Below are 72,089 nucleotides of genomic sequence, written 5' to 3' on the forward strand. Positions count from 1 at the left end.
CAAAAAAGGCGTCAAGGGTAACGCTGCGTTCCATTGAGGGTCAGAAGTTGGTAATTCCGAGCAGGTAGTTCCCACCTCAGAGATAAATGAGTTTCATTCCTTCCATGCCGGGCGCCTGCAGCTAATTTGTATTTATTTGAGAAGCTTGACAATTCAACGAGCTACAATTGATTCTATTTTCTTCTTATTCTATTTACTAACTGCATTACGTTTTAGGAATCGGTCAGTTCAGTTGGATCAGTTAGGTAGTAATTAGGTGAGCTATTGTCTTCAGTTCAGTACTTACTGCGAATAATCCCCGGGTGCTGTGGCAATGACATTTCACCGCATATGTGTACGAACGTATGTTCACGTGACAAATACGCCTCTTGAATATGTTGACGTGACATAAAAACCACAGATCGAAGTTAAACGTGTTTGACGTGTTTTTTTTTTTTGTTTTTTTTTTGTTTTTTTTAAACACGCAAACGGATCTTTCTTCGCCGTTAACGCAGCATGCCGCTATGGCGTCACATCTGTTCTTTTGGCAAACTAAGACCCTGCCATGATATTCTGACGTAGACGGCCGTTCCTCTACGGAGTAGGTGCAACTTTCAGGAGTTTCGACATCGACGTCACGCAGCATAAACCCGGATGTTAGGGGGGGGGGGGCGAACAAACCGTTGCCTCTTCGAATTGAATTCTGGGAACTAGTATAATCCACCCAACACTGACGATTTTGTGGATTTACACTTTAAACACATCCGAACGAAATCTGTAACGACGAACCACCATTTAAATCACATAGAACACGACAAACTAGTGCAAGGGGCGAAAATAAATGTTTATCAACAAAGCCGAGACACGCACGCGCGCACACACACACACACACACACACACACACACACACACACACACACACACACACACACACACACACACACACACACACACACAGGGAGACGTGACGACAGACGGTTATCGGGAAGCCCGCAACAGCAAGTGCAGAACGCGGAAGAGGCACCGCGTTGCCCCGCCGTGAACTGCTGTAAGCCCACGCCCTCCCCTCGTGGGATCGTGGCGAAAAACGAGCTCCATGCCAGCGACGAGCCCCACTCACCCCCGACTTGGCTGCAACACAGCGCCAGAGCGATTATCGTCGAGAACCTCCGCGCCGCGTCCATCTCGCCAGGCTGTTGACGTCCGCACGGATGACAGCGTGTGTCGACGCAGCGCGGCGGAGGCGGAGGCGGAGCCGGGGTCGGAATTACCGGTAACCACGTGACCGTGGCGGCGCCCACCCACCGGAAGCGGAAGTGTGGCTGGATGCGTTTGACGCTCGTTTTAGAGCGTCGGCGCGAACGGTGTGTGTGTGTGTGTGTGTGTGTGTGTGTGTGTGTGTGTGTGTGTGTGTGTGTGTGTGTGTGTGTGTGTGTGTGTGTGTGTGTGTGTGTGTGTGTGTGTGAGCGAGCGAGCGAGGTGGTCAAATGATGAGGGGGGGGGGAACTTTTACAACAGTCGCATTGTTTTGGCAAAACCGTTTATTCATCGCTGTCGATTAAATGAAGGAAAACCTTACGCTGCGGTTTTTGTTTTCTGAGTAGAGCCCTGCTTGCTCTTTTGGTTATTTGTATTTTAAGATTTTTCTTATTAAGGTTATTTTCTTAGTTATTTTCGTGCTCTGGGGTTGTGGTGTAAATGTTGTTTTTTTTTGTTTTTTTTTTTAATAATAATTAATATTACCAAAGCCTCAGTTGTAACATTCGATTTTTTTCTTTTTATTTTAATTTGTTCTGACCTGAGCTTTGTTAGTTTGCGACCTGCACGCCTCAATATTGACGTGCAGGTGTGAGTTGTTTGCGGAAGGATAAGAGTTATCGTTACACATTTACACTGATGATAAAAATGTTTTGGTTTTTTTATTATTGCATTTTTTTTCTTCTTATTCTTCTTAACGCATTTCTCACCGAAAAATGCGTTTACAAAAATGCGTTAACCCAGCTGTGGAAGCGGTCATTGTATGTTTCAGTTGATGCTGGCTGATACTGACTTCATACTGTTTTGCTTTCATTGAAACGAACCATTTAACATGTACTCATTCGACATCCATAAGGCCGAAGCATAAAGACATCCATTACAATATATGCAATGTATTGCAGCACTTTCGAACACGAATATCAAAATGAAAACGCGAAACCGCCGTATTGATCGCACACGAGCCGCTCGTCCTGGCTCGGTCGCGCCGGGTTTAAGTGGACGCCGTGACTCCCGTGGGCCACCAGGTGTCGCTGCGCTCTCCGTTTTCCGCGGCCCGGAGACGCGGCTCTCGGCTCGGCACGAACCGGAAGAAAGCCCCAAAGCGCACACGGCCCGGGCTCACTGCTGCCGCCCACAGGCCGGATGCGCACATTACATCGTGTTTTGGAGGCGCGTACAGGCTTTGTTTGGCGACATCTTCGACAGATGACATTCATTCCAGTTTAGAAAAAAAAACAAAAACATTGCTACGTTTGACTCACTCTCAGCCGTAATGGGCAAAAGTCGCTGTCTGTTGTCTGCTACAGGTGTCTGCTACCTGAGATGGGATCTTCATTCACTTTCTCATTTCATTGCACTTTTCTGCACCGAGCAGTCACGTCTTTTCTATCAATTGCGCAGCAAACATAACTCATTATGAGGTTACTATTGCTTTTGTTAATGAAAAACTGACGTCAGTAGCCTATGGATGTCACGGATCTGCCGCACTCCCAGACGAGATTAATAAAATGTATATTCAGGGCAGTTCCAGCATTCCGTCGTCCAAGTTTGATCCAGATCGGTCCATTATTGTGGAATAATTTAGTAAAAAAAAGAAAAAAGCATGTGCAGATGTCATTGAGGTCAGAACTTTATGGATGTCGTGGATCTGAGGAACCCACAGACAATCTGAATAAGATTTGTATTCGGGGCAGTTCCAACCTGGCATTGTTCGAGCGTAATCCAGATTAGTTGAAGTTTGTGATCAACAATCGCAACCTCACCAAGATGACGCCACACACAGATATAGTCGTGATTGGACTTAAACTAAAGGAATAAAAGATACAAACTCTTCTCTATGCAAAGTTACAAAGTGACAGGTATTATATGATTACTATTAACCTTTGTTATGTTTGAAAAAAAAAAAGTTAAATATTACCAGAAGACAATTGGATTAAACAGAGCATAGTGTATTAAATGTCATAAATACATAAGCTTCTCAGGACAATTGACACGCACCAGAGTAAGTTCTACAAAATAAAAAATGCATTACAGAATATGGCCATGCCATTGGTCAAACCATTCAGAGATCACTGGTAAATAATGATGCGTGCTTAATAACAATTACTGACAATTCATGTGCAATTATTAAGCAAAGTTAGACATTTGCAACATCACCCAGCAGCTTTGTAGCCTATGACGACATTGACTGTTCACAGGCATTTCTGTAATGCTACGCATTCATTCAGTAAAAGCCAACCACTAATTGATTTCAAAGGCTGATATGATAAGTCTCAATCTGTGCCAAATGTTGCTGATAAAATTAGCCATATAACAAATTCAAATATATCTGATGAGTAACAAAGTGACAGGTATTATTTTATTACTATTAACCTTTACGATGTTTGAAAGAAATGTAATTAAAGTATTACCAGAGGTCAATTGGATTAAACAAAGCACAGCGTATTTAACGTCATAAATATACAGTATACGCTTCTGACATGCACCAGAGTAAGTTCTACAACATAAAAACGTAATAACATCACTGTCAGCATTTATAGACATTCCAGAGATATCAATGTGTATAAACTTCCCGAATTATAATTACTGGATTTACAAAGTACCATAAAATAATTATGTTCCCTAAAATGGATTAATAATCGTGATAAATAATCGCTCACAATATTGACTTTAATAATTGTGATTATTATTTCAGCCATAATCATGCAGCCCTACTTCAGAATGATAACTGCTGTTAGTTGCGGGGTAGGAAACCCACCCACAGCTTCAAAACACCGCCCGATCATAGAACAACACTGATACCAGGCCAGAATAAATGAACTTCTGCAGTCACAAAACACACCAGAACAGAGAGTCAAAGCACATTCATCCATTGAACTTTATCAAAGGGCCGACTACCCTGGACCCCGCGTATTGCTGCCTGCAGCTATATTTCTTCTTCTTCTTCTTCTTCTTCTTCTTCTTCTTCTTCTTCTTCTTCTTCTTCTTCTTCTTCTTCTTCTTCTTCTTATTATTATTATTATTATTATTATTAGGGGTCCCACCCAAAGGGCCTATTGTTTGGGTTCAGATTTCTATTTTTATTTTCCCAGCCATTCTTCCAAAGTGCCTGGCGTTCAGAAACCGTGAAACCCACTCACACGAAACGAATAAATTGTATTTGTGCAGTCCAAAATGATGTGGTCCAAGTTAAGTCCCTTTCACACATACTCCTCGGTAAATTACTGGGATAACCTACATTTCCGTCTTGCGCCTTTTCACACATTCCACCATAATGCCGGAATAGACGGGGCGAGCGACAGTCCGACAGAAGTCGTCTGGTGCGGTCCCGGTCCACACCCCCAGCACTAGAGAGCGACAGACGGAGCAGCAGCGCAAGGAGCGACGCACGGACAAACATCACTGGACGTAGCACGCCAAATAAAAATAAATGTGCCTACAAAATAAATCCTGAAATAAATAAATGGGGCAATAAAAATAACCCGCTGTAACCCGAACCCAATGTTATTAAACCAATGTGATCATTTTCCACCTGTCCGACACTCTCTGCCTCCCGAGATGGAACGTTCTCCACCCGCGCTACCTGTCCGCTCGCTTTATGCTGAATGATGTCATTGGACCTCCACGGGCGTAAAAGACACGTCTAGAGTCTGAGTGTCATTTTTAAGAAGTAAAAGGATAAAAAGTAGTAATATAAAGACCTGTCTCCATGGAGACGTCTCTTCAATTTCTCGTCTTTGCAGTCGAGCTCCACAGTTTGGATCGGAGTCGCCATTTTTCAGAATGTTTTTTTTTTTTTCCTTCTCGAAAAGAAATACATTTTAAATATTTGTACGAATTAAACCCTCTATTTGTGCTTTGCCGATGTCGTATTCGGATGCGGCTCCACCCCTACATTACGTGCTTGTTCCTGCAATGTTACTGCTTCCATTCACAAAACAGCTGTGCCTGAACTTTCCCAGAAAGGTTACTTGATCTACAGATGGGAAATTGCCGGAAATTACCCGAGATTTCTGGTGAAAAAACACGTGAAAAATTAGATGTCTGTCTTTATTTATACTTCATTTATTTCAAAAACATTAATTCTACGTAAAAATAAAATACAATTAAATTAAATTTAAAAAACAACAACGTCCCTCTGGGACGGGCTAGGGTCACTAGATCACGACAGGTTTTGTTCAGTGCGACCCGACCAAGTTCCATCGCTATGGGTGGGAGAATACAATGGATCATAGCCCACAGCGCAGTACAGACCTCGAATCAAAATCTGAAAGATCGATGCTGAGACTCATATATCAGCCTCTGAGAGTATGGCTGTATTAACACAAGCATCAAGGTGAGTTATAGCAATGACAAACCCTGGATTACTGCCGCACACAGACGGCTGATATTTGTAACTTGTGCTGCATTTCCCAGAACTCGGAAAATTGTAATATGTACCTAAAACAACCAAACTGGACCTGTGTATTGCTGCCTGCAGCTATATTTATATTTATATTTATATTTATATTTATATTTATATTTATATTTATATTTATATTTATTATTATTATTATTATTATTATTATTATTATTATTATTATTATTATTATTATCGCAGTGTGTGGGGAGAGTAAGCAAATGAATAATTGCAACTTCTATCAATGTTAATACTTGTGTTTGTGTTGGTGTTTGGAATATACAGTAATGCCTGTATATCCAGAAACCAAAGGGTGTGCAGAAGGCCGTCCTGAGGCTCATTTGAGAGACAGGATGATCACCAAAATGTTAAGTGGAGGTGTTTTACATCCCAGCAGGACAACATTGGGGCGGCCTGTGGATTTTTCTAATGAATGTGTCTTAATTGCAGGCTGGCTGTTTGACATTTGAAAAGTTGGATGATGCCTGTCTTTTCTGAAGGACCATCTGCATTTCCATCTTTAAGGTCAAATATGTATGAATAAAACATGAGGGGGGGGCTCTTAAGTTAACAGTTTGCTATTGCACATTGCTATGAAAATTGTTTATGAGCAGTTTGTGTGGTAATAATACTAATAATAATAATAATAATAATAATAATAATAATAATAATAATAATAATAATAATAATAATAATAATAATAATGCCATTATTACCGAGTGCACATTAGCTATAGCAAACGACTGTCTCCTTTTGCTTTTTTGATTTTAATGGATTTGCCACTGTAGTGACTTCTCAGTCGGCCAGCTGATAGTGCTAGGGTTCACGTCACACAAGTCAGGTATCAAAGAGTTAACCTGGAATATATTCAACATCAAAGGAGGGACCAAAAAGAACCTTGGCATGAGATTGAAAGAATTTAATGAGCAAAATTAACATGCATTAAATCTGACCTTGTGCTTATGTGGCAGATGTTGAATAGACAGTCAACCAAATATATTATATCAAGTAAACACTGATCTATTGAAATATCATTGGCGCACATAAAGTTCCAACCAATATTGTCCCCCCTGCCATTTCATGCTACTCTGTAATGGTGCCAGCCCTGACAACTTCGCATTAGGACTCAAAATCAGATCCTTGCTGTTGGATCAACGTGCAACAGGTGCCTCAACTTCTATGTGCAATGTATTTTATGAGCGAGATATTCTTAATAATATATATTTTTAAGACGATCAGAGAGCAACATCAGAATTAAGTTTCATCACCACGCTCTTTGAGTCTATAAGAAATTTAAGACCACCTGACAATTAGAGCCGATTCCAGTCTTCATTAACATTACTCTTAAAAAAAACATAGAAATACAAAAAAAAGAAAAAGAAAAAAAAATTAGGATTTTATGCAGTGAAATAACACCCAAATTGAAACTTATACAAGTTGAGACATGCATTATAAAAATGTATTGCGTGCACCAAAAATAATCTGCAACGGCTAGCATATTTTAAACCCCGTTCTCGGAGGCTGTGTTTCCAAACGGGGAGGCGGGAGGGATTTTCTCCGTGGGGAACTAAAACATTGCAATAGATGCGTTTGACTTGAGGAGCGGCTTCCCTGGCATCTCAGACAACCCATTACCTGTAATTCCAGTGACGGATCGGTGAGGTGGCTCAGGGCAGGCCTCCCTGGCTCCAGAATCCAAGGCTTTGGCCTGGAATGATGTAAGACATAAAGGCAAACAAAGGGAGACTTATTATTGCTCGGAATTGGTCGAAAAACAAACCAAGCGAGGGCGGACTCAGAGTTAGATATTTTGCTCTGGGGCCAGCGTGGAAATAAATCCTCAGTGGGCAACAAGCTCAATAGTCCGTGCTTTTAAAACCCAGAATAGATAGAAGCCAGCCTCAGAGAGCAGATATTTTAATCTATTGGCTCTGACCCACAACGCAACTGGACATTCTGGCATTTGTTCAAACTTCTGACCTCTAAATCATGATTATTTTAGCATCGATGAACTCCAAATCAATTGACATAGACCCGTATTAAACATGCCCATACAATTAACATGCCCTGTTAATAATGAATGGACATAGTCTATGTTGTGTACAGTATGTTGAATGGGTCAAACAACTCAAGGACAGTTGTCGATCGCTATCGCACTCTGCTCTGCTTCTGTACTCGTGTAGCTCAGCCTATTTCACTATAGTGTGCCGTGTGTGTGTGCGTGTGTGCGTGTGTGTGCGTGTGTGTGCGCGTGTGCGTGTGTGTGGTTTGGGGGGGCGGGGTGTTGCGTCCCGGCTCGTCCCCCTGCTGCTGATGGATATTTGGCCCATCCCTGGCACTACGCCCCATCTCTGAAGCCACCAAAAACTGTAACCTACCTTGTTGTATTTTCCACTAATTGAATTGCCTAATGAGGTCCCAGGGGCTCCATCCCATTACCTCCGAGTTAATTAAAACCTTTGCGGTGTGCCAAACGGTGAATAAAGATGCAGTAAAGTGCACAAGGAACGGAGAGAATGAACGGGGCTCGGCATGCCGGGGAGGGGACTGACCTGCTTTTCAGTCCTTGTTGTGGGACTCGATATTCCGGGAAGGAGCAGATGTCTATTTTTTTTTTTTTTTTTTTTTATCATTTGTTGTATATATTTCTGGCTTCAGGTTTTACCCTGGATCAGTCTCTCGTTTTCCTGTGTGGTATAGCCTAATTTTGTATTATTAAACATTTAACTTGATTGGGAGACCTCGATGTGTTCGTTCTGCAGGATCTTTATGAAGATGTTGCGTGTTGAGAAACACCGAGGCAGTCGGCCAATCCCAACCATGTCTGTTATGAACTATGCCTGTTTGCGCACAAAGTAACAACAGTGCATGTGAACTATGTGTCATTTCAACATTGCAATAATAAAATCATCATGTACGCGTATTTATTTTGCAAAACTACCAAAAAACAGCTGTTTTGAGGCTGTTGTTTTTTTTTTACAGCTTTTTAATGTGCTTAGGGTTGGGAGGGTGGGAATAAAAACAAAAAATGAAATCCCCTGTTGAAGAAAACTGTTCTTATTTCGTGAGTAATTTGTGTTGTAAATTAAGAAAGAGACATTTCTTTAAGGAAACAATTTCAAATGTTTATTTAACATGTCAAAGAAGGATCACACACTTGAAAAGGGGGGGGCTGCAATTATTGGCCAGCACTATGACTTCAGCTTAATACTAACATTAATCAAGTTTTGGCTAAAAGAGGTGTTTTTTTGTTCCTTTTTTTTTTTTTATAAAGAAACTTTATTTACATCGGTTCTTTTATACAAGAGGTTTATTGGATAAATGCATCAAAAAGAACAATTCTGCAGTAAACTTTACAAAAAAATACACTTTGTTTCATTGCATGACGTAGAAAAGGAGGTGATCAAATATTGACCAATAATATTTCTTCCTTTTCATTATTTAGAAAAAAAAAACAAAAAAAAAAAACAACTCGCTCTAATGCCTATTTGAAAGAAAAGCAATATACAGCACAATAATAACTGAAGGAGAAAACGGCGCTGGCAGATTTAGTCGTTCGATTTGGTAACCAGGGAGAGGGGCTGTGACTGGAAGAGGGCGTGGTGGGAATGGAGGGCGGCCTGGTGGAAGGGGGACGGCGGGGAGAGCATGGAGGGGTGCAGGGAGGCGAAGGGGATGGGCCGGGTGAGGATGGGCGGGGTGGACGGGCCACCCGAAGTACCTAGCGGGATGGAGATGGAGGAGGAGGAGGAGATGGAGGAAGAGGAGGAAGAGGAAGATGCGGAGCCGGAGGCCTTCCCGAGCATGAAGTGGTGGTGCGCGCGGCCCTCGGGCTTGGTGGTGAGGGACAGCGGCTGGGCCTGCTCCGAATGGGTGGCGGCCGGAGCCGCAGGGGAGGCCAGCGCCGCCGAGGGCGTGGCCGGCGAGTCCAGCATGCTGCCGTGGGACGAGGCGGGGCTGTCGCACATCTTCTCCGAGGGCAGGTACTGCACACATTGCTTTTTGTTTCGGATCGAGAAGTCTGGGGGTGGGAGGATGGAAGGAAAAGGAGAAATGGTCAATTCAGTCATTTTCCATGCAGCTGGAGTCCCAAAAGTCCCCAAAAACACTGCGGCTGATGCATGGTGGTGAGGCCAGTTAGTAAAACAGATGCGATGAAGTAAAGAAAGTAAAGAGGTTGGAAATGAATTCAAAAACATACAAAAAAAAGGGAGCGTGTAAACACTTTCACATTTTCAACACGTTTTCAGTATTCGCCAGACGTACAATTCATGATGGGGAACAAAAAAAAAAAATCTATAATGATGATTTTACTCCAGTTCACGTTAAGCCCAAAAAGCATACGCAGTGAAATGAGGCTGGAGGAGTGTGCTGCAGTGATGTGGGTGGAGCAGTTCGCACTGGTCTTTTATATTACACAACAGCAGACATACCTGCCAGCATTAGCAATGAACCTCATATGCTGCTTGGCAAGGTGCGGAGGAGAGGGAATAAGTTAGTAATAAAAGTGTTAGTGAAGGAAAGAACTCATGAAAAACGAGGAACTTACATAAAAAAACAAAAAAGAAAAAGAAAAGAAAAAACCCCAAACTGGAATGGGCTTATGCGATCAAGGTTAGTCGCGGCCCTGCGTGATCTCCTGAGCTCCGCGGGTCAGGCCGAATGTTATTCCAAACGTGCGGAGTTCTCTCCTTATTTGAAAACAAAGAAGCGAAAGAAAAATGGGTCGAACGAAAAAAGACCCCCTTACCCTCTGGTGTTGAGTCTGGCTTATTATCTCTCTTCCTCTTTTTCCGCTTTCCCTGTGCAGATAAACAAAACAGCGCGGTTAGGAAACAGTAAAAAAAAAAAAGAAGCCGTTCGGTGTCAAAGTGAAAGTGAAATGCCAAGACGACCCCCTCCCACTCGCTCCGAACTTCAGCCAATCAGAGCGGGAGGGAAGCAACGGTCATTATTATAAAGACGTGGAAAACAACTGTGCCTGGTTGTAAAAAAAATAAAATAAATGAGGGGTTTAAACGTTTAAACGGAGAGAGAGAGAGAGAGAGAGAGAGAGAGAGAGAGGGGGGAAGGAGACGTGTGAACACTCACGTAGTTATCTCGCGCTGACCATCCGGGGTAGAGCTGAGAGTGGAGTTGCCGCTCTTTCCTCGCCAGCTCGTAGTATTTGGCTTGTTCTTCTCTTGATAGCGAGTGCCACTGTAGACCAGACACATGAAGGCGTATGAGGGAACTGGGTCCACACACACACACACGCACACACGCACACAAACACACACACACGGGCACGCACACACACACACACACACACACACACATTCATGTGCCGGTATCAAAATGAGGACCCGTGTTTCGGGTCCACACACACACACACGCGCGCGCAGGCGCAAGCACGCACACATATTATTGTGCCGGTATCAAAGTGAGGACCCGTGTTTCGGGTGCACACAGACACACACACACACACACACACGCACTGCCCTGCCTGCCCCTCACCCGTCTCCCGAGGATCTGGTTGATGGCGGCGCTCTCCTTCAGGGTGCACTCGGCGACCACTTTGGCTCTCATCTCCTTCATGTACAGCATGAACGCGTTCAGTGGCTTCTTGATGTGCGGCTTCTTGTCCTCCTCTTTCTTGGGCGGCCCCGGGGACTTCCTGCTGCAACCGGACGAGATGTTGTTGGGGGAGGGTGTTACTTAGAGACAACGTTTTGGAGGGAAGCTTAGCGTGGATGAGGTGTCGGGGTGGAGCGGGCCTCACGCGTGCATGGAGGGACTGATGTTGTCGCCGTTGGGCTCCTGCTTGATGGCCGGGGAGACGATGGCGGGATGGGGGATGCCGGTCTGGTGCAGGCTGTGTGAGGGGTGAGTCACCATGTGCGGGGAGAAGCGGCTGGACACCAAGCTGGAAAAACAAAAGGACAAGGACGCCGTTTCGTTGAACAGCTGTTTCTTAAAGCTCCTCGAATCTGCCACCGCGTGGGAGGGAGCGTCCTTACCGGACGCGTCTCGCAAGACTTTCAATCTTACGGTAGGTTTTACATGCTTTGATGTTTGGTTCAAATAGAGACTTTTTTTTTTTTTTCAAAAGCCTCCTTTATTCCGCCGTGGCAAAAGAAAAGTTGAGTGTGTTGTTTCCATGGCGACGGCGTGTCCATGACACCTGAAACGACTTCCCCCGCTGCATTCCAGACCGCGCAGGCCGCCCTCGCACCTTTACTGCAGGACACCTTCACACTGTCACTTGTAACTGATTGGTTTAATTAGAAACAAAGATGAACTCCTCGAATAAACTACCATCGGACTGCACCACACATAGCAGCACTTTTCTTCAATACGCTGCCAAAATTATAACATAATTGATATAAGTACACACACCCGCGCACACACACACACACACACACACAAGCAGAGATATACATCCATGTCCTTAACATATTCGTCAATTTCACCATCTTGTTATACCCCAACAATGTATTTAAATAAATACCTGAGGAATGTAACTTGATATGGTGTTTGAATTCCAATGCATCCCGAATATTGACTTTGTGAGCGGGTGTCGTTTTTTCCTTGCGTATAAACCTACGCTTTATGGTACTGAATAGAGCCTGCATTACACTGGAGATGTTAATCACGTTGATAATAATACCTCCTGAAGTTATTCAAGTATTACGAACAATTCACACTTGAAATGCGGCTTCAGGATTTCAGCCAGAGAAATGGATAACACATATTTAACTGGACTGGCCAAACCATCATATCTAGCCATTTCCTGCACTAATCATCCAATTAGTGAATTCAATTATAATTTAATGATATTTTTAACTCTCTTTTAAATTGATATTGGTCATGCTTTTTTTATATAGTCTATTTGGAAGATGGGAGGATGTGTGTGTGTGTGTGTGTGCGTGCGTGCGTGCGTGCGTGCGTGCGTGTGTGTGGTGGGTTGTTTTCTTTGTGATGGATTGTTGGATTCTGCTCTTCCAGCCATCAGCTGGAGATACAAAAACTATTGATCACCTCGTGAGGCCCTCTGAATATTTCATCTCGCTCTAACACCGGAAGGCTCGCTACAAATCTCTCCAATTCAGACCGTGGGCCCGAGAGTTAAGTCGAACGGGGCTTGTAGGTTCATATGAGCTTTGATTTGTCCTAATCGATGCCCGGAACCTTTCATCTCGGCGTGCGCGTAGCCCAGCGTCTCGGAGCGCCGAGCCTGACCGCCGGGGTGAGGCTCCGAGAGAGGAGAGACAGAGCCGTCTGAGGAGCGAGCCGCAGAATGTCAATAATGCTTTCCCCTCTTTTTAAAAGACAGAGCGTGTCTCTCCGACAGCCTCAGAGCTCCTGTTCTTTTACATCGCTGAGCCCGCGAGGGCCGCCGGCGATCCGACGTTCTGGAGTTCAGCGGAGCTAACGTTCTTCGCAGTTTTGCGCAACACCTCCTTTTTCTTTTTTTTTCTTTTTTTGGTCCGATGATCCGAGCGTGTTTTACTCAGGGATGAGGGTTTTTATCCGACGCATTGGGAAATGTGATTACAGCATGTCGTGTTACCGTGGGATATTAGGTATCCTGCCTCGAGCGCCCGGGAGTGCTGTTCAACAGGATCCACTCACCTGGACATGGACGCATTCATCGCCAGCGCTGGATAGGGGTGACGGAATCCCCCCGGAGGGATGGAGTACATCGGCTGGCCGTGCCTGGGAGGGAGGAGAGAGAGAGAGAGAGAGAGAGAGAGAGAGAGAGAGAGAGAGAGAGAGAGAGAGAGAGAGAGAGAGAGAGAGAGAGAGAGAGAGAGAGAGAGGTGGATCAAACCCAGCTGAGAGGTAGCCTACCAAATCGAATCCTCTGCTCATCGACTCAAATCCCCCTTCCATCACAATAAATTACGAGACGCACACTAGAACTCGTAAATATCTCGCATTCAAGCTTTTCTCCTAAAATATTCAAATATATTAATGTCTTGAGAGGGTTCACCTGCCGTTATGCCACAGAGTAGCCAAGCTGAGTCAAACCTCATTTGTTGCTTGCAGCTAGAAGCGCAGCGATATCAAGCAAATACTCCTTAAATCAAGGTCCTTCTTTTCTTTTGCGCTTGTCTCTATTCACTCTATTATTATAATGTATTTATTTATAGCTATATTTTAACTAATAAGCAAACACGGATACTTCTAAAATGGCAATTATGGTTACGTTTGACCATACAGGAAAATACACTTAGACAGGTCAGCGGCCTTGAAAAAACAGGATCTTTGGTATATTTATAAATATATTCATGGTTTTCTTGCGTGTCATATGAGACATATTTGTAACGTTTCTCGGTAAAAACCTGTTTTTCTTGAGGGCTGAATGAACAACACGAGGGGCTACTTACTGCGGCACCAGCCAGCCTAGCGGGTGTGAAATCTGACCCACCGCTCCGGGGGACAGGGGGTAGTAAGGAGAGAGCTCCGATGGGTGAGGGGTCCGGGGAATACCTGCAGGACACCACAGTCATTGGGACGGGGACTTGAATATAGGCGCACCACACACTACGGCTTTATACACCTTATACGGTGCGCTCGGTACCTGTCTTGGGGTCCACGATCTCCGGGGAGAGGTGTGCGGGCGGCGTGCCAGGGGAGAAGTGTTCCTGGCTGTAGCTGATGAGGGAGCTCAGCGGGTGGACGTGGTGAGCGTGCTGGACCACCGGGACCTTGTTGGACTGTTGTCGTTCGGGGAGAGAGGAGGGAGCACAGAATTTAGAACCTGGGGGGAGAGGAGGGGGTGAGGGGTGGGAGCCATCATGCCCTCCACGGTAAACAACACGGGCTGTGTGCGTGTGACCGGCCCGGTGATGCAATCTGGACCAGCACCAACGAACACTAAAAAGCCTGGCGGACGCATGCCAAGACCATTACGGTCAGTTAGCGGAGGAGAGAACTTGTTTGTTCAGCCCAACAAGCAAAACAACAGCGCCACCAGTCCAAAAGTCACACCAAAACACTTATGACACACAAACAAACACCGAATCAGACCACGGTAAAAAAAAAAAAAAAAAAAAAAGGAATGCCCATAAACAAGGATAAACATGACCTAATTCGGTTTACGGCTCGGAGCGGAGGCGGTTCAACACGGAAGCGTTGGCCCGCGGCGCTCTACACGTTCTATACGACTTCATGCTCAGGCTGTGAAAACACGTAACATCACAGGGGGGCGGCGCAGAGACACACCCTCCGAGGACACTTCCCCCCCTCCGTCGTTGTCTTTTCCGAAAAAAATTCTTGCAATGCCTCGCGGTCCGCCCGGCAAGAGTCCAGAGGCCCGGCCATGACAACGGCACCTTCCAGACCTGCCCGGGATTGCGGCAGAGAGGATGATGAAGACAATAATAATAATAACGAACGTCTCTGCTTTCATTAGGCAGCACTCGGGCCCCGGCAGTCATTTCCCCCGGCCGAGCGGCTGAATGGAGCGTTTGTTGGCTAGACTTGTCACATGGGAGGGTCAAGGGGTGGGGGGGGAGAAAGGAGTCTTGTTCCTCCAGCCTAACCTTTCTTCAACATCCCTCCCCCCGACCCCCTCCCTCCACCCCCCACCCCCCTTCCCCAACCTCTCATCTCTCCAACGTGGTCTGGTCGCGAACAAGGTTTGCATTGAGGCTTCTGTACACTCCCTTGCTTCATGCTGCTTAGAATTGTTCCAAATCTTAGCCGTGCCCCCCCCCACCCCCCGCTTCTCCTCCCCCCGCCGCTGCCGCCGCCTGTCTTTAAGAAAGGTCCAACCTTTCCTCTTTCCAAAACCCTGGGCAAACCGGGCTCTCCTGCATCTGAAGCGCACTTTGATTCTGGCTGCGTGTCCGCTGCGGAGAGGAAAATATTGACAAATGTAAAACAAGAACTATATTAAGATGACTTTGCTCACAACGGACCGCTATGTTTTCTCTAGGACCCGGAGAAAAAGTCAGCGTACGAGAGAACTTGAAACAGCGGCGAACGCCTCTGATGCCGTTTCGTTGCCGCATTAAAAAATAAAAATTGCCTTACGAGGTTGAGATCCCCAATTCCGAACATCTCGTTAGGCTTTGTTGTTTTACTTTGTGTAGAATGCGCCTGGATATTCCCAATATTGTCAAGGCTGTTTGAGACCTCTAGACCTGGGTGCCAGCACATTTTGGAAAGCGGTTCTGTGAGAATTAGAAATGATGCCTATTAATAATTCACGCCCTAGAATACACAAATCATGTGTTTTCTCCAAACAGATTTCTTACATTTAAGGGCACCGGTTATGGAATCGCCATTTTCACTTGCACGGGCTCAAGAATCATGGAGTCAAATTAGTTGTGCAGGTGATACACGTGAAAAAAAGTATTTTGATCTGCATCCCACCTGTGGAACTCCATCTCCAGAGAGGGGAGGTAGGCCCGTGGTCGACCCGCTGAGGGGACCGGAATGGTTACCTCATCAAATCTAATCTGGCTTTTCTTCTGCAGCAGGCCAGTTAACACTAAAGCCTGTCGTGTGGTGAAGAGATCCACACTGACACAGCAGGTCAAGCTTGGCCGAATATTACACACAGTAAAATCAATACCTTCGTTCAGTTGCGAGGAGGTACCATTCCTCAAAACCTGCCCGGTGCGCTCGCTGTCATGATGCGCGGCCGAGGTGTAACGGGGAAACCGCATGTAACACGAGCCGTGTTTTAAATATAAACAACATCTACGTGACAGGACGGATAAAGAGCCACCTGAAACTGAACGGTATCTGCATCGACAGACAAATTATGCACCTAACTTAGGGGCACGTGTAAAAAAACAACAATCCCACAATACAGTTTAATGGCTCACGGCGAGTAACCGCACTCACAACTGCTCTTATGTGGTAACAGGAAGATAAAAAAAAATTGTACAAAAGTTGCTGAGCTGGTGCAGAGAAAAGGTGACTGTTTGCTGAAAGATTTTTTTTAGCTGAAGAGGCCGAGGTGGCAGTGCCTGGCTGGGCTGTCCAACTTGGAACGCCGCTAAGAAAAGCACGGTCCTTGGTCAATGTGGGTGGAGGGGTGGATTTCATTCAAGCAAACATGTTTTTGGATCCTGCACATCTGAATTGAATTACTAGGCAAACAGCCGACGGGGAAGAGAGCTTAGAACAAACTGAATAACCCTACAGCTTTGTGTGCCTTTCTGCTCGGAGATTCTGGGTGGGAGGCTCGGAGGCCTCTCAAAACTCCAGGAAAGACAGGGTGAAAAGAATGCCTGGCATGCTGGGAAATCCAAGCCCTTGTTTGTCAACGCCAACAGGAAGCGGACGTGAGAGGGGGACCCACCATGCTGTGCGCCTTTAGAATCTGCCACGCCGAAGCTATGTCATTCATCACGGACAACTTGTATTTTACGTCTGGTCATCGCCTCTGAAAAGGTCAATGGCAGTCATTTTCTAGGTTAGAATAATAAAGCACAGTGTCATATTACCCGAGCGGGCCACCAGGAGAATGAGCGCCGACTTTGGTCATTAAACAAACTGACACAGATGTGACACAGCATGTGTATGGTCAAGTCTCTGTGGGGATGGTGTCAACAGCAGATATTCTGAGGAACTGATATTCCGCAAACAAATCAATCCAAAGTAATCATTAAATGGACAACATTGGAAAACGCACACACACGTGTGTGTATATATATATATATATATATATATATATAGTCAAAGTATTTGTTCCGTATTCCATTTCAGAAGAGGATCTTGTCTCTGCATTGGCCCAGCAGGGTTGCCGACCACGGATCAGTATTCCTTTCAGGCATTGCGAAGCCTTTGATTTCCGTGATGGATCCTGGTTGTTCGCTGCCTAATGCAAAATGAGCAGCTCTCCAAGGAATTCCAGTCAAAGATCTGCTCGAAAAAATATGGGTAGAGCGAGGGTAGTGTGTATCAACGTAGAACATTTTTTAAAGAGCGCCATCTCTCTCAGTCAATATCTCCACGCCGGCTCTCGTGGAGTCAAAAGGAATAAAAACCCGAGAGGCATTGAACAAAGGCAATCGGCATGTGTGGAATGCCGCCCCTAGACCTCAACACTTCAATTCACTTAAACAATTTGATGACTAGGTGACTCATGACGTGGTGACGAGACCAGGTCCCAGCTCATTGTCTCGATTACGAGACAGTAACGCAATATTGCAACAGGGAGAGCAATTCTTCTGCGCCTGTCATGTTCAGACAAGCCCATACTCGAACAGTGAGTGAGCTATGATCTGATAAGTGGTTGGGAGACAGACACTTCAGGTCAGTGCTACTTCATTAGAAAGGGACTGTTTCCTTCTTAAACAACATAATAGCCCCAGTCACCATAATCGCCGTTGACTCATGGTCGAATCAGAGCCGGTGACTGAACGACCTCAGAGATTGACTCAAGTAAGCTGTCGTGAACGCACTGCAAATACGGCTGTGATGGCGGCGAATTGGGCCGCTGGGTCGGGCGATGACTTTTACGTGACTGGCGACGGTCAAGACGCAGCCCCTCCCTCTAGACTCCCGTCTTGTCCGCTTGTTTTCCTCCCTTTTTCTCCTCTTGACTTCTTCGGTCCAGCTTGGACACCGCTGCTGGACTGTCAAGCCTCCCATACTGCATCACCTGGCCCCGCAGCGCCTTTGATGTATTATTCATGAAGAGGCAGCCCCTCTGAACACAAGGGGCTTATATGGGGGCGGCGAGGGTCCGGATATGTTTAAGAGTGTGCGCATGTGGGTGTTTTTTGCGGGTTGATTTTTGTGTGTGTCTCTGTGTACGCGTGTGTGTCGGCTGGAGAGAACAGCGATATCGAAGCTTGTTCCCGTCATCCCAAACCCCCCAGCCTCACCAACAACTCCACCAACATTCCGAACAAAAAGCAATACCGATTGAATGCAAAACAAACCTGTCTGTTGAATAATTGAGGATCTCAGGCCAGAGAAGCTTCCAAATTAGCATACAAGCCTTATGGACCCAATCTGTACCGCAGCCAGGCCACCATTCCCTGGAATTTTGTATTCCACAGAAGGCATTGGTTTCTGCTTTGCAGTGTCCTTTCTTGCGCCACATGGCTCAAATAAAGGGAGGAATGAAGCATGCGCAGATCACCGGTCACAATGCATTGTTGTCTGCAGGAATCAGCAGGAATACTTGATGATTTTTTCGTCGCAAGGATTCCGATCATAAGCATCACTCCGTGGCTCACAGGAGTGGAAGCTGGTGGATTATTTTTTTAATCAGTAAGGCAGGGCTTGACGACACACCCCTACTACAGTTGAAAAGCCCCACCATCATGTTTACACTACCTGTAGCTAGTGTACACGTGTATAATCTACATCCATGCGGGTCTCCCAGGATATTTCACTAAATCAATTGCTTAAAAAAACAAGTGTGTCCTTAATGAAAAAAATGCTGTCAGATGTAATGCAAGCATGCAAAATGATTGGAAGAATACATAAAGGATATGCTTCAAGAGGCCCTGCTGGAGTCCCCTGCCTGCCTCTCCTTAGGTCTCTTTCTGGCTCCTGTTGGCCCTGGGCAGTAATCCCCAGCCCCCTGTGTGGGGCCATCCGCTCCCCCTGCTCTCATTAGTGCAGTGTTGGGGCCTGGGGAGCCTGCAGGCCTGGGGAGGCAGCCTGCTGCTCCCCTCCCACTCTGTCTTCCCTCTGCTAGAGTAATGAGCACATAATCAACCTGGCTCCCCGTCAGCAGCACACCAGAGAACCATGTGGGCTTCTGGCCCAGTGTGGGGGGTCAGGGCACAGTGGGGTGTTTCACTTTCTATCCCCCATACCCAAGATAGACTGTACCCAGTCATAGTGATTCCCATTGCACATCCAAGCGACCCTTTGGTCACAGATCACCAGATCCTGCCAGTTTACTTCTTCCAAAAGTTCACTCGAATAAAAGTTAACTATTTAACCTTCGATGAACTTTACTGCCAACGACGTGTAAAAGATGACAAACAAGAAAAACAACATATTCGGTTGACGAGAAATTCAAACCTAATTCCGTCTCTAGCTCTTCACCTGCAAATTAAAGCGCTTCAGTCATTGCCATTCTGCATCGTTACTTATCCTGTTCAGACTGAAAAATTAATCATTAAGAACGGTGCCGAAGATGGCACCAATGGCCTGCCTCATCTCCTGCATTGATGTTAAGTAACCTTTACAACACAGAAGAACTTAAAATTGGGACATTCTAAGAACAAGTCTGGCCTATGCTGATGACATGGAATGAAGCATACAGTATAAAATCACACACCTGAATATAGCAATTTCTGTAGATAATAGCCAAAATAATTATCAGCACAAGCGTTTGGATGAGAGGGAAATCTGATGGAAGAGACTCTTTGAACACTGTACACAATAAAGCCAAATAAAATGTAAAATAAAAGCTTAAAAAAAAATAAAAATAGCCAATTACAAAAACTCCCTCCCATTCAACCTTTTTCGCTCATAATCTACAATTCCTGTCTATTGACTTTCCGAGTTCAATTATGTTCAATAGATATAAAGGTCAAACAAATCAAGATGAGAAGCCAACTCAGCCTCTTGTCAAGTAAGTCCTGAAGCTGGTACCCGCTAGTACAGAGTGGAAACAATCCCAGCTTAGACCTCAAGCCCCTCTGTCAAGCCCTAAATGCTCTTTCATTTCCTCCTAATTCAATCGCTGTTACCCCAACCCTTGTGGAGTTTTGTTTTCTGCCCCGCAACAGACACTTGTGCATTGTATAATTTTAAACATTGAGTAAATAAATTACAATCAGTTGGCCGGTACAAGACACTGCACAGCGGCTCCTGTGTCCCGTCGACAAACCGCCCATGCTCAGACGGAGTCACTCAGAGGTCAGCACTTATTGTGATAAAATATCTTTAATGGGCTTCCAATTGAGACTGAAGTCAGACACAGGCTCGCTCTCCGTTTCCCCTGGGCAAACTCTGCCCCCTTCACAACAGCTTCCCATTGACGGAGCTCAATGAGGACTTTGTGGTATGCGCGATTATCACGCTCATGAGGTCCGATGCGTCCACCGCAAACTCACCAGGCCTGTCTGGCCAGGATACGCAGGGTCAGGGGTTGACACTGGTTATTTACCCAGAGAGATGTGTTTGGTTGCTTTTCTCTCTCTCTCTCTCTCTGGCAATAATGAAACACCACTTCCTTGACAACAGATCCCTCTGATATGACCGTGTCGCTGATAAGCGCGATGCTTATCCCAACGTCGATCTGGGCTGTTGTTTAGGTGACACTCCCAAACGTAAGCCTGCCCCCCTTCCAACCAAACCGTACGCCAAAACAGGTCCGCTGAGGTCCCGCATTGTCTCGGCAGACTAAGACGCGATGATGACTAGTTCTCACTTCTCACCTGTGTGGGAAAAACTCTGAATGGCAAGGTGGTTCAAACTTGAGCGATTTATGGTGCACTGAATTATTGCGGTACGGACAGACAGGGCGCCTGTTCAGCCGCTGGGTTGTGTGTAACGTGAGACGCCACGGGGCGGGTGGTGGGGGCTGCTGTAAACCGATGGGCGGAAGGGACGGAAGTGTTAGTGTCTACTTACTAAATGTCCCGGGGTTGGGGAGCGGGAGTCTTTGAGTCCTGCAGATCCAGGGACGTCCAAAAGAGGCCATTTCATATGGAGGTACTGTGGATGAGAAAGAACGCAGGGGAGAACGGTGAGTTTGCGCGGGGGTGGCAAAGAAACGCAGGCGAAATGAACAGTCAAAACAACAATAAATCAGAACGCTCGCCTTCAGGGTGGCCGTTCAACGCACGCACACTAAAGAGCGTGTCCCGGTCCGCCCCGAGAGAAACACTATGTCTTAACGTGACCCGGAGGGGGGGGGGCTGCGTGATGTTCCGCCTCTTCCTCCCACACGGGCTCATCGTGCGAGACGGAGCCATAACTTCCACAGACACCTGTAACCTGCATGAGACACATGCTACTGCCAGATTCAGACAGTGTGATCTGTCACGGAAACAGGGGGGGCGGGCGGGGTTGGGTGGGCGGGGGTGTGTGAACACAACAGACTAGTGGATGACTGTGAAATTGCCGTTTGTCAAGGGGGAACAAGAGCCCAGCTGTGAGCGTCCATTGCTGAGTGGGTAGGAAGAGACAGCTGGAAGGAAGCCCCATCCAACGCAGTGGAAGGCCGGGCCGGGGAATATACGCTTACCACTGTCTATTCTTCTCAATCGCTTTGGCCTCATGACCCCCCCCCGCCCAAACCAAACGTAATCGCACACTCTGCCACCTTTTCTATCGCGCCGCTATCAAAGCCCTCATGAGTTGGTTGCCCTATGAGTGTTTTCCCCTCTCCTCCTTGAGTTCCCCAAACAATTATCGCGACGCCGCTTCCTACGCCGACCGAGCACGGAATGTATTTTAAATGAAGGTTGTTGCAATTTCCTGCTCGGTAATGTTTCCTTTCTCTTTCATCCAGTGAATATAGCACAGAGCCGGAGCTCCTAAAGCATCCCGGCTCAACCATCTGGCTTATGAATCAGTTTGAATACCGGATACGGCAGATTGTCATGCATGTGGATTTTCTCCCGAGCGCAATTACAAATTAATTAAAGGGGTTTATATTCTCGAGCTTATGTTTTAAACTTATGCAATGGCATGTACATAGGCTCATGGATAATCGTTTACGTTGCCTTTCAGGGCATGATGACGTGCACTATTGTATTTGCAGCATTTGCAGCATACGGTTACACCATCTCAATAGGCACTGACCAGAGTTGAACAGAGAGTCTAACATAGGATAAGATTGGTCACCTACAATTAGTGACTGAATTACTATGGGTTGACAGTAAAATCACAAAAAAGTCTGTGATAAGTTTTTCTTTTTCAAAAAGGTAACTAGGCGTCTCGATTCGCTGGGAGTCATGCATTCAGGTTCTGATTTTCAGCTTCATTCATCACGTTGTAAAGGATTTGTAGGGAGGAAGGAAGCTTGGACGTCTGTGGGTTAAAAATGGAAAAGACATTATAGCAGGAGGGGGAAAGGGAGAGAAGGGAAAAAAACATTTTCAGGAATGAGTTTGTCGGAGCAGGCAGAGGGTATTGTTTCCTGACAGCTGGGGTCCAACGGAGCACTGAGGGAAGGGGGGGGACCCCTTTTTCCCCTTCGAAAAAAAAAAGGGGGGGGGGATTCTTGGAGTTGACATCAGCCCTCTTCATTTTCACCATACAGCTCAAGGCTGAATCGTAGGTTTCAACTAATGGGCCCACGTCCATACAACTGTCAGGAGGCAGTTGCTTTTAGAGGCTGCGAGCTCCCTATTGAAACTTTACTTTGCTGTGTGCATGGTGCCTAATGAATGCTGCTCTCTGGAGAGAAAACCCAAAACAATGCAGTTTTCTCTGTCTAATCTATGTCAATCATGAGTCCTTCCACAAATGAAACAGGCGCTATTGTGAGCATTTGGTCTGGTCTCGCCATGCCCATCCCAACTCTCCCACCAGATCCGTCCCTTATTTGACAGCTACTGCCAGGATTGGGGAACATGGCCCCAGGCACTTTTTTATTCTAAGTGTCGTCTCTTTTTAATTGCCAGTGTGCCCTATAGAGCCACTGCTCAGGATCCTATGAAACATCCATCCAGGTAAATGCCAACCCCACACCTTCCTACAGTAGAGAATACAGTAGGACCCACTAACTTCTCAGAAGGAAAGGTGTTTAATTCAGAGTATTCTTTCGAGAAGCAAAAACTAGGAAACCATTGCTCAGTATGGAACAATTATATCTGCATTGGTGACCAACATAAATGAAGATACAAGAAAATAAAATGGACAGAAACACAAAATTAATAGAGAAACCTGTACCAGCACTCTGCCATCACTGCTCACACCACTCGGTAAAATCATAAAAACGTATGAATATTTCCAATGGCTAACCAGTGGTTGAATAAAATGTTTGCGATTGACAATTATAATTTGGAACTGCGGGACATCAATAAATGCATCGCAGATGCCCTATTTCTAATGAAAGAAAAATTTGAACAAATACATGGTTTAGGCCCATAAGCGATGCTTATTTCCGCATGGGAACTGGAAGCTCTGAGAGTCGGACAGAATACTGAGAGAATTGTGGATTTCTTGCAAAGTTTAGCCACTCGCTGATCCATTTTCATTGCTCTCTAATTGTCTTCCAGCCTCCCATCGCTGCCTCCAACAACTCAGAATAGACATCAGTAGAATGTGCTACTTTTAAGGACCCAGATGCGACAAAGGTGGCAATGATGCCACAGAAATTTTCCAAAAAGCCAAGTCGGAGCCCTTTGGTTTTTTGAACAGAGAGAATACAACATACGCTCTGGGGTAAGTGGCCTGCCAGAGCTGTGTTCTAATTGTTACACTGCTCTCACACAGCTGAGGAAAAGCAGGCCAAGAGTCTTTGTCATCTCTGAAGTGTGCGGTGCCATACCGCAGGCCAACATCAGAGCACGAAGAGACAGATGTCTGGACATTTGCTGTCAAACTAAGTCAGGGCCTGCCAAAGGGAGAGGAAATATCCCAAACTTTAGCAACTATCTGCCTACTTCACAGCATTTTTTATAGCATTTTGGAAGATTGCGGAATTTATTTTAGCACGGGCAAAATTGCAGAACAGTTGTTTTTTTTTACAAATTTTACAGTAGTACTAAATTTATTACAAGAATTATCCCAAATTATTTTTTTTACGTTTATTAAATAAATTGTAATTCTTTCCTAAATATAACAGAGGCTTTTTTTTAAGAAAATACTTCCAAATAAACATCAGGATTATGTATTAGAGAGCGCCACTTGAGCCAAAACAATATGACCAAACAAAGAGACTGACACATAAGCCTGTGGATCAGACAAGGCCTAAGCTTTGTGCGATGCACCCCCCCCCCCCTCCTCCTGAATAGTGGTGCTGCAGGAATGCCTCCACGGATTGCTCCAGCAGATAATGTCAATCACCTACTGTGTGGAGAACCCCACCCCATTGTTTTCCTTTACCCCCCAACAGAAAACAAATGGGCCACACAGCTTGCTGTTTGGCTGAGGTGTTAATTACACTCCTCTGCCCATATGAACAGCAACTCCAGACAATGGCCCCGACGGGCCCCGACAAAACGGTCCCTCCCAGGTTTGCTCTGCTGATATCACCTGCTCATGCGGGGCCATTGACACCTCGACAAGATCTATGCATGAAAAACAATCAGAGCTTTCAGGGAAAAGACAATTGGTTAAGTAGCCCCGGCCTTGTCTCTGAGTTTGCATTAAGACCCATTGTTTGCCGACATTAGAGGCAATTATATTGACAATTCTTAAGCAAACCTCAACATTCATTGTGCTAATTAGGGTCTAATTGATGGGGAAACGACAAGCCGCTCAGCTGGTCAGACATGCATGGCCGCTGTGGGGCCATTGCGGCATTTCTAAATAAGCAAAGTCCCACTATCCAGCCCGCTAAGAAGTGGATTACTGACAGAGGAAGTAGTAAATGCAAACAAACTCCTGTAACCAAAGGAAGACACAATGCAGGAGTGAAGAGAAAACAATGGACAAATACTTTCCTGATAACATAATTCGTGGGAAAGATAATGCCACCCGTTATTTACATCTTGCAACAAAAAAAACCCAAAAAACATTGGTGCTTATTCAACATGTGTTCTGTCTGCCAGTGGGCTGGAGGAGTATAATAGAATATCAAGAACAATGATATTAAAGCAAAGTCATGAGTAGAGATCCTGTTGAACCACACAGGCACTTGTACAACCGGCAGAAGTACTTTTACGCTTTCATATCTGTAGACTCCCCGAAAAACTTCCCGATTGACTTGGACTCGAATTGACTTGGACTTGGGTTTTATATTAAATGAACCACAAGGAACCTGTGGTCCTGCAGTTGCGTTAGCCTTCTGCTAATAGCTACTATATTTGAAGTGTCCATTAGTCCCCAGAGGAGTGAAGTTAAGTGACTATGACAGGGGCACTCCCTCCACTCGCTGGACCTCTATTGTGACCTGGTCGGTCCCTCTGCACCCTTATTCACAGCCAGTAAAAACTGGGTCAAAGGTCAGGCATCCAGAGTGCAGTGGTTTCCATGGCAACTTGGCCTATTAAGGCCAGGCTCATTGGCCTCTTAACATGTTCTCGTACACAAAAGAACTATTAGAGCAAAGAGGCAGCGAGGAGACTACGGGAGGAGGCGGCGCGAGGGAGGTCTTAAAAAGTGCCCTGGTCAGATTCTCGACCGGTTACCCTCCACGGCCGCCTGTTCCACGTCCACGTCCACGAAACCCCATTCGGTGCAGTACTGATATAAGCCACGGTCAGGAAACTCCACATCGAATGATGAGAATTCTGGTGAATTTTGCCGACATTGTTTTTAGAGAGGTCAACGTGGGAACTGCAGTTAATATAACTACTTCACTAAAACGGACTCCATTCAACACAATGAGCTCTGGTGTCAGGTGACCGCCCCTGCCGCAGGCATATCCCAAACAGTACAAATTTGATCGGTAAACTCTAGCTATTAAATGTACTATTGTTGCAGGACTGAATTGACACAAACACACTACCATATGGATTAACCGGCTAATTACACCCACGTCACACTCTTTCTTTCAGCGTTTTGTTTTTTTTCCCCAGGAGGTGAGTTGCGATTTCGGTGAAAGTAACATTACGCGCGCACCTTCGCAGCTCGAGCAATTATTTGGTTCAAAGTTTTTTCTCTTCTCTGCCCGCCTGACGCGATCCTGAGTTATTGCTTCCTGTGTTTCGGAGCCGCCGAGTGTTGCACTCCAGCTGATATGTGTTTCGCGATGAAGCGGCCCATTGTTCCCCTTCTATCTCACATCGTTTAAGGCGGTTTAATAAGACGCAGCTCACCAAAAAAGCGCCCCGATTCGGCGCAACGCAGGTAAAAGTTAAGAATAACCGGGCGATTGTTAGCGCCGAATACCGCGGCAAGTCAAATAAAACCCACTGTATAATTAGACCCACAAGATAATAATCAGGTATTTGCTCATAAAGACAAATAGCAGGCAGCAGCACTCAGCACTAAGTCAATTAGGTGGAGTCAGTTATGTGGTTTCCCATAGCGAGGAGATCTGCTTCCAATTGTTTTCCTCCGGCTACTCCCCCTGCAAGTCAGTGTCAGTGTGATCTTGTGTCAAGCCATACTGCAACAGCTAATGTCACCGAGATGCTGTCTGCCGGCCTCGTATCCTTTGGCATTGTTTGTCCAGTTGTGCAGGAACACAACTTTTTATTGTTCGGGGAGCAGCCGGGTCTCATTGAAACGCATGGCCGTAAACCTCGGTATAATTAACTCCAGGGCATGTGGTGGTTGGCGGGGGTTGGCTAAATGTTTACAGTAAAGCTCAACATAGAAATCAAACTTGTGTGTGTGTGTGTGTGCGTGCATGTGTGCGTGCGTGTGTTTGTGTATACACGTCTACGTAAGTGACACACCAGCGAGACCTCCATTTTTCATTTATGACCAAACACAAATTGACTGGAGACAGCATGGGTTACCAATATAATGCGGGGGTGCTGGCTGCCAAGGCAGTTAGGAGGTATTAAGTCCATGATGCACACTCACACTCAACAGGGCAAATACCAGCACACTGCCATCACTGCTCACCTCTCGGTAAAATCATAAAAATAAGCTTGTATTTTCCCCCCAGAAAGTGCAGATAAATATTTACCTCCCAAGAATAAATTTGAACTAAAACAAAACTATGCCTGCCAGAAGAACCTTTTTTTGACAACAAACCATATCTATATATATATTATATATATATATATATATATATATAAACTTCTCAAGCCCTTAAGCTGACAGAGGCAGGAGGCCACGGCGCATATTGCAGGAGGAAAAATCTAGGGTGGGCATCGGGTGGGTGTTGGGGAGAAGTAGAGAGAAAAAGGGCCTAAATTAAACACATTTGTTTCTGCTCTCACATACCACAAGTCTTATGAAAACAGAGGGCTGATTGTATTCACTCTGCAAGTACCCACCCCCACCCCCACACCACCACTTCGCTGCCTCCACACCCCTCCCTGCGCCACCCAGGTCCACCCCCGTCCTGAGTAGCGCGCACCCCCCCCCCCACACACACTTTTAAACACACACACACACACACACACACGTAGACACACACACACACACGCACACACAGCTGCCTGCCGACGCCTCCTGTGTTTGCTCTGAGAGCAGGCACAAATCTCTGGGCCCGGTCTGACATCCCTATCACCCCATCGCCCTATCGCCCTACCTCAGCTCAGTCCACTCTGCCTTTCCACTCCTCTCCTCTTCTCTCCTCTTCTCAAACACACACTTTCACACGTCCGCCACCCTACACTATTGTAGCCTGTGGCTCTTCTACAAAATGTTTTTTTAATAAATAAATACAATTTAATTAAATACAGAACGCCACTGCAGCAAATGACAAAAAGATAAATTGCACACGTTGAGCCAATTAAAAAAAGTTACTTAAAAAAACCAAAATAAAATTCTGCATACTTTACAATAAACAAGTCCTCTATGAGGGGATAATGTTTGTTACATCGAATAGGTTGAAGCACTTCCATTCCTCCTCAACATTTCCCACATCTAAACTTTAAAACAGTCAAAAATCTATTTCTTACACAAGATTTTAATAATCATGCTGTGTGAGGTAATTACCAACTGCTGAGTAGAAGCATAATACAAGGGACAACTGGAAAGAGTGGTATTCCACTGTATTTTACACATGCTTTTGGCAAACTCAAGGAACTGCAGGGAAGCATGAGCCATTTTCACCTGACGTTTTTAAAGTTATTTAGTCATCCAAATGACCAGCCTTTATTTTATTTTTATCTCGCTGTGTCACTGGCAAAGGAGAATTAAATCATGGAGTCATCTATGTTTCTTTTTTTTTTTCCTTCCCATTGTTGTGCGTGTGTGTTTTTGTAAGAAAGCCTTTCAAGGCCCAAGTTTTTCCCTTTACAATCACAGATTTTCAATTATTTCCAAGGACCGAACTGCCTTTAGAGGGGATACAAAGCGAGAAGAGGATGGGTCATGGGGGTCCACTACCTCTTCAAGGTTCATCAGCTCCCGTCAAAGCGAGGGAGCAAGTCGGACAATGAAGCAGAAAGAAAACTGCAACGAAACTTTTACCTTCCTAAGAACATGACCTCTATGTCAATTTAAAAAAATAAAAATAAATAATGGCAGGAGATTGTGGAAAAGGAGTGGTTAGTTGCGTTGGCTTTTCAATCAATTATATTATATAATTGTTATATAAAATACTTTATTTTTTTTAAATGGGGAAAAAAAGGCCTGACTGGGATTAATTACGCTGGTGTTAACTCATGACTAGTCATGATAAACAATTTGTTCCTTTGCAGGTTTTACTATCTCTCTGCTCAATACATTATTATGAGAATGGAAAGGTGATTATAATCAGGGCTGCGGCAAATATCAGATTCCTAGAAACAGAGGTTTAAGAGAGGCCCTGACCAATTACACGGTATTCAGGAATGCAGGTCCTGAACCACACTAACAGAGGGCCGAAGACAAATACTCATGCACAGCTACCCAATACTCAATATTAAAATACGGCCTAAACTAAGTGGCAGAGGACAACAAAAGTTTACTAAGGGTATCGAAACGTTGATCTCGCATGTATAGCCGTCCCTGTGAACCCACATGTGTGCAACAATGCAACAAACGTATGCTGATTTCAAACTGCACACTTCTGCAAACAATTAGTGATGACTCAAGAACTGTAAGCTGTGTCAGAGGGAGAGAGAGAGCGAGAGAGAGAGAGAGAGAGAGAGAGAGAGAGAGAGAGAGAGAGAGGGAGAGAGAGAGGGAGAGAGAGGGGGACATTGTGAAGGAAAGAAGGAGGAGTGGCTGGAGAAAGGGAGAGGGGAGCTGTGCACAATTACAGCAGGGATTTATGGCCTGAGAAACAATTTATAAATCACAGCGCCTGAGCTAATGTGCTCCAGATTGTTCTCCATGCAGCTGCAATTTTGGTCTGCGTGAAACGGCATAATAAACCTGGCTGGAAGACATGTTTGGGTGGTGGTCGGGCGGAGAGAAGTTAAGGCCGTGGGTGGGGGCGGTGAAGGGTGAGGCCCACGCTCACAAACTGTTGAAGGTACTTTGGGACAAAGAGATTGAGAACTTTTGGTCTAACTTTACAGCTATCATTTGAAAAGTGATGCAAAAAACACCAATGAACTGATGTCAATTTAATTCAAGGTCGAGATAAATAATAAAAAGTAGGGAAAACGTTGTTAAAAGTAGTGGGAAAGCAATTCCTCACGTTAACAGCAGGATCCTGCTCAAGACTGAAGGCGCAAGGTATGAGCTCATTTTTTTCCACCTGATTGTGGAAACGATGAACTATGCCCTGATAATCACATCAGTGACAAAGCCTCGGCGAAAATGAATTTTAGATAGGTGATTATAATAAGAAAACAGCAATGTTGCAAATTGATCCCTTTGTTATCGCTGTAGGCTGGTGTGGAAGAAGGGATCGGATACGCTGAGAGAAGCCTGTGCTTTTGTGACCACTCAGCCAACTGGCCCTGAACCTTGACCTCTAACCCTTCACCCTGGGGGGCAAACAAAGCTCTGAGTGACATCTGAAACTAGACACTCTTTGGGGAGAGAGTGTCTGGACAGGACTCAAATGACCCATTAATTCTGCAGAAAAGATTTATGGCTTTTTGTTCTGCTGTGCGGGGCTCTTAACGGGAGAGTCACACAGATCTGTCAAAAATAATCAAGGATCTCCCGTAATTAGTGGTCTAGGCTGAATTTCAACTTGTTTACTCGCCAATATTGGTATATTGAGTAAATATAAACAAAAATGTTCCATAATGAACAACTTCACTTTGACAGCACCCAGCGGAGTTCCACATGTGAAGCGTCAGAATGTGTCAAAACCAATTGCGACTGATTCCCACAACGTTGTTCATATTCATATACCCACCCTTTGAAGGACTCTAAGGAACAGATTACATACACAGGTTTGGCATTAGTATATTGTAAACAAAAACAGAGACAAAAGTTGATGGTAAATGTGCTGTGGTGAATGTGAGCCTTCGCTGCCAGAATGCTGAAAGCCACTGTAGTATTTAAATCAGGCAAGAACGGAGGAAGACTGGGCCAAGCATTCTGTAGCTCAGCTGTGAGGCTCTAAGCCGTTGCCCTAGGGTCTTTGTCCTGCCTTTCAGGACAAGTCTGAGGTAGTCAAAGACCCTATTCATGACCGACGCTCCCCCTGCCAACACACCCATACAGCCCCAGTCAAGTCAGCCGAGAGCTATAGAGCCTTCCCATTTCACACGAGAATCGGACCTGCCCCTAAAGCCTGCTTCAGGGATTTCCAATAGCCAACCCCTCAAGCCCATGTACAAATCAAACAAAAGGGCTCCTTGGCCTACTCCATGTCATATAGGGCTGATTAGATCTTTTTTCCCCGATGTAACTACTCTGAATTTGATGCAAATAAGTCAGTCACATTTGTAAGGATTTGGTATCCAGCCATGTAAATGGATGAGGGATTATGCCAGTGGAGCTGCCATCCAACCCTCCTACATCTATCTTCTATCCGATAGAGAACCCACCTGACACCGGTGGAACGAGGGAACTCTAAATGTTAAACTCATCGATGGCTGGTCAAAGTAGTGGTGTATGCTATGGCCAGTAAAGATTTGGACCTAGCTACAATGATATATCAAAATAAAAAAATAAAAACATTCGATAATACCATTTTAAGATGGGCAAAGAAAATGAGGTCAATACGTCTCTCACAGGTGGAGATCGCTAGTAAAACAAATTTTAGCCCGAGCAAAGCCAGATTTTTGGGTCAGATTCTGATCCCAATTTTGGAGGGTCCTAGCCCACCGATTAACAATGTTTTGACCAATATTTTGTCAATTTGAAATCATATATTTTATCAGAGTTTCTATATTTCAGAACATCTAACTTATAAGCAAACAAATAAATAAAAATATACACACAAAGAACTTTTTGATATATAAAAAAATTTAAAAGATGACATAAAATTGCATTTTTTCCCCCCGTGAGTTCCAGTGAGTGCATCATCACTTCCGAAACTAATTTGTTTTCCAAGTTTCCCTTGAATACAGCATCGCTTCCTGCTTGGAAAGCCGTTTCTAAACGTCTACAAATGATCGGATTTCAAATGCCTAGTCGGACTTCTGCACTTATTTCGTAAAGATTTCACGTAAGAATTTGAGTAGCGTAAAACGGATAAATACAGGACAAATAATCAATGTTTTTTTGTGTATTATACTCAGTTTAAAATCGGCTGCATAACTGCTGTTTCCTGATGTGGTCAAAAAAATGCCCATTTATGGCCGATATATCTAAAAAGAACAAAAAAAGAAATTAAAGGAAAATCACAAAATAAATCCCCGAACTTTTTTTTCTCATTCATTATTGACAAACAGGATCCAATAGTCCAGATTGAGATAAGGAGGATACTCATTCAGATGACTAGGATCTTGGCTTTGGCTTTAATAAAATTGAACGCTCAGCAGAACATTGTGACTTCTTAACAAGCACAATCAATTTACACGGGTTACTTGAGGCAGCAAAGGCCGAACAGAGGCTAAGTTGTGAGCCGTGTCAGGAAGAGCACACTGCCATGAGAACAAACAGGCTTGAGAACTTTCAGTGGATGTTTTTTTCTCGGTTGGAATTCAATGAGCATTAGTCGTATCGGGCAGCAAAATAATAATCGGTTAATACAAATAACATTATTGGACGTTATTGGTCGCGTACGCAGGTTTGGTGGCCCGTGCAGATGCAAGGAGTGGACTTGACATCAACTCGCCGGCCCAGTCGTCCAAGCTTACTCCACGAGAACGAGGATACGCTGTGAGGGAAGCAGTCAGACTGATTTATAACTTCAACACGGAGAACAGCTGCTTGCTGTCAACTAGCCTCATCCCAGACTGATATCCATCCACTTCTTTATTTAGTATGCCCCGGACAATCTGCGAGAATCTTAGTAATAGAATCCACACATATGACAAGGCCTTTAACAAATCGGGCATACCGTATTCCTCCCTTCCTTCGGTATTACACAGTAAGCTTAGTGAAAGCATTTTCATGCCCTGCCAGTGAACTTAAAAGTGAAACCCGATAAAAATCTCAGCATCACCGATGGTACACGTGTGTGTGATCTGATAGCCTCCTGCCGCTCGCAGGCTCCGGCCGCGATGGCGAGCCATTCGGATCCGTAGCGGAGTAGCCCCGCTCGGTGGGAGACAGAATGCCTCAGATAAGTAAGTGCCTCAAGGTCTGGAAGCAGGCCCACCTCAGGATAACAGGGGGGAAGGAATAGCAGGACCCGTATCTGCCCCAGTTTATGCTCCCACCACGACATCTCATCAACAATCTCTCCTCTTCCCCTCGCTCTCCCTCTCCTGCTGCCTGCACCACTTAAACTGAAAACAGCTGTTTGGAATACCAGACTGATGAAACCCTATTTAGAGTACCCCCCCCCCCTTTTCCTGCTGTACAATCAAGTTTTATTAGCACAGCGTAAAGAGTTTAGAGTAAAAAATGATAAAGGCCAAACATTTTTTTGAACTAAAAAGTAGCGGAAGGAGGGTGCACTGTCACTGCCCTCCCACCGACTTGCCACTGACCACTCCTCCCCGATCACTCAGCCACAAATCTGATCAAGTTAGACGGGGATTGATTACCGTGGCCCTGTGAAAAAAAAAAAAAGGGGCCCCAACCTTGTACATGCACCAAAACTCCAAGAAGTTAATACCAGACATTACCAAGCTGGTATGCACATGATACATGATACATGCATCCACCCCCCTCCCACACCTCCAACTCCCATAACTTATTTTCATGGCAAAACTTTTGCAAAAAAAAAAAAAAAAAAATCTCCTGATAATTACCAGCTGCGCACGCCATCGTACAGAGACTCAACCGTTACGAGGAAGTACACGAGTGGCCTTGGCTGCGCTGACACACGAACACCGAAATTAAGTAATTTCCATTGCTGCAACCCTAGCTCCGACATTCTACATGCCGGGAACAGTCAGTACGAAGAAAGGACGTCCTTTTTAAAGGTCCCTTTTTTTCAATGTTTTTGCATGAGGCGTGCATCATATTTTAGGATTTGAAAGGTTTGCGAATGCGATACAAGTCAATGGAGAGCAATCTGTGTTCCAGGGTGACCACAGAACCAACTGGCTGAAGTGAGCAGGACTCACCTTGAGGGAGCAGGATTCATACAAAACAGAAAATCCGAGTACACGATTGTGAACAGGTACCAAGTAATGTCACACTTGCCTCAACTTTACTCGCGTTCGAGCGCCAGCACGACCAGAATTTTTGACAAGGATGCGCAACGCGCCGAAACCACAAAACTCCGCCGCATCTCTGGCCGAACACAGCGAATGAGAAAAACACATAAATTGATAAAAACACATTTGCACACATATTCATCTTGGCACATCAAAGGGATTCATTGATGTCGCTGAATGTAGGGAGTCTGCAGCGAGCGAGGGGAGAGGGTGGTTATCCTTTCCTCAAAGGGTGCTGAGATGCTCCTGATGGGCCCTGCTCTTGAGAAGCCAGAGAGTGCTATAAACAGAATTTCTAATGTCAGGCGGGGAGGGGTGGGTGGAGGGGGTGGGGGTAGGTAGTGAACTAGCAGGCTAGGGGTAGCGAGAGGAATTGACGCCAGCCCATGCTTTCCACAGAGACCCGGGGAGGGAGGAATACCGACCAGGACTGACACCATTTCACAGAGTTCTACACAACTGTTGTTTGCCAGTGAACACGTGCAGCCCCCCGCCCCACCCTCCCCCGTCTGGGAATGAGATGCCGATTCCGGAGCCGTGCTGTTGTAGGAGAGAAGAACAGGTAGAAAGAAAGTATGGGCAACAAAGAGCCTTGGTTTAGAAAACCCCAAAATGCAATCCACCGCCTATTGCACCATTTCACCGCTTGCACTTGAATCATTAAGTGCTTTCCTCACTAAAAACTATACATTTAGTGAAATATTCATGTAAACACAAATATAATAACAGGGAACTGTTGTGTAATTTACCGCAATTGAAATTTCCCTCCTTTTATTACCGAGGTTCATTGAAACATTCAAAACAAGTCATCTCCACAAATTTAACAACAAATGCGTCATTTCAGAACAGGTGAAGGCGAAGCCAGTCCCGGTGTTTCCAAGCAAACGGGAGATCTCTTTTTTAATAGCACAGTGACACTAAAATGGATGCAGATTTGTTTGGTTCGAGAGGGGGCGGGGAGGAAAAAAAAAAAAAAAAAAAAACTTTTTGAAAACCGTAGTCAAAAAAATCGTAGCCCTGTTGACACAGTCCTTGGTTGAAAAAATATTTGCAATGCAACATTCAGATTACTTTCAGCGGAGACGTACAACACTGAGGGTTGTCTGGATGTGAGTGCCATACAGTGTTCCCTCTGTTGCAAAGTATTCACAAACCCTCACCTGAAACTCACTCCCCCCTCAGACATGCTCAGAGACTTACTGACTGACTTACTTACTTACTTACTTACAAGAGTTTGCACCAGCACATGCACACAAACACAGCCCTAACATCCGTGTGGGCATGTGCACGCACACACACACACACACACACACACACACACACACACACACACACACACACACACACACACACACACACACACTCTTGAGTAGAAAAGCCAAGTTAGCAGCCAGATGAAGAGATAACTCCCCACAAACACCGTTTGCTTATGCAAGGAGAGGTCCTTTTATTCGACGGGACAATGTCTCTGTCGACATTTCTTTGTCTGCACATTTTCTAGCACCAAAAAGCACCAGAAAGAATGGAAAAAAAAAAAAAAAAAAAAAAGAAGTCGGGGAGGCATGCAGCCGTAGTGAGCGACATGTTCAGACTCATACAGGCCCTCCATTCACGGCCCAACCTCCCGGCAATTTTCTATTCAGCGGCCGTGCATGGGATTTCCAGACGCCCCGCTGTGTATTTGATAAAGATATATTTGAGCGTCTAACCTCCCTCTCACTTACTCGCCACCTCTCACACACAAGAGGCATTTCACTCTTTACTGATGATGATGTACGAGCAGAGTTATCTAGACTGCTGATGATGCCGAAAATGAGGGTGGTTTTAGGAGAAGGACTGGCAAGGTGGAGTGGGAGGGTCATGCAAACCGTGTTTACCAGGTAGACCTCGCCGCGAGCGCATCATCCTCACATTCGCATTTGCCCTGTATTAACCTGGAAGAGAGGCTGCCCTTTGGCTGTGTTACACCACACGCCAGTCGGGAGCCCGGTGGAACATCTTTCCAAACATAAAAACCTCCTGCTCAACCCTCTATGGATTACAACGGAATGTCATCCCGGAGCAGCCTCTAAATCAGTTACGCTCGCCCCCTCGGGGGGAGAGGGGGGGGAACGCCGCGCTGATCCCATCTAGGCCTGTCTCTCATTGCTCGTGATAGGGTTGCAAGGTTCCGCATTCGGAACTTACGCCTCGAATCAGTCACCGCGCGGTGCATGACAAGGCGGAGGCGCTGCCCCGGACGCGGAGGAGACTGTGCAGCACATGTGGAATCCGTCAGCGGAAGAAAATGAACTGCTCAACACTCTGCTGCGTTCCAGATTGTGGACACTGTCAGGAAAACCATTTCAGTGTCTTTGCAAGGAGGTGTGTTATTCCGTTCGGATCAGGGCGGGAAGTTGCAAACGGAACCAAGAGAGTGTATGAATATTTAAAACCCTCAAACGCTCTCAATACGCACACAAAGTGTTTTGCGGCTGTATCTATACACCCCTACAAAATGTAATCACGCCACTTAAAGTAAGGACACTCGTACACCTCAACTGGAAAGGAACTCCGTTTCTTGCTTTCAAACGGATCAATCTCCTTGAGAAATCTCTACTTAAGAGATGTTTCTCTGTTCTCTATTCATCGAGGTTAGCGAGACCACACACACGTATAACGCAAACAGCCCTGTTTCAAAATCTGGGAAACACACGTGACTACAATGGAGAGGAAACGCAAATGTCTTCCGACGGCTCTCACGCCGGCTCATAAGGACCCGCTGGGAACGTCCTCGTTTGTATCTACTGCATTGAACGTTCAGAGGTACAGGCGGAGGTACGCCAAACTCTGCGTACCGAGTGTGACACCTCACTCATCAAACCGACATTGACACAGAGCCAGTGAGTGACAGAGGAGCTCTGCACCATATAGAAAGACGTGCAAGCTTGGAGATGTCTTGCTTGGAATGTCTCCAAAGTATGCCAGTCATTGACTGCCTGTTTTTCCCTCCTCATACTGATGACTGATGCTGTCTGCTTGGTCTGTCCTATTGACCTCATTCCCCTCCGCAGGACAATATGCACAATATCCGTATTGTCGAATCCCCAGGATGATTTTGCTGATTTCACGGCCTCACGAATTATAGAGTTTGCCGTCGCAAATAAGAAAATAAAGACAGGCCTTCCTGCAGAGAACCTATTCCGAGACTAAAAGTAAAGATACAGAACGGCAGCCATTTCAGTCCTATTAAAACCTTATTGCACTCTGCTACAAAGGTAACTTTAGTCCATTTACCCTGATTAGAGCAAGAATCATCTTTCACAAAATAAATAGGTAAAAATTAGATCCAACGCTGTCCCAACTAAAAACCACACAAAGCCTTTTCCTTGACACATCGCATGCCGTCGAGGTCGCTCAAAATGTATATTTCTCATAAAAAAAAAAAAGGATTCCACTGTGATACCACCTAGAATGAGGAGAGTAGCCATTTAGTTAATGAGCCCCAATGGAGACCTCCAATGAAGCCATCAAGCCTATTCAGAATAACAATGGTCAACTAACGCCTTTCTAATTGAATGGAAGGTACAGGGAGGCCAAAGCAGTGGGCTTGGAACAGTTGAAAAGGAGACAGAAAAAAGGAGGAGGGGTGGGGGGTCTTTTCAGCCAAATGCCTGGCTAGCCCTAACGAAAGTACTTGTTTTGTGTGTGTGTGTGTGTGGGGAGCGAGGAGAGGGGGGGCTGGGGTGGGGGGTTGTGGGATGGACATGTCCCTGGTAGGAGTTATTCTGAGGAAACTTCCCATATTTGTGTCCTTCTTAGAAATGCACCCAGGAACATTCAAACGAAATCAAGTGTACGTCGTTGTGAACATAACCCCTGGCACGTTTGTGCAAATCATTATTCTGTGGGACCGTATACAGTCCAACCAGTTCTGCAAGAAGTAGATGTTTTTCTTATTGTCTAAATGCTATCAGAGCAACCATCGGTGTCACAGTTACCAGTGTGTGAACAATGAGTGTGTAGTTTCAGTTATTCGTTGTTTATCCTGGAGAATGTTAAATAAAATTCTCTATTGTGAAAATGCACCGTGTATATTGATTTTTGGCATATAAATGAGCTATTGCATAGATAAAAAAAAAAAAAAGATTAATTACCAACCATAATGCAAGACGTTTTCATCAGTACATCAAATGAAAACTACCCTTTATGAAAATGAACATTCTGGCAAGATTGTTTCCGTTTCCGGTCTCTATTGTAATTGATAATATATGCATGACGCTATGAAATGCCTTGCTTACACAACACAGCAGGTTATAACAAAGTCGTTACCGAAAGTGTGAATCCAATTGTCAGCCTTCGTCTTATTGTTGTGATGTGACTAAATCTCAAACCAACAGTGACAAGGGAATCTGCATGCATGAGGGAGATGCAGGTACTACTCTTAAAGACCTTTTTAAGACAAAAGATTTGGTACAGGGCAGAGGTAAGTATTAGGTAGAAAGAGGGAAGGTTATGGACTAGAAGACTATCAAGCGTAGCGGGTAAGTATTAAGTGACGTGTTTTATAACGTCAGAAACATTGATTCTGATGCAGAAGAACTTGTTAAAGTTGTTTTGCAACATGAAAAGTGCACGTTGAAATGAAGACCCCCATCAATTCAAAATGTGTCCCCGAACTCAAGACATTTAAGACTTTTTACGGCCATGCAGACACCCAGGTGCAAAATGCACATAGACTGTATTTATGCAGCATATTGTAAGTCGTGAGGTGCTGCGGTGAAGAGTTATACCATGCACGGTGAGTGTGTGGTGGGGTCTGTGGAGGGTCTCCAAAAAAGCCAGGGGGGCGGCGTGGAGAAATGTCCCAGCAGAACAAAAGAAGTAGTTTGTACTCCTTGAGTGGCCGCTGGGAAGGAACATGGCGGTCGGGTGCTGCACAAGTCACTCCAGCACCCAGCAGAAGGTTTCTCCCAGCACAGAGAATCGGCGCTGCTAAGGTTGACAGGTATTGTGGCGGCGGGAGCGGCACTCACCGTCCTGGCACTGGGGGACAGGGAGGCGTTGGAAAGGTAGGGGTTGGTCAGGTCGGGGATCATTAGAAATGGGTAGCCTGGATAGTGGGGGCTCTTGAAGAAGGCTCCATCTTGCTGTCTCCTCAGAGCTGCGGAAAAACAAACATCTGGGTGAAGACACTGAAAAATAATCATTGATTCTTAAAAATTATATATATATTAAAAAGATTCACAACTACAAATAATGTCTTCAACTTAAACTCGGGAAATTAAGATTTTAAGTTGAAGAAAACTTGAAAAAAAAAATGTGAATTACATGTGTTTATTAATTTAAATGTGTTTAAAAAATAATTTAACAAAATTGAAATAATATTTTTAAGTGGTACCAATGACACCAATCTAATATGTATGTATTTTTGTTTTTTCTTTTCTGCAAAAAGTATATTTTCACACTGTAACTTAATATTATTTGTCTTTACCTTCACTGAAGTAATCCCTGGTTTTCTCGTATATTTCCGAGTCGGGTCTGGTTTGGGGGCGCCTCTCTGCTTGCTGAACAAGGAGGGAAGGAGGGGGGAGGAGACATGGACTTGGTGAAACTTTCACTTTTTCCTTACATTTCTCAAGATGAAACAGCTTCTGAAAGTGTCCAGTAACTCGTTGTTTTGTTGTGTTGTGTCCTGATTTCATTTCTGCTCACCTCTGAGTCCGACGAGCTGCTGTTGTTCTCCGACTCGTTGACCAGCGACGACTTGACGTCGTCCAGGTCCCGATCCGCCGACACGTTTTCCGAGATTTTCTCCTCCTGCTCCCCTTCGTCTTTGAACGAAATCATCTCGTCGTTCGCCCCCAAATCATCGCCGCCACCTCCGTTTAGTTGAGGCATTTTTTTTTAGGGGAAGGAAAAAAGAGGGACTTTAGGGGGGCGGGGGTGGGGGACTACTATTATTATTGTCCGGGTGATTGACGCGGCGCTTCAACGGTCCCTCAAACACAACTCTGCATTTTTATTTCTGAAAAAGACACCGGTTTCCACTCAATAGATCCCCATTTCCCACGGAAGAGTCTTCCCAATAATCCACCATAAAAAAAAAACACAATAAGTCAAGCTCGTCGTCCGGAGAAAATGGAGAAACTCCACAAAGTTTCTTTTTTTTTTTTTTTTGCTCCACCAAGACTTGAAGTCCTGGAAGAATGCGCCGGATCCTCCTCAGACGCCCCCCCCCTCCCGCCTCCAAACAAAAAAAAAAAAGAACCCAAAAACCCCCCAAAATAAACTCAATTCGAAACGAATAGTCCAGTGTTCCTCCTTAGATCCGTGCAGAAACAATGGAGTTCACCTGAAAAAGACTTGGGGAAGAAGAAGAAAAACAAAACAAACAAAAACAAACAAAACAAAAACAAGTTTTTCTCGTCTCGGGAGTTTGGTCCTTTTCTCCCGAAAAAAACAAACAAAAAAAAAAGTTGAGCAAAGCGCTCGGCGACGGCTCCGCGACCGATCGGACCCGGACCGCGATCGTGATCGACGGTTACCGCACGACGCAGAACGAGGGAGAGGGAGAGAGAGAGAGAGAGAGAGAGAGAGAGAGGGAGAGAGGGAGGGAGAGAGAGATAAATTGGTCACCGAACTGCGATCCGGACGAGGCTTTCCCTCCACATTGCTGCCGGGGAATGTGGCCCCGAACTCCGCGGCGCGCTCAAGTGGCAGGAGACGCGGCTCGTCCGCGCAGAGGAGGAGTTACGCGCTGAAAGCCGACACTCCGCCGAGCTCCTGCTCCGCTTAACCCCCCAGCGTCCACGCACGGAAAACACGCTGTCATCAGCACAACAACGCGATAATCACCCGTGATGGGGATGATAAAACAAAAAAAAAGAAAACAAAACAAAAAAAAAAAAAACGCCCCACTGGCCTGGAGTTGAAATGGTAAATCAACGTATCAAGGTATTATTATTATTATTATTATTATTATTATTATTATTATTATTATTATTATTATTATTAACAACAACAATGTCATCATAATGAGAATGATGATGATAACAACAACAACACTATTATCCTTAACTGCCACCGCCCCATAAGTGATGGTGCTACTCCATGTTGCTGATGGATCAGAATCAGAATCAGAATCAGAATCAGAATCAGGATCAGGATCAGGATCAGAATCACCTTTATTCGCCAAGGCTGTTCACATACATACGAGGAATTTGACTCAGTTTTTTTTTCGTTACTCTCGATGTACATACACGGACTAGACATGTAGCATTGGTGATATTTTTATTTTGTTATGTTATGTTACGTTTTTTTATCTTTAACTTGTGCGTTTTTGCTGCTTTAACACCCCTCCCTGATTAATAGTGTTATATTATCTTGTAATTAAATATACAATAGTAATAACGATAACGGCAATAATCCTTATCGTCTTTATCACACGCATGCAGAAGGTAAAAAGGGAGTAACAACAACTTACTGTACATAATCAGGTAGATGCCATCAAATTTGGCACAGCATTCTCTCCTGAGCTATATAGGCACAATACAATGCATTATTAAAATGTGCACGCAATAAATGTGGGTGTGTTTGTTTCACACCAGACGTTTTTCAGTAAACCAACACCAATCTAAAGTTGTGTCCACTTGTGGTCTTGCAGTGATCCTTATTGGGCTGCCATAAGTAACCATGATGCCAACAGCTGAATGAAAATCACAGGCCAGGCTCAGTGAGAATGTCCTAATTATACATTGCCATGCAAATTGTATATCTCTGTGTGCCTTAAATCAATGTAGAGCAAAGCACAGCCCTACATCAGTTGGGATAGGGATGGCGCTGTGCTAACTTTAAGACGCAGTCAGGCTCATTCTTCCTGTCGTACTATTTTCAGTAAAACTTCTATAGCGTCCCAATGTTTCTTTACTTCTGATGCAATTTGACAGGCTTTCCCATTCCAGAAAAAAAAGTCATTGATGTTGTCGACCGCGTGTCAGCAAGCTGAGGGATGATTGACAATTCACCAATTCTCCATGGACCTCATTAAAACCACTCCTCCTGGGTGTTTGCGTTTTTGTGTGTGTCTGTGCCCTTCTGTGCGTGTAGCTGTGTGTGACTGTGTATCTTTGTGGTTTCAAATGTGTGTATATGTAGTCTGTTAAAGGCAATTTGCAGTTGCATACTGTATACAGTAAGCATTGAGTATGAGTTGTTATGGCCAGTGGGTATCATACACACTAAAGTACATGTTGTGCATGCGTAAACACACACACACACACACACACTCGGGTGAATATTTGCCCTCGGGGCTACATATGATTGTTTTCCTGAAGTGTATGCAGGGAATGCAAGAGAGTAGATATTCCGAATTATGCTTATCCAAGCTGTTCATTTGGTTCATCCAAATTTATTAGGCAACTCTCATACCTCATCTAACGTAAACGATATGTGGTTTCTATATTTAAAGTCAATATAAAAAAAGGAAAACATGCTCTTTTCATTTTAGAGTGTAACAGCCGGTTGTGTCCCAAAAGGTGTAATTACAATATATCAACCGCTTATATACCATACATACTATAAATTATTAACTTAAACAATCAATTATTTAACCAACAACGTAGGAAAATGATAATAAGGCATGTTGGTTTATCCCAACTAGAATATCTCTCAAAAACTGACACCTCTCACGCATGCATAACTTTCTGCAGTGTACTATTAAGTGCCGTTGGCTTGAATAAAGTACACATCTGCCCACAGTAACATTGTAGCAGCACACTGAGATATGACACTCAGATGGTAAATAAAAAAAAAAAATCCATTCACACAATATTTGAGGGCTGTATTGCTAAAATCAGACCACCACCATTTGAAAAACAAAATGGGAGTCAGCGTTGGAAAATGATTATTGGTTTGACGTGGTTTGATATGTTACTGTGAAAGCTTTTAGACATTTTTAGACGCAGGCTTGACTAAACGCAGAAATGTGTTGACTTTTATTTTTGGTCTGTTATCTGAAGACATCAGATGTGATACCGCATGCTTTTATTTTATGAGAGCAGGCTTATTTCCACCATTTTGTTATTATCTCTATCTATCTATCTATCTATCTATCTATCTATCTATCTATCTATCTATCTATCTATCTATCTATCTATCTATCTATCTATCTATCTATCTATCTATCTATCTATCTATCTATCTATCTATCTATCTATCTATCTATCTATCTATCTATCTATCGATCTATCTATCTATCTATCTATCTATCTATCTATCTATCTATCTATCTATCTATCTATCTATTTATCTATCGATCTATCTATCGATCTATCTATCTATCTATCTATCTATCTTTCTAGCTAGAGTTTATTTTATTGGTATAAAAATCACATTCATTTATGGGTGGGTGGAGAAAGAGCATTTGCTGGAATACAGGTCCTTGGTCAGATATCTTATATAAAATATAAGTTATCTCAGGTAATTTACTATGAATGAACCAAAACATTTCAGTGCTATGTTACATTCATACATACTGAATCTAGTACTAGTCTCTTGCAGTGAAACCCTTCATATTATCTCTTTGGAAATACCTGAGTAAACGTTTAATGAAAACACTGTATTTTCCCAGCTCTTTTGTTACACCTGCTGAATGCTGGAGTTCTATCTCTATGTCCTCTAAATCTACCTTGCACATGTCTTTCCCTTGTTAGTGAGGAATTGGTTTAAACTGGGAGCTGATGAGGGGTCAGCAGGGATGCAAGCAACCACAATCTTAGCCCCGGGGCAGATCGACTGGTGGCCAGAAAATTTATTCAGCGGGTGCTGTCCCTGCATCTGCCTTACTTTGAAGTTGCTCTCTCAACTCTGGCTTGTCGTACGTGACTGTGTGTTCATTTTTTTTTTTTCCTTCTCTCCGCTCGAAAGGGAGAGCGAGGGAGAAAAAAGGGGAGAGATGTGTGTGTGTGTGTGTGTGTGTGTGTGTGTGTGTGCGCGAGACTATGTTTGTGTGTAAACGTGTGTGCTAGTGAGGGCGATGAGAGGCCTGTGTGTGAGTGTGTGTGTGTGTGTGTGTGTGTGTGTGTGTGTGTGTGTGTGTGTGTGTGTGTGTGTGTGTGTGTATTTGTGTGTGAGGGAGTGAGAGAGAGAGAGAGAGAGAGAAACGTTGTGTGCCAATCCATACTTGCTTTGGAGGATTCAAGGTCATCCTTTCATGTTTTGCCAACCGTCGGTCAATCAGTTTCCGATCAAAGTGGTGCTTAATTCAGCGGTAATTCCCATCTCCACATCAGGGTTTGGCCCTCGCTGTTTCAAAGGTGTAAGGGAGTTCCTCTTTTCTTGCCGTGCGCCGCGGCTCCGAGGGGAGAAATATATAGCGTGTTTCCATGTCCAGCTGTCTAATACTGGGTAAAGTCAGCGAGGGGCCTGCCAGATCACACATAGCACGTCGAGGCCCAGTTCAAATAAAGCAGCGTTCTCAATATAGATTTGAAACATACCTGAGATTGGAAACCCTGATGTTCCGTGTCTCCCGTGTGCACGTCGAGAGTTAGACAAGAGCAGGAATGTACCGGAGACAGAAGCACACGCACCCAGACGCATGTACATGTGCAAACGCACCAAATGACACAGCTCAACTCTGGCGCCACATGCAGATGCTGGAGTTCATGTGTTTTTTTCTGATCAGTAAAATATTTGATGATCAACCTTTCAAAAGCCAAGGATTTGACCTGATTTATAAATTGACTACAAAAATATAAATACTGAAAAATGGAGATGGAGGTTGAATTGTGATTTATAATATAGCTACTCATTGTCAATCTATCCCAAATCTGATGCATCTATTTTTTATTATTTTATACTGTATACAGAACATAGTGGAAGAAGTAATCAGACCTTTAACTTAAGTAAAAGTACAAATAGCTAAAGTATTCAAAGTAAAGGTCCATGTGATATCCAGTGTCCTGATAGAAGTGTGACTGTACCTTTTATTCTGCAGATGATTGTTCATGTAGATCCTAATTCTAATTTAAAAGAAATAGTACAGGTGGTATCCTCGTAATGTAAAAATATATGCACATGTACATAAGAAAAAGGGATTCTTAGAGAGTCATAAATTATTATGTCCTGAGAAAGTTTAATCCAGGTTAAAGTGGTATTGTAAGTGTCCATAAAACAGTTGATGTAAAACAGTCCACAGTCCACACATAATTAAGTTGTTGGGTTTTTTTTTTTTGTTTTTTTTTTTCAGATTTTAAGGTAAGGTGCAGGTCAAGTATGTCGGGTAAAGTAAAGTAAAACATATAGATATTTGCTTTGGAATGTAGTGGAGTAAAAGTCTGCAACTCTATAGATACTGAAGTGCTTGCACCTCATTACTTTCCACCACTAAAACTGACATTCCAAAGCATTTTCCTTGGTTGAGATCCTCACAAACGCCACCAGGTCATATTCTCTGAGTTCTCCCTCCATCAGCTCCTCAGTCGTCACCCGGGCTGCGGAGAGATGGGAGGGCCTCACGCAATGATGGATCTCACAAAAATAACCTCATATCCGCTCCTCTCCTCAGAACGGTCCCCTTTTTAAGCCGCTGTGGGCGTACATGGCATTTAAAACTGCGTGAGGACACGATTAGATGTTTTTTACGGGCCAAAGGGTGTAACCGAAACACTAAACTGTACAGAGAAAGAAGAAGGATTATACTATTCTAAGGGGGTTGGTAGCCCTGCTGCCTCGCTTTTTTTTTTTTTTTTTTTTTTTTTTTGCGCTCCACTTTTGTGTCGAGATCTCGACAGAAAACGGTGCAATATCAGTTTACCGCGAGGCTAATGAACGCCGCACGTGGAAGAAGGCTGTTAGATGGCCAAACGAAAAAGGACATCGCGCGTGCATCGAGTCCTCCGGCGCAGATTTACATGGCTGCTAAGAAGTGCACACTCAGACCCCTTGACTAAAATACCTGTCCGCGCTTTCTATATCGCCGAGCAGGCTTTTAAGGAGCGTCGTTTCGAAAAACATCAAAGCCAAAAGCACTCTCCTTCTGAGTACGCGGGCCCTTGAGAAACATATTTTCTATTTTCCAAATGGACAGGAAGAGGCCCTCGCTGGTATCGAGGTGATTCTAATGCCGTGTGGCGCTTGTTTTCAGTGTAGCTGTTTGTATCCAGCGAGGAAGTATATGCTCCACTCATTCCTGTTGATCCCTCGTAGGCTTCTCATATGCATCAAGATCAAAATCAGCGATGGCCAATCTTTATTTCCTGGACCTAAATGATAATGCTACTACGCTTTATTTAAAAAATGTATAATCAGTCGGACATCGTCAACTCATTGAGTCCGAAGCTGCCGCGTCAGTAAGTGTGACCGCGTCTGCCGTAATTGCCGCTCACGGCGCATGGATCTATGCGCAGCCGTTCTGCTATCGCAAGTTTTATTGATCCAGTTTAAACGTCGCATTTGCAAGGCCACGGCCGTAAACTGTCTGTGTTTTCTCAGCTGAGGAAGCATCGCCCTGCTCCTCCGAGGGTTGGAGATTCTTTCCTGTGATGTAAACCCCATCGCAAGCGAGAGGCTGTTGACTTTATTTAATACGTCCGCCAGATTTTCTCCTTTTTTTTTTTTTTTTCTTTTTTTTTTTTAAGAGAGTTACGCAAATGAAACGGCCTGCGTTATGCGTGAACTATACATTCCGTGGAGGCATGCATGAGGCTGTAGACAGCTGGAAGTAACTCGAGCCCCTCAGTCACTTATCAGCGCTGGCATCCCTGCCATTTCCCATAGCCATCTTCAAGCCAGAAGAATCCAGCCATTGTTTTCATTTCTGTGGCCTCTGTGTTAACCCAGCAACGCTGGCTGATTGTTGCAGAGATATTAAAGAAAATGGTAGATTTGTCTTTGTCCATATAACCCTGTCTTGTGACATCCAAGCCCTGTTTGTGTGTGTGTGTGTGCGTGCGTGCATGCGTGTGTGCCTGTGTGTGTGTGTGTGTGTGTGTGTGTGTGTGTGTGTGTGCGTGTGTGTGTGTGTGTTTGTGTGTGTATGTGCGTTTGTATGAGTGTGTGTCTGTCTGAACGTGTGTGTGTGCGTACTTTGTGCGGTAGTAGAGGGCAGCTGCACCTGCCCTGTATGTCAACAACGGGGGTCTGAAGCAGACACTCAAGAGGAGAGGTGGCTTTCACACCGCTGGTCCCACTAAAGCCGCTTACTTTCCAAAGACAATAATGACCGCGCCGTGGAGCCACGGAGCGGCCGGAGCCACTCGGCCATTCTAGGGGGTTTGGCGCCTGCTCTGTGTGGCCTCCAGATTATCTCCACTGAGCCCTCCTCTACATACAAGCTTATTGGACTTCCTCACGTCTCCTTGTTTTTTTGGCTCTAAAGTTTCCAGGATGCTTTTTGACTGTCTGTTTTACACATAGAAACAGGATCCCCCGTGGGGGTTGTTAGGAGGTTACAGGGGGGCAGTAAAGAGGTCAGGGAGAAACTGTCAGTCTATTTCCTTTCACTGGCCTTGGGAAGCTGCACCACAATTTTCCTTTTTTTTTGTTTTTGCATATTTTTTTTCTGTGCTTGCTGGGATTTTTTCTTTGCGTCTGTCGATTCAAGATACATTTCTTCTGCTTTGTTTCAGCGTTCCTTTTTCTTACAGATTACTCTTTATTAGTTTCGTGACCCCCCCCCCCCCCCTTTTTTTTTTGAGCTGTGGAGAGAAAATGTCCAGCCCACAATCTGTCGGAATAATGCACATGGTCTGGAATCCATCATCTTTGTGTGTTAAACTCTCCACCATAGAATTACAACACAACTTTCTGCTGGTAGTTGCCTCACGCTGCGCGCACTAATAGTGTGACCACAGCTGTAGGTTTGGGTGTGGAGGGTTTATTGCTGGAGAAAATAAGTGCTCGTAGTGTTAACTTTCAGTCTCTCTATCCTGCACAGATGAGGCCACTATTGTTCCAAAGGGTTAAATGGCAGCAACTTCGGCAATAGTTGTTTCTGAAGTCAACACAATGGCTTCAAGTTGAAAATTTGTCATGAATTGATATATTACATATCAGATAATTGAATCGCTGGCGGCATCTGTAGCCAAAAGTAGTCGGAGTAGGCGGAGCATTGAATGCAAACTTTTGAAAACAGTAATACTGTAAGTCTGAGCACAGAATAATAGAAAAGGAAGTCTTGTTCGACCTTGCTTAAAGTGAGTGTAATGAGCCTGCTGTTATTTTTTCATTAATTCCACAGTGCAATTATCACTTGGTGAGCACCGTGCCAATGAAAATATGTCATTTCTATTTAGCTTGGGCTTCACCTCTCCCCATGCTTTTCCCTGCAGCTGCACTGTACAGTGGAAAGCAAACAGAGTGGTGCAGCTGGGCTCCTCAAGACAGCAAAAGGGGAATTTTAATCCCATTTTTTTTCTTTTGGCACCAGGGAGATTTATTTGGTCATAAAGAAAGGAAAAGCACCCCGGCATCTGAGTAGGATTGGGAAGTGGGGAAGCGAGCGATGCCAGAGCCCGGTTGTAGACTCAGAAAACACAGCGGACCAGGAAATTAATCCAAGAGAGGTCAAAGTACTTCGGGAAAATTCGAAGCACACGGGGCCCAATCAGCTCGGATATTGACACATTACTGGCATACCTAGGACCATCTCGCCCATGGAGATGAACTATGAGAACAATTGACAGGCGGGCGTGTTTTTTTTTTTTTTTTTTTTTTCTTTTGTTACAGTGACGTGATTCACGGTAACAGCGCTGACACTGTGAGTTACACTGCTCCGGAGCCAATGGCGAACCTACATGTGTCCCTCATCGACTTCCCCTCATCCATTCCCCGCCGCCTGGTCTGAAAACAAACTTTCTGCCGTCTGCGGACCCCCCCAAACCATTTCCAGCTGTCACCTCCCTCCTCCAGTGACTCCTAACCTGATACCATAGGGCAGAACTGGGCGAGGGTCAGGCCTCAAGGAAAATGCACAGTATGTAACTCACACTATCGGCATTATATTCAGAATCGCCTGTGGTTGGAAAAGGGAATATCACTGTGTGTAACACCCTGGCCCTGTCACATTACCTTTGACTTCTCGTGTTACATAAACCATTAAGAGTCTTCACATATATAATAACAAGGTTCAATGTAATAGGACAATCACGCTTGAAAATGGTTATATGGACAAAGATTAATAAAAGGCTTCCTCACACATTCAAATTTAGAACATTTCAACCTGCAGAATCAGGCTTTGTTTCTGGGTTTTAGTCTATATATCTAAGAATTTTGCAAATGAAAACAGCACACAAATTGTTACAGGTACAAACATCCAGCACCTATGGACAATAAGTTACTGTTGGCGGGTAATGAGCTTACAATGTATAATGCACACGCCATCTGGAATATTGTTCCAAACGCCTCGTCCTCTTCACTATTAACAAGATGGATGTGTTTCCGAGAATGTCCAGAGGAGCAGCCCGTGGACTCATCCTAATCCCCCAGTACACCACGCTAGAGGACACGCTGAAATGAAATCTCTTTAGTTCAAGTGCAATAAACAGCGAGTAAGGAGATATTTCTCACCAGTATTAACTTCTGACTCAACCGGAAATGTTTTACGCACGCTGCATACTCAAACACGCATCGACACATAGTCAAATATAAGCAGATAAACAGATGGGAAAACATACAATTTGTGGACAAAAGCGTGTACATAAACACACACCACAGGCGTCTGGTGTCTGTTTGTAACGTAGTGTTGTCTCAGAAGAGGTGCAGCAACTTTCCACCGTGGCCACGAGTGTCTTCTGTTCTGAAACAAAATTGTTGATATCACCTTCAAAAAATAAATTGTTTGCTTGCACCTTAATTCAGTTCTCAAGGCCATTGTCGCAGCAGTTCTGTGGATCTATGGCTTTCATGGTGTTTAGTGATAACCCTCCTCTTTTAATTTGCTTATTACAACTGATTCCCAATAGGGATCCATAAGAATCGGTGTTCTTTTATTCCGTTAAGAAACAAATCACTACACCTACACCGCAAGAACCCCAAAAATGATGTGTAAAAGATCTGTGCGCACGACGAGGGGCCCGGAGCAGGTCAGGATGTTTAGTACGAAACGGTCAGTCACTCCATTGTGCCTCGGAAACCCTCACTTTTTAGTTTCCTGAAACTCTTGAAATGGACTGGATTCGGAATGAAAGATGGTGTGACAAGAGGGGAGGGGGGGGGGGGGCAATTTTTTTTTTTTATGTTTTGTTTTTTAAGGAGGGAAAGCTCTTTATCATGCCTCGCATCCAACCTCTTACCTCCCCTTTTGGGCTTTTAGGAGCATCCTGTGACCTCCGACCCCGCTGGACAATAGGGGCCAGGACGTTTCCCAGTGAGCGGCGATGGAGCCAACAACAGGAACATGAGGGGTGCTCCTGGGAAACAAACTGTTTATTGTGCAGCAGGATGGACAGGCCCCCTTGTCCCACTCACTTACTTTCACACACACACACACACACACACATACTCACACACACACACACACACACACACACACACACACACACACACACACACACACACACACACTTGCATACTTACACATACCAACATAGAAGCGAACAGACATTGAAAAATCCCAATGAACACCTTGCGATAATTTCGATAATAATTCAGGTAAATTTTACCACATATATTTTACCATTTTACCACACAACCATATGCTGTGTTTAGATCTATTTTAGATCTCTTCAGTTCCCAGTACAGAGTTAGGGGAAGGACAGCTTGGATCATGGAAGTATTGCTTATGGTGGTGATGGTGGTGTGTGTGTGTGTGTGTGTGTGTGTGTGTGTGTGTGTGTGTGTGTGTGTGTGTGTGTGTGTGTGTGTGTGTGTGTGTGTGTGTGTGTGTGTGTGTGTGTGTGTGTGTGTGTGTGTGTGTGTGTGTGTGTGTGTGTGTGTGTGTGTGTGTGTGTGTGTGTGTGAGACTGGAAGCAAAAACAGTATACAAAGATAACGGGGACCTTTTCCCTCCCTCTAGGTCATGAGACTTCAGTTTGTTGCTTTTTTTTTTTTTTTTTTTTTTTTTAAACTTAAAACATTGCGCTTTCATGTTATCACTTGGCGGTTTTCTTTTTTTTTTTAAGTTGACATGTGAAGTAAATAAAACTTGTCTTCCCTTTGTTGGTTTTTATTCGATACCAGGAGTCCTCTAAAAGAGAGGAGAGAGAGAGAGAGCGGAAGAGAGAGAGAGAGGGAGAGAGGGAGAGAGAGCAAGTCCTCTGAGGATCCTTGGCTTCAAGGGCAAACTCAATAGAGAGGACAGCGCTTTTGTCAAGAAATGAGCGTGCAGCTTCACGGAAACAATTGTGGTCCATTCATCACTGCAGCAGGTTTCCCAAATTTAAGCACGGCGAGTTGTGCCAGAGGAAATCAAATGCTCATAATCCTAATGGTAATAAAAAAATCCAAATGTCATCTGGTTCCCTGATATTTCTATGTATGTTAACATGTTTCCAGGTCTATTTTTAGGTCGTCTTTTGGGTCTTTTTTTGTCTGATGTGCAGACCGCTGACACTGTAGATTTGAAAATGCTGCAAATGACGTTGTAGAAAGCGTGCGGACAAACAGTGTCTCATCGAACTGATGTTTGCGCGACTCTATCTCGGACCCTCCACCTATATCGAGACCTGCACTCTTGCTGATAGTACCGAGTGGGTACTGCCACTGCCTGTCTGCTTCGGAGGAAATCCCTCCTTTGTCTCCGAAGGATGTTTAGCGAAACTGGGGAAACCTGAATTTGTCGTCAGAATTTCAACAGCTGGAACGCATTTGGTAATGGTTGCACAGAGAAAGCAATAAAAGTATTAGTCAACAAGGCTGGCTATTACCTTGGGCTCAGGAGACTACTCGCTGCGAGGGCAGAATAATGGAATAGTTTCCACAGCATTCAAGCAGGTACCAAACCTGTGGTAAAACAGACAGACACCAGAGGCTCTGGGGAACGCTCATCAATCCCCTCCCAATTCCCAGGGGCGTTCACGTTGTTCTTTTGTGTCCTTTTGTCCGCCACACTCTGCAGCTTTCTGATGTAATAGTGATGAGTGGGTTCAATCTATTAGCATTTTATTAATCCCATTGTTCCATAAAGTTTTAAGAGATACAAGTATGAAAAAAAACCTTAAATGAGGGGTTGATTACTGTTTTTATGAAATGGGAAATCATACGTTTGAATTAAATGAACATAGAAAAATGCAGGTTCGTGCAATAGAACATTTCCCTTGTCACAATAATACAACATGGTGCGGAATTCCTCTCCTATAAAACATCCACACAGGGGCTATAAGTTAAATTAAAGTCATAACTCAGTGTGAGACACAGAAAATGTATAGGATTTCTCCCAGGTTAAGGGCTTAAATTAGACTCTTATGGTATTATAGTTTTATAGTATTAAATTAGAGCCAATTAGAGTCTACAGAGGTCACTAAGGCCACATTTAAAGCATACAATTTGGCTTAATGAGTACATCCTTCAGGGCATAAGTTCATAAAAAGCTCTGCAATTCGGAACATGCCCTTACACCTTGAAAGCAAAGCAAACTAACAGTGATCTGCATGAGCACACGGATGTGTAGACAGGGAAATGTAGCTGTACCACCTTAAAGCGCAAGTACCAAAAAAAAAATCGGGCGTGACGCATGGTAGCATGTGGGATGCTTGGGGGATAATTCAGAGATCCTCCGGGTCAAAGCACTGTCAGCTGCCACCTAGACACTGGCACGGAAAATCAAATCACTGTTAAGGAAATGGATCATGAAACAGTGATTGGACCAGACATAATGCTCCCTTTCTCGAATTGCTCAGACCGAGACTTAAGGTATTGTGTGAGTTGCTGACTTTAGTGCAAACTTGTTAAGTGCCTGCGCACATTGTCTGAGTGTATAATCAAATCAAGAACATTAATACAGTGAGTGTACAAATATTTCTCAGTACGCAAGAACAATGGATCTTTGTTCGATATGAGAGCCCTCGGAAAGCTTATACACTGACCCAAGGTAGAGCACCTCTGGGGACTCTGAGAGCCCAGTTTGTACTCAGCTTTAATTGGCTGTGCTTTTATTGGATAATTCAGACATTCACAGGACCCATTTAGGATAATTGTGAAAATGATTGTGAGCATATGTGCTTCGTCATGGCAACCATGGGAAAAGAGCCAGAGACAGCAATATTCTAACGTCGAGATACCGCTCCGGTAATTGCTAAATGGAATTCTTTATTATACAAGGGAACTACCAGTGATCACTTATGTGACCAAAAGGACAAAGCGGGACCAGGTTCTGCTAAGGCCACCGGCTCGAGTTACAGCGCGAGGCTATATTTTTCATGTGAGATAAGTTAACCAAGCCCTAAACCCCACCCATATCGCTCTCACTCTTTTACACCTCGACCCATACGGCAAGTTTGTTCTGGGGGCACCCGTCCTGTAACTAAAAACTCAACTACAGGCTTACATGTGGGAATTTCCTCACGCGGGTCAGGAAAGCTCCCATGCGTACTTGACTCGATCTTTGCACGTCTCTTTGATAAACCCCTTAATTAAAGGGCTCCCCGGAAAATGAGACGCACCTACGCATAGTTTTGAGGCAGAGAGTAGTTTGCGAGACGGTGGCCCGTTTAAATTTCTGTGGAAAACGAAAGTGGGATGACTGCCGACGCCTTTCCGAGCCGTGGATTTATGCCAGCAAAGCGGAGGCTCAAACTGTCTGAACAACCTCACGCTGATAAATGGCCTCTCCAAGCAGGCAAGCTCCGAGCACAAGGCCCGGGATGCATACGACCCGATCCGCTACCTCTGCTACTGGCTGAATCTGATTACAGACAGGCCCCGAGGACAGTCAGGTCATTGAGAGCACAGAGATGAGCAAACAATAAGATATTATCTGAAGGAATCTCCAGCTTTCCAAAGGAAAATGGTCCCTCTCAGTGTCACATTGACGATAGGATCCTCAACCTGACATTGAATCAGCCATTTAGGAAGAATGAACACTGCTCCCCATTCATGGCACTCACTAAAATAATGACAGCTCTTTTTTCGCCCTTGTTTAAGACATATAAAGAGAAGCTCGTGGGGCTTTGCGAGACAAGGCCGTGCAGAAATTGGAGCATGCAGCTGAGTCAGATGAATATGCCTTTACAATGATTTGGTATTGAGGGAATGTTTCAATCGTATTTGCTCTTTGTTTTCTACAGTCCTGGAAAAAGAGCGTGTGCTTGAATCCACTTAGTTGTTGTTGTTTTTCAACAGCAACGCATTTTTCTACATGACAAATTCTGTTTCAAGAAACATATAAAATTTTGAAACTATTGTGATACAACCATTCTTTTTTTTGTTATTATTATTATTATTACTTTTTTTTTTTACTATTTGCTAACATATGGGTTCAATCTGTATGGTATAGGCTCCTATAGCAGTTCTTCCTGGACCTCTCGTTCTTTTCAAATAGCGACATCTTGTGGACATCCCGGCGTCTCAGCGTGTCCACGTTTCCCTTCCAACCCCCTAGAAGTTCTTGACAGACATTTGAAAATGCTCCCGAGAATGCAGCGTCACTGGTGTCTGTTGCAATGACTCTTTTGCAACTCAGCGTGTAAGCGACCCAAACCTTTTGCTGCGCTGGTCAACGCTTATTTTGAGAGAAGACGGGAATAATAAACTGTTGCCATAAACTTGTGACTTTTGGAGTTTGGGACCGAACAAACAATACGAGCTCGCGATCTACTTATCTATTTATTTATTTGATAGTTGGTTTGTTTGTTTGTTTGGGGCTCAAATTAATTCCCAATTAATTATTATCAAAATGTATTTATTGTCAGCCTAAATATTATGTGACATCAACCCTGTGGCTTACACACACGCGCGCGCGCGCGCACGCACGCACGCACGCACGCACACACACACACACACACACACACACACACACACACACACACACACACACACACACACACACACACACACACACACGTCTGAGCCATTTGAAGCTTTGTGACCTGCCAGGACTTCTACGCTTTGTGACATGCCAGGATTTCTACTCTGTGAGGTAAGTACTGGAGGTACGTTAAGCTATGGTTGATTTAGGAGCGTTTAAAATGCACGTTTAATACAACACAGACAATTCTTTCTGTTATTTAATCATAGAACCCAGAATCGCGATTGTGGCGCCGCCCCAGCATATTTGAGAACTTATAGAGCTTATTGTGCGTAATCACCGGGGGGGGGTCATGACATTTCACTGCATACATGTATGTGACAAATAACCTCTTGAACTTGAACTTGAACTTGAACGCTGGATGGCAATGATTTGCTTTCTTTTCTGTGTTATTGTTGTTCATAATTTATATTCAAATAAATGTCATCAAAATAATACACATCTGTAATGTTATAATTATTCTATATATATATATATATACATGTGTGTGTGTGTGTAAATCGAGCCAAATGTGCATTTGAAATTTCAAACGTGGATGTATTATGTGTTCGATTGAAGCCTCGCGATGTTTCCAAGCCTGTCTGTCAGGCAGCGAGAAGTGGGGAGACGAGAAGAGAGCGAGGGGGCTGAGGCGTCTGGGCTGCTCTGTAGCAAAGCTAAAGTAGGAAGGGGTTGTCAACATTCTAAATCGGGAAGTTACACTTTAAAAAACCAACAAAAAAAACAAACCAAACAAACCCAGGAATTCTCCAGACCGCTATGCGTTCGATCTAGCTCACGACGCGAAAAGTGCGATTCGAAAGCAGCACCGGCAGACCGAAATAAAATTTGTATATGTCAGGTGCTAACTGTTAGCTGTCAAGCTAGCTAGCGTAGCCGTTTAGGCAATGGCGTTGAAGAGGATTCAAAAGGTGAGCGTTCACACCGCTGCTTGGGTGTATTCAGTGGCTATGCGAGTGATACCAACGCGTTTTTTTGGGGGGGGGGTGTTTGTAATTATTATAACAAACAGAATGTCACATTATTTTGTGTCTCGCCCTCGGCCTAGTTGTTTCATTTTCTTGTGTTTGGTTGAAAATAATGTTCAAACAAAGACGAGCTCAGCACCACTAGCGGCTCGTCGGCGCATTGTTTGCTATGAATGAAGCACTGTGGCCGTTCTTCAATTCTGACACCTTGATCTTGTCATATTTCAAATTTGAAATCCCCAACGCCCCCGATTTTAGACCTGGTTATGACCGCTCTATGTGTTCGTTATACGGACAGCCGACGTTATTATTACACAATCGCCTGATCGCATATCGCGATCTTGGTTTATTTTGGTAAAATCGCTTGATTCTCCCAATTATGTTTCCAACCAAATAAATCTTAAACCGATGTGAGAAAATGTCACAATAAATACAATGTGAATTAGGCGAGTTTGAGTTCAGTGCGAGTGAGCAAAATGTACAGTCTCCTCATTTATGCTACAACAAATGACTGTTCTGCGATAGGTGGAAATGTATTATTACTTTTTATGTTATGCCACTGTTATAGTGGAATAATCCGCGTAAAATACACAATTAAATTCTTAATATCAATTATTTATATAACAATTCTTCGCCAACTAAGTTTGCGCTATTGTGACTGCGCTAGTTCTTAATGTATGAACAAATGAATGCGCGGAGTTTCAGAGCCCATCGGCACACACTAGGTGTTAGTTACTACACTATAGGCCTACTGTTACTGTACTAATAAATTTAACTCTCGTCTGTCAGTATTTTTGAAGTCGGCTATAACTTTTATAACCGTTGATCATGTTGGCTGGTCTTTGCATGACAGCTGCTTGCAGGTTGCCAAAATTGAACCCCAGTGTCAGTGCTGCCATATATGGGATGGCAAATGGGGCAGTGGAGCAGGCCATGGAGTGTATTTATAAAGCAGAATGGCCATGTGAAGAGCTGCTGAGAGTCTTGGGGTGCTTCCCATCCACATTGTCATTTGTTTATGAAATGTAATTGAATCAGGGAAGCCACTTCTAGTCCTTTCTTATATAAATCAGCTGTATGTTATGTTAAAGTGGGTATTTCTCTCATCTGTAATGTTGGATTTTTCGACCAATCGATTGGAAATGTAGATTCCATTTTGCTCTCCCAACTATAATTTGGAGCTCTTTGCTCAAAGCAAGCCCAAAAGGGGAGAATTCCATGGAGTGTTAATAGAGCCAATTTGTTGAGCCAATATCTCTCCTATGGAGATTATAATTGTAGTGCAACGGGAGACATTATTATACTACTACTACACACAAATGACTTCTAAGATATTTAAATGTCAGTATATTCCATGAAATATAAAAAAAAAAACATAAACAAAATCATATTCAAATAGGAAGTTGGCACCTGGCAAAAACAAAGAAAACACACGAGGTAAAAGTCTGCACGATATTATTGTTTGCAGAATTTAAAGTAGAATACAAACATACATAAAATAATAATATGTATTAATTTTAGAGCTTTTGCAAAAAAAGTCATGTATTTTTTGTCTTTTCCTTTCATTTTATTTGCTTGCTTAAATCATCAGGAAAACCTTTGTCAACTTCACTGTCACTAGCAATAGTTTAATATGGAGGGGGGTTATCCAAAATTCTTTGGCATTGTACCTGATCTGGCTCTTGTGGGAGAACATCTAAACAGTGTTCTCTAGTAAATTCTTGTTGAGTGTTGAAGGTTAATATTTAACTATGAATGAACTGTTGTGTTTAGGAACTAACGGACCTGCAGAGGGACCCACCTGCTCAGTGTTCTGCTGGACCAGTTGGAGATGACTGTGAGTAGCTAGAGAAATACTATTTTACTATTTCCCCACATGATCTTCACAACTCTTTAGTTGATATTGTGCAAAGGATTTACATTTTTTTTAATGTGTTTGCTGCATAGTATATTGTGGTTGTATTTTCTTAATGATAATAATAATAACAACAATAACCTTTATTTTTATAGCACCTTACATAACATTTAACTCAAAGTGCTTTACATTAAAAGGAGGCCATCAGATAGTAACAATAAAAGCCAAGCAGGCAAACAAAATGCGTTTCCAAGAGTTGTGGGTGTGGGGGTTGTATCTGACGGTAATGTAGCAACTTAACAATATTATGATAAATATTTAATATATGCACCGATTAAATGGCGTGTTGTTTTTTTCCAGTGTTTCACTGGCAAGCAACAATAATGGGTCCTGTAAGTGTTGTTTTTTTCCCTTTTTCATTCGCCTGCCTATATAAGATATATTACCCAAAAATTGCTATTCCCCATACTAACTTTTTTGTTGCTATATGTCCACAGAATGACAGCCCTTATCAAGGTGGCGTGTTTTTCCTGACCATTCACTTCCCCACAGATTACCCCTTCAAACCGCCAAAAGTGAATAAGGCTGACCACCTAATTTATCAACATATGAAGCACTGAATCATTTTGACTTGTGTCCAACGATTTTCTTTAATTTTTTTTCTTATATCTGTTTTTATTACAGGTTGCTTTCACAACAAAAATTTACCATCCTAATATTAACAGCAACGGAAGTATTTGTCTTGATATACTTCGATCACAATGGTCACCAGCGCTTACAGTATCAAAAGGTATGGAGCATATTGATTTATATTTACCATATTCAATACAGCAAATACTAAATTGAATATAATCCATTCCAGTTAAGTTTTACATATTGCTGTTGTAATTTTGTGAGGATGAAACAATAAACTAAGTAATGGGTTTATGGATTGAGAGAATATTAATCAAATTAAATGTTAGCAATGGAATAAGTGGTTAATGATGCATTGTTTAAAGAAAAGTGCTATTCACATCTGATAAAAATATGAACCTATATTGCATTCATATTATGAAATAAAAATCTATATTTTAAACTGCTTGGTTTGTAATGTTAGGCAATATTATCAGCATACAGCTACTCCTCACTTAACGACCTACCTGTTTAACGAATGTTCGGACCTACAACCAGCTCTCTGACCAGTCTGTATTGTATGCTGTGTACAATACCGTTGTGTGCGCGGCATCTCAGCGTCAAGCATCTCATCGCGCGACACCGTTCTCAGTCTGTCTCCTTCCCGCAGTCTGTCAGTATTCACTACATTAGTGTTCAGAATGGCCACGCCCCCTTACCGTGCTATAGCACGGGTCCTCACTTATCGACCAATTTGCTTAACGACCTGATCCCAGGAACGGAACTCGGTCCTTTAAGCGAGGAGTACCTGTATCAACCAATTTAAACATGCCTATTTGGGTTCAAATAACTTTGAGCATTTTGTTATTATGATCGTGTTACACTGTTGCGTTATAACTTAAAATAGTCTCATATGCTTGTCAAATAACTGAAAAAACGTATTTCTAGTTTATGAAAATAATTTGAAAACATTTGTTAGTTACAGCCCTAATTGAAATCATGCCATTTTTGAGGATATGACATGACGTAGGTGTTGGGTCTGTTGTGACGCAATAGGTGTCCACAGCATTTTTTCTGTTAATCCTCATGCTGTGATTGTCTTCTCATCTAATTAATAACTAATAACATCTGCATAATTCTATTGTAGTTCTATTGTCGATCTGCTCTCTGCTTTGTGATCCAAACCCGGACGACCCACTGGTACCGGAGATCGCCCATACATACAAAGCTGACAGGGAAAAGTGAGTGTAAAACATCTATACTCTGACCACACACACACCACACACTCTGATAACTGATAAGAATATCAGAACAAAATATAGGTATATTTTGTTTTGATATTATCAGTTATCGGAGTAATTGCACAAATATATATTATTTTGTTTGTTCTGACACTATCAGTTATTGCGTGCGTGCGTGCGTGCGTGCGTGCGTGTGTGTGTGTATGTGTGTGCGTGCATACACGCACGAATACATAAACTGATCAACCACTACATTAAAACCACTCACGGTTGAAGTGAATAACATTGCTCATCTTGTTACAATGGCACCTGTCAAGGGTGGGATATATTAGGCAGCAAGTGAAAAGTCAGTTCTTGAAGTTGATGTGTTTGAAGCAGGAAAAATGGGCAAGCGTAAGGATCTAAAAGACTTTGACAAGGGCCACATTGTGATGGCTAGACGACTTGGTCAGAGCATCTCCAAAACGGCAGGTCTTGTGGGGTGTTTACGGTAAGCAGTGGTTAATACCTACTAAAAGTGGTCCAAGGAAGGACAACCAGGGAAGCGAAGTCGGGGTCATGGGCGCCCATGGACTCATTGATGCACGTAGGGTGCGAAGTCTAGCCCAACTGGTCCGATCCCGCAGAAGAGCTTCTGTAGCACAGATTGGTGAAAAGTTAATACTGCTATGGTGGAAAGCCGTAGGTCTGCCCCAGGAAAGTCCAGGAGTAGAATCATCAGTTTGAAGCCCATCAGTTGACCAGGATTATTAAAGTTGGGCAGTCGTTGGGTTTTGGTTTTTTTGTCAGTCAGTGTGCATTAAAATAACAGGGTAAAACAAATAGAAGCTAACAAAACATACAGGGATAACATTTTAATAAGGATTTATAAATTAGGGCAATCATAAGTAAATATTTATATTTGTAAAATATATGTGTGAATCGTCCATGTCTGGACATGGATGCGAACGCAGCTCTCCATGCTCCCCGGTCGCTGTGCCCTGTTCCTCCAAATAAAACAACTAAAACAGTACAGGGACGGGGCACTGTGGAATGGGGGATGACTCATGGAATTATAGAATTAAAGATTATTTTCTGCACATTACACATGGAGAGGGGGTGATCGGGGGTGTTCCCATTATGCACGGTTTTGTTCTATACGTACCTGTTTCGTTCCATAAGGAGGCATAAAATCGAAACACAGTTTTGGCGCTCCATTCACTCCCTCTCTGCGTCCCCTATTAGGATGGCGCCCTGGGCGGCCGCCCATCTCGCCTATAGGAAGAGCCCCCTGCCCCCCAAATTGAATATTTGCATTGAACAGCTGAATCAGGATTAGACTGACAAAATTCTGAGTCGGGTGCAGCCTTCTAAAGGTGTCAGAACACACAGTGCATCACAGATTGATGTGTATGGGGCTGCATAGCCGTGGACCTGTCAGAGTGCCCATGCTGACCTCTGTCCAACACCAAAAGCGCCTACAATGGGCTTGTGAGCATCAGAACTTGACCATGGAGCAATGGAAGAAGGGCCTAATTCTATACTAGATTAATACTAATTATAGAGGTGGTTGTCCATCCGTTTTTATTTAACGATTTATTATCAGTAGCTTGCTGATAAATGCTCTTGGTGTCTAAATGCTGCTTTGCAACAAGAGTTTGAAAATCACCCCTCACTCTCCTCTGTTAGTTTAGTGGCTGCCCCAAAACTCTGCCCATTATCCTCCCCATTTTTTAGAGACAAGAAGAAGCCAGAAGCCTCTAAAGTGCTGCACTCAGACCCGCCAACCTGCACGCATTTTGTGTACCAACCACGCAATTCTTGATCAAAATACCCAGGTACCAAATGCCTGCTGAAACTATGCAAAAAGAAAAAAAATATATATATTGTAATTTAATTACAGAAAACAATATTTTGGATAGAACCAGATGGTCGTGGTTCTGTGAGCCCTCCCTCTCCTCTCACTTACTCAACATCCACTGACACCTAGCGGTACTTTATTATCCACAGACGCATTGCATTGCTGAGATAAAATAGGAAGTGGCAAGTGGGGGAGTAAAAATCACAAAATTGTGCCGTGATGTTAACATCATATATCTGTTTTCAGTGATATATTTTTCAGATTCTGTGCTGTTCAAATGTAGGCGCCCGATACTGTGCTCATGTACTCGTCAAGATGCTCCGATACTCAAACCCGACCCCAACATCATGTAAAGTAGTTGCATAGTTGACATTTAAAAAAAGAGAGCAAAAAATTAAAATGTCGGCTGTTTGGAGGTACTTCAAGGTAAATGAAGATTGGATGAATATTTATCGCCTGACAATATTCTAAATTGTGCAGACTGCGTTTCTATCTCTCACTGCAGCAGAGCGCCTGCTCTAGTTGTTCGTAGTGCATGAGCTCCACTCGTGTTGAAACTTGAAACACTTTTTTTTTGAGACTCTGTTCTTGACGAGTCACTCAGTAAAATTAGTCATTCCATTTGATTCAGTTGGTTTAATGCACGGTGAGTACCAGCGAACGAGAATGAGAAGAGTCGGTCATTTATTGTTATTACTTTTTTTTGCAATGATTGCAATTCATTTTGGAATGGCAAGTACCATATAAATATAATACCGGTTTCACACCAAGCCGCTAAAAATAGGCGATTGATACCTTTCCCATTGCCAGGAGAAATGCCGTTTTTTCTGGTGCGTCACATTCAACATCACAAACACGCCGGTAAATTAGCAGAAAACTGTAAAACTTGAAAAAATATATATATATTTTGAGCCGTTCAAAAGATTCGGATCATTAATGAACTACCCAACACTACAGTAGAAGCAACATGGAGCACCGGTCCTTCGGCGGCGGGGAGCGGCTTGAGGCGACGCTGGAGTGCCTCTGAGCCTGGTGGGGAGCGTGGGGGTTCCCCACTGTGCTCCCCACAGTGCGATCCCCACACTCAAACAATTTCAAGGTCTCCCATGTGGGGAAAAAAGTCAATAATTTCTGATTTTGATTTTGGATTCTTAATGTGATATGACATGATGGAAAGATACAGGGATATACCTGTCTATTAATACGCCAGCATCCAGAACCTCAACGCGCGTCCCCGGTACTGAGACCCAGGTTTTTCCTTTCCCACGGGTGACAAATGCCGGATGTTACCGGGTTTTTGGTGCAGTGGGAATGAGGTACAATAGAAAGGTATATTTGCAGTTAAAAGTGAAGGAGACTTTCATTTGAAGTTTCAACTGGACATTTCCATGTTGGTTATATGTTGTACAGTTACAGGTTGCATTAGACTGAAACTTGGTGACATTCCCATATTCTGTTTTATTGGAACTCAGTAACCGTTCCATGTCCTATTTTTGTTCTACAGTTAATAATGAACAAAAGTAAACACACACTGTCAAAATTAGCAATCTCACTATTGTGGTAACTGAAGCAGTGTAGTCCGCATGTGCAGCTGTCCAATCATGTGAGCGTGATCAGATCACATGATGTATGTCATTGATGTACAAGAGATATACCCAATGAGACCAAATGTTAAGAAATTTAATTTCTCCGACCACGCATATAAACTCAAAATGATCCCACGACAATTTAAAAGATATTTAATAGTCCGTGTTTTATTACGAACATACAATTGAATGAAAATCAGAATTGAACAAAATCGGAATCAGCAGGTCAGAATTTTTTATTTTTTTTAAATCGAAATCGACCAAGAAAGTTGCATGCATTTCAAGGGTATATTTCAAGGGTATATCCGAATGGGATAAATTTGTATATATAATTAGCCATAGTAGCTTGCAAACGATGTGATGAGCCTCGCTAGGAGACTGCTACGGTGTGAATAACTGATGGAGTCATTTAGCTGCAGTCACTCAAACACCAAGGTGACTCCCTGTTACACTATGGTGCTACTCAAAATATTTTTTTTTAAATCAAATAGCCGACGTGTGATGGCACAGTGTAAAGTCCTGTGAGACAAATAAACAATCATATTGGCATTACTTTCATTTCATGCGTGAAAGGTACAGATGAGATAAATATGCAGTCATTTAAAATTTGCAATTTTATTCAGAAATATCGTGGGGATTTGACAAAATTGCAAGCTCTCCCGAATAATGCAGGGATTGGTTGTATTTGCATCAATTCTTGTGATGGCAGGATTTGAATTCCTGGAGGGACTCTTTAAGTAAGAGATGATTAGTTCCACCGCTCAGAATATCCCAAATAATGTGTCTTAGTTAGACTTCAGGAATATAATTTGCCATCTTTAACCAACCCGCGGAATACTAAAAGGGGCGAGGTTGAGTTACAAATGTAAATCAAATCGACAAATCACTATTAAAAGAAAACATACTTGAATTTTTTTTTTTTTAACACTTTTGAGTCATTGCTTGTGGGATGCTAAAGAGACAAGATGGGCAGAAGATAAGAAGTTAATCAAAAATTCCTCCCCTCTTCTCTCCCCCACAGGTACAACAGACTAGCACGAGAATGGACACAGAAATATGCAATGTGAGAATGCCAGTGAGATCAAAATACAAGAGAGGAAAAAAAAAAAAAAGTTTAGAAACATGTATTTGATATTTAATGCAAAACAAAAGAGGGAAAAAAAAACAAAACAAACTCCACAACAAACCACTGATTGGAAAAGGAAGCAATATGGGCTACGGCGCCATCTGGCTTCCATGTGCTGTGCTGTTGCCAAGCGCTCTCCTCGGAGAATCAAGTGGATCTGCTGAGCAGGACCTGGTGTACTCCTGAAGCCACTCCTATACGGAATGCTGGAACTTCCTCTAAGTCTACACCGACATATTCAGACTTTTACTACTGCTATTGTGATTACTCTAATCATAGTTAGTGCTCATACACTCATCGAGATCACTGTCATCACTCTTGGTATTGACGTCATATCTTTTCTGTTAAGTGGCAAATTATTTAGTTGATTCAGAAGAACACCTTTTCTCTCATTTCAGAGGTACAGTTTATGTCCCACTGGATGTCTTGTTACTGTAATTCCATGTATTCAGTGGCCTTTCTGTATGTTATTATTTTTTTTATTTTAATTTTTTTTTTAAGTAGATGTGCAATTGAGGTCTGAATGTTAACTATTGAGCACAAAGTGGTGCATGTTTATTACTGGCAGTTCTCTGTTGCTCACTGCGTTTCGAGCGACTGGTCAACAAACACTGTCTGCCCTTAGATAAATGTGAAAGAACTGAAGGATTATATTAATACTCACTGCGTAAGGGGATGCAACAGTATTTGAGTTTGAAAGTGACTGGATAGCTACTATGAGAACAAGGTGCCTCATGTCGTTCTGTCCTGAGGGCTCCATTATCTAAAGGCAGCGTGGAATGTCCTGTACCATTTCCCTCAACCATGTCAACCTTTGCCTCATTTTTCAGTATAGATTCATGGCTGGTATCGGCGTACATGAAGTCCTACAATTGTATGACATGTAAATCATTACATATAGGAATGAACATTGCTACTCCTCGACATGCAGTTCAACTGTGTGCCAATTCCTCAATGCACTTGCTCAGGTATCTAGCCAAATCATCAGCCTTGAAAGGGGCACTGCAGTGATCCATAGTGAGGAAAAAAGTACCAACGGCCGTGTCACCAAACATGTAAGACAAAGTATTTCTAAAATCTAAAATCTCGTGTCAATTTATCAGATAAAATAACCCGCGGCATGGTACCTTGCGAACGGTGAAAAGGCTTTTCCGAAAGTACTTGATGCTTCAAGGCCCAGATATCCATTTGTTGCATATCAACATGCTGTTCCATAAGTACTGTCATTTCCCTCCGTTTGTCCTCTTCTCGTAGCTAGGTCCCTCTGCAGTGTTTTGCCACCACGACAGATGGCTTTAATGTTTTTGAACAACTCTTGGATGTGAATGTGAATATTTTTTAACCGCTTTAATTATGCCATTGATAGGGCTGTACACGGTACTGTTTTGGAAATGAAGATGGGCTCTGATTACAGAATTAAGTATCAAGGTAGAAACTTCAATAATCTTGACATTTTATTGTAGACAGACTACATGTACTGTACACATGGTGAATATCTGTCACATGCCCTATATTATTCGTAGAAACATCTTGAGCTGTGGCCAGTTGTTTCTATTTATTTACATGGCAGGTGACAAAGCTTTGTGCATCTTTTTTTTGATGCTCATAGTTTACCCTTGGGTCTGCAAAGGTTTAGTTTATCTTGGTACTAATCAACAGTTAAGCAATTTGACGAGGTATAATTGATCACTTACATGTACTGAAACCTTAACACTCTGGTTAAACTTTTTGGCATCAACAAAAGTTGACATGGTTATGATTTATGTATATTTTTATGTGATCCAACGCAGCTGTTGGATTGACTTATGACTGGCATATACTATTTTCAAATCAAACATTTATTTTGTGCGCACAATATAAAGGGAAATGACCGTTCTTCCAGAAACTTAATTAAAAGTGCCACAAAGGTTAAATGGGTTTTAACAGAAATGTCAATTGAAAAGCATGAAAAGGTAAAACCTGCAAATGTTAGAATGTAGGCCATGTTTTTTGGCATCAGATATAGTTAATTGTAATTGCTAGAAATTGTAGAAAAGATTGCGCAACTGTTTTGAACTGAATGTCCCAAAATGGAGGCTTTGACATATCTCTCCTTACGCTGCCAGACCCATTTCTGATAATGGGTTGTGAGTAGTACTCCTAGTCCACATTGATTTTTCTGTCTTTTTTTTTTTTTTGGCGTTAGAACAATTTTTGTTTATTTGTTTGGCTATTTATTTATTTATTTGTAAGTCCTGTATTTTCCGACCCTCATACTAAGTGCAGCCTTGTTTCCTCGTGGCAGCCGGCCTGGTGAGCGATGCTGCATTGACTTCATTTGTCCAATGTGTTCTCAGCATGGTTCAGTCGGCAGCTTGGCATGCTTTGCACTCAACAACCTTCTCACAGCCATCGGCCAGATATCAGGGATTTCATTACAATTCATCTGCCTAACACCTCTGACTAAAATGTTAGCCTTAACCACCATTTTGTACAGAACATTTCAACTGTAAGGATGCTATCAGGGCTGCCCCCCTTCCCCACACACACGCACGCACACACACGCAAGGCTATTCATTTTAACAGCAGACTTGTAAATTGCCAAGACTTAAATATATATAACACTAATTATTTTCCAAACATTCAGCCTGACTTTCTTTGAAATACAGGACCAGCTTCCTAACACCAATGATGCTTAAGATGTGGAATATATGTGCTTATCAACAGGAACAACCATCTCCCTGTGCATACATGAGATATTTAACATAAGCATTCACTATGTCAAAACAAATAAAAGCTTGTTTTGTTTTAATGCTGTCCCGTTGTACTTTATTTATTTTTTTTTTTTTAACATGAGATACAGTCTGTAAAATGCATTAATTAGACCTCTCAAATGGCGGTGTTGTTTATTTGAGGTACTGTGCGGTAAGTGTTAAAAAATGTTGGTTATATATAATGTTTATAAAAACCGAATACGGCGCACACACACAGTACATAATTGGTTCGTTTTCTTTTTTTCCCCACCCAATGCCAGTAAAGGGGGTACTCAGCTGATAAAAGATCTTAGAAGGGGTACACACTACTAAAAACAATAAATAAATAAAGTTTGAGAACCAATGACTTGGACTGTCACAGGGTTTCTTTTTTTGTTGAAATATTATTTTATTTCTAATTTACCATTTGAAAATCCTATTCCCTTGTTTGGGATATCAGGATTAAATTCCCGTGTGATCTGCCAAATGATAAACGCAATGTTTGCGCCGTTTGCGTTCGTTGTGGTTATTGCCGCTAATTCGTCACATTCCAGGGACCCGACTCCACTGGGCCCCCGGCCCCGCCTTTTCTCCAGGCTCCAGATCCAGGAGTGGGTTTTGTTTAGCGGCACAGTGCGTTGCAGTCAACTGGTTCAACGCACGGATCATTACGAGAAAACAGTCTCGTCGTTTCATACGTGAAATTCATTTGACGCTTGGAATCAAAAATCCGGGACAAACGAGTTGGGTACCGGTTCGTCAAGCGCACCCTAAAAAGACGGCACCTCCCCGCCGGGACGCCGCGTGATATGTATCCGAACGCCCCGACCGGGACTTGTCGACCAGCTCGTCAAGGTTTGACTCTTTTTTTTTTTTTCCAGATTCGGTTCTTAACGAGTCACTCAGGAAAAAGGAAAAAAAAAAAAAAAAGAGTCGATCGACTTTCTTCGTGTGATTTCTTTGGGATGATGCACGGGTGAGTGAAATTCTCACAGGAATGATTTCATTCTGTCAAAATTAGTTGGAAGAAAAAAAAAACAAAAAAAAACGGTGGATCCAGGATTATTTTAGGGCAAATTGTTGCTTTCGGAAGAGAAACGCAAAAATCTGGCAAAATTGTGTATTTTGCCGGAATGCAAAGTGTACATCAATCACAGGCAACATGAATTATGCCAAATACCTTGCCCCCCCCCACCCCCATATTAATGTTGTCCGAGTGAAGACTCTCAATTGCTCGCCCGCTCTTTTCCCGGGGCGACTCCCGAAACCCGAGTCATTTCAAAATGTTTTATTTCGCCGCGAACGAATCAACCGCGGACGCTCGCGTCCCCGCCCCGGCAGCTTCCTGCATCGCTGCCACTGCTCCCCGACACAGTGGCTAGCTGGCTAGCTATACACCACCACAATGGCGGTGAATCTGAGCAAAAACGGCCCGGCGTTGACAGCCGCCTACAAGGAGGTGGTCGATGAGAAGTCCGACACCAACTGGTGAGGATATAACGTTCCGGAGGCATGAACGGTGTCATAAGCGGGCTGGCGCTAGTAAGGCAGGCTGGCTAACCTCGTTAGCCAGATAGGTGACTTACCCACTTCCGTGAATGGGTAACCAGCTAGTCACGACCGGGGTGAAAAAAAATCATCGGTAGTCGTTCGCTAAACCGATCATTAACTTTACACAATGTGCTCACTCGTTCGATGCCATGTTTGTGTGTGAATGATGCTGATGCTGCGGGGAGTTCGAGGGACCCTGCGATGAAGTGTCTAAATGAGTGCAGAGCCGCCCCGCCCTGCAGAGCGGAGCCCCCTGAGCTTCGGATGGAACCTGTTGAGAGCAGCGGTGATTAATGGAGCCGTCGTTAATTAATCCCACTCGGCAGCTCCCTGGGGGGGGGGGCTTGTTTGAGTCACTGGCTTTACGTTGCTATTTCGTTCACTGCAGCCGTTCTAGGATGCGGATTAAGGCTGTGGGTTTTAGGAACTTAAAATCATTTGTGTTTGCCCTCACTGAGAACTTTATGAGGAACGCTGTGCTAGCACTGGGTGGGGCCTCCCTTCGCTCCGAAAACAGCCTCAATTCTTCTTGGCCTGGATTCCGCAAGATGTTTTCTTTCGTTCCTTCGAGGTTATGGTCCATGTTGACGTGATTGCATCAACGCATTTCCTGCAGATTTGTCAGTTGCACATCCATGCTGTAAATCTCCCGTTCTATCACGTCCCAAACGTGTTCTATTGGATTCAGATCCGGTGACTGGGAAGGCCACTGAAGAACAATGAACTCATTTTCATGGTCATGAAACCTGTTTGAGACCACTTTTGCTTAAATGGTGGCCGTGAAAGGATGTACATGGTCAACGACGATACTCGGATAGGCTGTGGTATTCAAGCGATGACTGATTGGTATTAACGGGCCCAAAGCGTGCCCAGAAAAACTTCCCCACACCATGACACAGACACCACCACCAGCCTGGACTGTTGACACAAGGCAGGTTGGACCCATGGATTCATGGTGTTGGTGCCAAATTCTGACCCTACCATCTGCCTGCCTCAGCAGAAATTGAAATTCAGACCAGGCTCCATTTTTCCAGTCGCCAACTGTCCAGTTTTGGTGTACCTGTGCCCACTGCAGCCTCAGCTTTCTGTTCTTGGCTGACAGAAGTGGAACCTGACGTGGTCTTCTGCTCACCACAGTAGTACAGATTGGTTGTCTTGAGTTACCATAGCCTGTCACCTCGAATCAGTCTGGCCATTCTCCATTAACCTCTCATCAACGAGGCGTTTCCGTCCACAGAACTGCCGCTCACTGGATGTTTCGTTTCACACTATTCAGAGTAAACTCTAGACTGTAAATCCATGGAGATCAGCAGTTACATTAATACTCAAACCAGCCCGTCTGGCACCAACACTTATACCACGGTCAAAAACACTGAGATCACAGCTTTTCTGCATTCTGATGGTTGATGTGAACATTAACTGAAGCTGTTGACCCGCATCTGCATGAAGTTATGCATTGCACTGCTGCCACATGATTGGCTGATTAGATAATTGCATGAATAAGTACCTGTACAGGTGTTCCTAATGAAGTTCTCAGTGAGTGTATGTTACTGTTATACTGAGTGGTGTATATAGTGTGCAAGAGAGCCAGTCTCCTACACTGAACAATAGCTATAGCGAGTGACTCCTCCATGCAAATTCCAAAGTTTGACTCTGACTCTTAAATGTGGGCTCGGAGACTCTTAATACATGTCCAAATAATGCATAATCAATAATCCACCCTCTACCAAGTATTTATTCACCTCCACTACACTACACACCTTGCTGCTCACTGTACATACATATACACATATTCATATACATAAATTAACTTTTTTTTTTTTTTTTTTGATTGTTTGTTTTGTTGTATATGATTTTTTTTTTGCCCTTTTATCATGTCAGTGCACTGTACTTGTATGATGTACATGACAAAGTATTGTTGTATATTCAATTTATGGGGGGGAAGTGTGGATAGGTGAGTCCAAACTTGAAATGAGGCAGATTGTATTTTATTTCTTTATTCAAAGCAACTCTCGAAGATGTGATCCAAAACAAGTGTGCCTAGTTATTTCATAATTCACAGTATTTTCAGTTGTGTTTTGCAATTTCTATCAATTTCAAGTATTCATTTCTGTTGGGACTGTCATTCCTTGTATTTGTTTTTCTCATTGTTATCGTTTATTTAAACAGAATTCATAACTGTGGTATCCTAACTGTTAAGTTCGGAACCATTTGCATACTTCTTATGCAGCAGTGGCAGAAGGGGTTAAAACCTTGCCCCCACCGAGGCGTCAAAATTCAACAGTTGGCTTAACTAAAATTCAATAAATGCAATATAGAAAATACATAGAACTCCTTAACAAACATGCACAATAACCCATATTCAGTCTAATCTCCCCCACACACACTCTTTATGTTTCTGCACCCACACTTCCTGTTTTCTTTCTGCATATTTTCATCAGTTCTGTCCTTGTGACAGAACTTATGCAGAGGAAGTTGTTGCTGCAGTATTTCTCTACTGGATGGGTTTCTGCATTAAGGAACTATCAGTTATATCATGTCGTGGAAGCCTGCAATGTATGATGATGATGATGATGATGATAATAATATGCAACATAACAAATTATCTTAAGAGTCAGAAGGTAATATTGTAAAAAGTACAATAAATCTGATAAAGATTTACTTACTTCAGAGGATGTGGTAAATGTCCTACACAAGAATGTCATGAATGTTTTTAGAAATTCCGCTTTCTCCTCTTCTCAAATGTTCAAAATAAGCCAAATAAGCCATTCACATGAAGTTCACAGCATGTAATTTTGTAAAAGGCACGGTCTATTCTGGTAAAAATCGTAACCATATGTAGTATAGTACCGAATGTAATAACAATGCTTCTAAAAGTAACCGGATCTGTTTAAAAGGGTTAAGTTATGAAGTTGCTATATTTTCTTCATATTTTCCTGATGATCCCCCAGCCCTTACTGTCATTAATCTGTTTATCTTCCTCACAGGGCGTTGTTCACCTATGAGGGAAACAGTAATGATATCCGTCTGGCAGAAAAGGGGGGTAAGTTTCATTTGTGTATGTTCTTTCTGTATTAGAAATTGTATGCAAGGACTATTCTAGTCTGACTGCTGCATGCATTCCAACTAGAATACCCACACGGTTGCCTCGCTTTCACAACCCATTATTTGTTAGAGGGGGGGGAATGCTGACCACAGTTAAACAACTAGCTTTTTGCTTGGCCGCAATGTTGGTGTTTCAGATGGAGGATTGGAGGAGATGGTGGAGGAGCTGAACAGTGGAAAGATCATGTACGCTTTCTGTCGAGTTGAAGATCCAAATTCAGGCCTGCCCAAATACGTGCTCATCAACTGGGTTAGTCCCATTGTACAGTGCATAACATTTATATTTTCCAAATGACACTGTTAATTTGAGTGTATCAATTAGTGTTTGATAAAGTATAGATGTCTTTTTTTTTTTTTTTTTTTTTTTTTTGTCAGACTGGAGAGGGAGTGAAAGATGCCAGGAAAGGACTGTGTGCAAATCATGTCAGCTCAATGGCAAATTTCCTGAAGGTGACGGCTTCTGTTGAAGAGTTTAGTTTGAATATGTATTTAAACCACCTTGTCACACTGCCATTTTGTTGGTTACAGGAGTATTCATTTGGAAAGCTTGTTGTACGCACAGTTTGTGT

General features: G+C 43.5%; 4 protein-coding genes across 7 annotated transcripts in view; 2 read left to right on the forward strand and 2 right to left on the reverse strand.

Moving 5' to 3' along the window:
* tgoln2 (trans-golgi network protein 2) overlaps positions 1–1,224 on the reverse strand; it is a 4,526-nt gene extending 3,302 nt beyond the window's left edge. Inside the window, exon 1 of the mRNA XM_080003914.1 lies at positions 1,100–1,224. Within this exon, the coding sequence (XP_079860040.1) occupies positions 1,100–1,163 (64 nt within the window). The 5' untranslated portion in view covers positions 1,164–1,224. The remainder of the gene's footprint in view (positions 1–1,099) is intronic.
* Positions 1,225–8,734: 7,510 nt separating this feature from the next.
* Positions 8,735–40,600, reverse strand: tcf7l1b (transcription factor 7 like 1b). 2 transcript variants are annotated; one of them, XM_080003466.1, is made up of 12 exons: positions 39,655–40,600; positions 39,434–39,506; positions 38,976–39,103; positions 21,185–21,268; positions 14,202–14,337; positions 14,008–14,110; positions 13,250–13,333; positions 11,397–11,540; positions 11,132–11,291; positions 10,727–10,834; positions 10,386–10,437; positions 8,735–9,656 (listed from the first exon to the last, which is right to left on the reverse strand). In XM_080003466.1, the coding sequence occupies exons 1-12, from the start codon at positions 39,838–39,840 to the stop codon at positions 9,184–9,186; spliced, it is 1,731 nt and encodes a 576-aa protein (XP_079859592.1). In that variant the 5' UTR covers positions 39,841–40,600; the 3' UTR covers positions 8,735–9,183. The 2 variants fall into 2 exon arrangements, with proteins under 2 accessions (XP_079859592.1, XP_079859591.1); XM_080003465.1 differs by having other exon boundaries at positions 11,132–11,294.
* Positions 40,601–54,949: 14,349 nt separating this feature from the next.
* On the forward strand, positions 54,950–66,923 carry ube2d4 (ubiquitin conjugating enzyme E2 D4). Of its 2 annotated transcripts, none has more exons than XM_080003992.1 (7): positions 54,950–55,015; positions 57,646–57,709; positions 58,088–58,119; positions 58,225–58,302; positions 58,412–58,517; positions 59,487–59,580; positions 64,028–66,923. In XM_080003992.1, exons 1-7 carry the CDS (start codon positions 54,992–54,994, stop codon positions 64,071–64,073), a joined length of 444 nt encoding a protein of 147 aa, XP_079860118.1. In that variant the 5' UTR covers positions 54,950–54,991; the 3' UTR covers positions 64,074–66,923. The 2 variants fall into 2 exon arrangements, with proteins under 2 accessions (XP_079860118.1, XP_079860117.1); XM_080003991.1 differs by lacking the exon at positions 54,950–55,015 and adding an exon at positions 55,532–55,815.
* Positions 66,924–68,222: 1,299 nt separating this feature from the next.
* dbnlb (drebrin-like b) overlaps positions 68,223–72,089 on the forward strand; it is a 10,331-nt gene continuing 6,464 nt past the window's right edge. For both annotated transcript variants that reach the window (XM_080003892.1, XM_080003893.1), the window contains exons 1-4: positions 68,223–68,352; positions 71,403–71,458; positions 71,658–71,770; positions 71,896–71,970. In XM_080003892.1, coding sequence (XP_079860018.1) covers positions 68,270–68,352; positions 71,403–71,458; positions 71,658–71,770; positions 71,896–71,970 — 327 coding nt within the window. In that variant the 5' untranslated portion in view covers positions 68,223–68,269. The remainder of the gene's footprint in view (positions 68,353–71,402; positions 71,459–71,657; positions 71,771–71,895; positions 71,971–72,089) is intronic.

This window comes from Zeus faber (genome assembly GCF_960531495.2).
Source record: "Zeus faber genome assembly, chromosome: 7".
NCBI lineage: Eukaryota > Metazoa > Chordata > Actinopteri > Zeiformes > Zeidae > Zeus > Zeus faber.

Excerpts from the sequence above, each read along its gene's own strand:
- tcf7l1b (XM_080003465.1), bottom strand. The coding sequence starts at position 39,840 with ATGCCTCAACTAAACGGAGGTGGCGGCGATGATTTGGGGGCGAACGAC. Across the intron at positions 39,104-39,433 it reads CAGGGATTACTTCAGTGAAG|CTCTGAGGAGACAGCAAGAT; the intron begins GTAAAGACAAAT and ends GTTTTTCCGCAG. Across the intron at positions 10,438-10,726 it reads GGTCAGCGCGAGATAACTAC|GGAAAGCGGAAAAAGAGGAA; the intron begins GTGAGTGTTCAC and ends TTATCTGCACAG.
- ube2d4 (XM_080003992.1), top strand. The coding sequence starts at position 54,992 with ATGCCAGGATTTCTACTCTGTGAG. Across the intron at positions 57,710-58,087 it reads TGGACCAGTTGGAGATGACT|TGTTTCACTGGCAAGCAACA; the intron begins GTGAGTAGCTAG and ends GTTTTTTTCCAG. Across the intron at positions 58,120-58,224 it reads AAGCAACAATAATGGGTCCT|AATGACAGCCCTTATCAAGG; the intron begins GTAAGTGTTGTT and ends ATATGTCCACAG.